Below are 60,948 nucleotides of genomic sequence, written 5' to 3' on the forward strand. Positions count from 1 at the left end.
GGCCATCTGCCCAAGTGACTAGGTTAGGTTCACCACAGGCGACGTCCAGAGACTACACTTCAACGTCAAGGATCGGGGGGCTTTACGCGTCTACTGCCCAAACTTCGAGAGCGGCTGCAAACGCAAAATCTAGCTTCAGCACCTCGAGATTCATTACCCGAGGTATTGTCTTCACCAACCCGACTCGTGCACTCGCAGCCTGTCGAGAAACGACAACCCAATGTGTGACTTTGCCAGGAACCGGTACAGAAGCATTGGAACAAACCTCGCTTATTGGATTTCCCAGTACCCGCAGGATGCAGGAAACGATATCGTCGGCGAGGAAGACCTGGTTCCGCCGTCGCAGCACGGAGAAGCTACAGATGAGACTGCAGAAGAGGTGTCGTGTCCATCCGAACCTCTTCTCGCTGACTTTGTCTGCGCCCAGTGAACAAGCGGATCTTGTGATGATGGAAAAATTCTATGACATAGCCAAGCTCCTCATGAACCTTCCCGAGTTCACGATACTCCAGAGAAAGAAGCTACAGGAGACAACTTGCCCGAAGCTACAGCAATCCCCAACAATCCCGACGACAAAGGCTGGTTACAGGACCCAAGAATACGGAAGCCGCGTCTTTGCTCGACCCGGCCACCGTCGCGTTCGACGTCCCGCTTCTGCTACGTAGCCCGGAAGTTGGGGGGATAAGCCCGATTTTATACCCCTGTCACACGGCCAGTTTCAATGGCCTTCGAGTCGAGGGCCTTCGAGATTTTCGATCGCCATCGAACTCGAGGCAGTTGTGGTCCTGCTACACGGCATATCTCTATGGCCATTGAAATGGTTCTCGCGTCTTACGCCAAGCTCGTGTGGCGCCACAATCGCTACGTTCGGTTTCGCGCAGATAACAAAAATAATTAACTCTTGTCCAAAATCCTGCCAATGAAGCAGATTCGCTCGCCGCAAAAACTAGGACCTGTTCTCATCTGTTGACGCCCGGGCGAGGTGGAACTGCCGCGCGCTGCTGTTTCTCGCTTTTGCACACCACGTCGCCGCTCGCGGCGTACATAGATACAGTGAGAAAAGAGCATATATTTCTGCTGTCTACGTACCACGAGCGTATGCACGCTTACGTACGCTAAACGCAGGCGCATTCCCACTTTTAGTTCAGCGTATGCTAGCAGAGACGCAAAAATAAACTTAGCCTATAGTGGCGCCATCTGGTTGTCAAGAGGGGAACCATTGCTGTCAACAAACTGTCTCCTGGCCTAGCAGCGGCAGAATCGTCGTTCTAAATAAAAAATAAAGCAAATTTATCACTTATACGTTTTCTTGTAGGCAAGATGAGACGAAGCGAAAGACCGGTGCCCCATTTATGACCAGTGAACGGACAGAAAAAGGCAGCAGCAACGATAATTCAGTCCGAAGCGAAGGGTCCAGCTTTGAAGGGCGCCGCCATGTTTGTCGTTCGAAGCAATGCTAGCAACACTGGGCAACGCTCGAAGAACGTCAAAGCGGAGGTAAAGGAGACGGAAAGAAGGATGTGGAAAGAAAGAATGCAAGAAAAATCGGCGCTGGAGATATATAGGACACGAAAGCAGGACATCAAAAAAGAGCGATTATTCGATAATTCGCGGGGCAGTTCACTGCTTTTTGAGGCTAGGACAGGGACTCTGCGAACAAAAACGTATAGGTCCAAATTTGAAGAAGTGGATATTTTGTGCTCTGCTTGTAAAACGGAAACGGAGACCATAGAGCACTAGGTTCTGAGATGCGCAGAACTCCGCCCAGCCATCCCAGAGGGGGCAGCAACGGCCATAGAGATAGCGCTGGGATTTATTGGGGAGGACGGGCGAGTGGATGGGAAAAGCGTGACATTGACGAAGGGGAGGTTGCAGGATTGGTGGCGGAAATCAAGGGAGGGGTGAATTTCGAGGGGAAAAGGGTAGACAGATTAGGCATTGTAAGAGCGAAAGGGAAAGAAAGGGAAAGGAAAAATAAATCAACAATGGGGAAAGTATAGGCTAGGTGGCGAAAGCTACCGCCCGGTACAAAGGGTAAAGCCATTGTCATCCATCCCATCCATCCATCCATCCAGCCCTCGAAATCTCGATAGAGTTCCGGGCTGCTCCGTCGACTCGATAGACTATTGAGTCGATGGCCATTCAAACTGGCCGTGTAAGCGCTCGATCGCCTTTGAGTCGATAGTCTATCGGTTCGAGGGCCTTCGAAATGCCCGTGTGACAGGGCTCGCACTGTACCGTTTCACGGTATTGCATCGATGCCAAAACGGCAACTACTACGGTTGAGTGGGCACCTGCTATAGACGACCAGTGAGCACCGATTAATAGGCCCGCCTTAGCGCCGATCAACTTTGGCGTCGACAAGAGAGCCCATGTCTACTCTTGCCGCTCCTTTTGCTTGCAGGTATGGGCCATTGCAGTATACCATGCATTGCTCCGCATAAACTGTAGCCGGTAATTCGGTACCTCTTTTCGTAAGATTTTATTGTGGTTGAATAACAAGTATTCGCCATTCTGCATTTCATTGAGTGGTTTGTTAAATTAGCAATTACTCCTGTATTATTCTAGTAGCTCGTCGCATATTGTTTCAGTATTGGTTTTCAGTATTATGAAATTCATATTATTTCACTTTTCATTTCTATTCTTTACCATTATTGCTGCTTTTTACATTGTGTTGAGGCCGAATATACAATAAAGGAGGTTTCCACAGGCCAAGTGCATGTTCGGACGGGTTCTTTCTGCTGATAACGTGCCCGAGAGCGTGCACATTGTGTTTATGTATTTGAATGCGGTGTCCCGTGACTTTAAAACTGCAGTTGATATCATGTTCGCATAATAAACACACAGCCTGAATTTGTCACGTAAATTTGTTCCGATGTAATAGACACACCTGCTGAATTAGGACTGCTTCTTTTTCTACCACTGGCACCGCATCCTTTATTCGAGAAACTGCGGTATTATTTAATCAGGAGCGAAAATTGCCTTTAGCAATGGACCATTTTCAAGTACCCTGCTGCACATGCGGCGGGCGTGCCGAGTGAAAATGGTGGACGAGGTCGCTTGCACTGCTCATCCAAGTGTGAAATTCGCGTGTCCGGAAGTGCAGTAGTGGTGCCTTCTAGGGCCACCTGCAGGGGCGCACACGGTACCCACACGCACTACCCTAAAGCGATAAGAAGCGCACTGGGGTCAGATGAGGTATCTTCAGTTTGGCTGCCCTTTCTCTGCTGCGCAGGTGCAAGGCGTGGAGCACTTTCGCGTTCGTTTTGCGAGGCAGCGCGCGCCTGCCGCATTTCCCTCCTTGTTTTGCAAAACTGGGTAGGTTTATTAATGCGACAGCAGCGCATCGCGTTTTCTAGCGTATCCCGTGGAGCCGATGCGCTACTGTTTACACGTAGAGCATCAAGTCCGGTGGAACCCTTCGCCCATTGCACGCGGCAGAGGGGTCCAGTGACCCGCATCAGTGAGCCAAGTCTGCTTTGTTATCCGGCGGGGGTATTGTATAGGCACGAGAAGGAGGAGGGACACCTCCAAACCTGTTTCCATTCACCGCTGAAGTCGACTTGCCATTCTAGATCTACCCCTCCCTGGCGCATTGATGCGATGCGCTTCCCTAGCGCATTACCACCGTTGACATGAATACGATGCGCTTAAAAGTTGATGCGATGCTCTGCTGTCGCATTCATGTAAACGTGGCTTATGAGGGATGCCGTAGTGAAGGACGCTGGAAATTTCGATCACCTGGGCTGCTTTCGCGTCCATCGAAAATCGACCACAGCGGCTGGCATCGAACCCGCGTCTTTCGGGTCAGCAGCCGAGCACCATAACCACTGGGCCACCACGTCGGCACTGTTTTGCAGCATGAGTTATTGGCTGCCTTTCACTCCGGCTTCTCTCGGAAATCTGAACATCTTGCAGTCATTTCGCGAGCGGTTCGTGCACTGGGGCGCACAACACGCCGTCATTTTGCCCATAAAGAAAACGCATCTCGATTTCAGCAATATGGCGGTGCCCATACCTAGGTGGAGGATACATGACCGCAGTCGTAATAAAATTATGACAGTGTCGTTCTTGAAAAGAGGAAGTGGGTAACTAACTGTTCGTGGCGTCATAATTGTAAACATAAGCAGTCAAGTCGGGCCCCATGGTCAGCATTTCAGCGCCTACCGCGTATATACATGTAAAAACCTCTTTTCTGTCAGCGAAACAACGATTTTGTAGGACAGATTTATGACAGCACTTCCTTGCGACTTGTTGCTTAAAGATTTTTCACGTCGTTCGGGATTTTCGCATCTGACGGCACGAAGCCGGCTGTAATTCGGCGGCGATACCAGCACGCAACGATTCCCTTTGGAAGCAACCAATTGCAAACTGCACTTGAACCGCCTGAACTCGGGTGCCTCAGTGCTCTCGGCCCATCACAGGTCTGATCGTTAATGTTATTCTTTGAAGCTGCTGACGCCGCCTTTGGGAGCTGTGGCGGCCACTGCGCTGCCCACTGCTGCGGATTGGGAATGACGCGCGCGCCGCGTTCTTTGGGCAAGACGCCCGCTGGTTGTGCGCCCCACTGCACGAACTACTCACGAAATGACTGGAAGATCTGGTCATTTCCAAAGAGAAGCCAAAAGACGACTCCTCTGGCTGGTACAAAAAAAGCCAACTGATTGGTCATGTGTGCTCGGTGTAAACCATTTCGGTATTTGTCAAGTTCGGCGTTCATTTGCGTGCTTTTGCCCGTGGCATTTATACTTCATGCATTATTGATCTCCTGCGTATATGTGTGCCCATAGAAATGGTGGTATCCTGTGGTAACGTGAATGCCTTGTTGTATACGTGTCCTGTCACATTTTATTTTGCTTACGGGTAAAAAGCGAGTGCATGATGCAGTGGTATGCAGAGAGGAGTTCAAGCTTTTCCGCTCGATGCAGTGTGATTTCAGGGAACTTATATCAGTTTCGTCCTCATTGATATAATGACGAATGGTGATGAATGCCGATGAATTCATGGTTGCTTGGTCGACGACAGGGCTAGGCAGAATAGGGCTCCTGTGTGCTGGCTCCGAGACCTTTGTGCACAATGTGAGCAAAGAACGAATGCTTGTGAAAAAAAGTGCTGATCTAAAGCATGGTAGTTGCTTCCAATTCACTTCCAATATTACTTCCAATTTTTCAAATGACTGCTTAGTCTACCACCCGCGTTCAACCTGTAAGTGTAATCTACAGAGTGAGAATTATATTTTTCATGGTATTTGTGCTCATTCAACATATCAGTCATCAACCTACCTGTGAAGAGTTATTTCTGCCCTTAGGCCAGCCTACTTAGCTCTATTCAATTCGAAAGCTGAGCTTAAGGCAAAAGTGGGACTAGCTTAGCATTGTTATGATCCGCTGTTTTCGAAGCCATGTGATGGTATTACGCAAATGTTTCTTCCGAGCGAGACAGAAAACATACCTAAAAATTATACGCAATTTTTTCATATATTGTCAGCTTTCACTATAGCAATTAATATATCCGCAGATCTCACGTCGGCAGGCTTGCATTTTTTTTGCTATTAATCTTTTTTTCTATCGTCAGAAATCCTTTCCCATTGTTTTTCCGTAGCAGTCTTGATTGCTGGATGCGAGAGATGGAAAAACTAAAAGATATTGCTACATATCGGAAGATAAATGTAATTAAGCATATCTAAATGCAAATGCATGCGCGTAACCCGTAACTAGCAAACGAGCCCAGATTATTTTATTAACGACACTCAGCTGAATCCAGTCTCGTCTTACAAGTATCTTGGCGTTAATGTTTGTTCTAAGCTTTCTTGGAAAGCTCATATCATGTTCATTACTTCAAAGGCTAACCGCATGCTAGGGTACGACCGCAGGAAGTTTTCATCCTCTCCACCTCCATTGAAAATGCTACTGTATACTACACTCATTCGTCCGCAACTAGAGTACGCATGTTCAATTTGGGATCCTGACACCATCACATTAACAAATGAACTCGAGGCCGTGCAGAATCGAAGCGTCCGTTTCATCGTTGGAAACTACCATCGCACTGCCAGTGTAACAGATATGAAATCTAATCTTAAACTCCCCTTACCCTCCACTCGCCGTAAGCTTTCACGCATTTGCCTCTTCCATAAAATTTACTATCACAATCCTTGCCTGAAAGCCATCTGTGTAAAGGCACCATCTTTCATCTCGCCTCGCATAGACCACAATCAAAAAGTAGCTGTTCCACACTGCCGCACAGTGACCTGCTCTCATTCCTTCCTCCCTAAAACATGTCGTGACTGGAATAATCTTTCACCCACAGCCACCTGTGTTAGCGACAATGCGCGTTTTAAAAGCAAATCACTCGCACTGTTAGAATCAGACCAATTGTGATATGTTGTTTACTCATATATAGACTATATAAGGTTTCTTTTTCATTAATCCTTTTATTTTTTTACTCCTTTACTTTTGTTCTCAGTGTTTTCGTCCTCTGTCTCTAGCATTTTTCAATATTGTTCGTATATATAGCCATGTTTTTGATCTATGTATTGTTTTTTTCCCTGTCCCACCCCCTCTGTAATGCGAAAGCCCTGAGGGTAAATAAATGAAATAAATGAAATGAAATACATTACCTTCAATATTTCTATAACAGTGTCTTACTGTTTTTCATTTTACAAACTTCTTGTCCAAGAACGTCGCACATGGTCACATATTGCAGCAAGACACTCCGCATATCAAATCGCTGCATGCGGTCAAGGAAATACGCCGTTTCCTCGTTTCTGCAGCGTCGAGGGCCCATTGCTTCTGCTGCAACGGATTGAGCCCGGGGGTGACTGAGCCGCAACTAGTTCCAGAAGATGTGAGGCATTGAGACGTAACCTTCAAAGATCTTGGCGGCAGAATGTCTCCCCGAAATTGATAGTCGTGACCAGTTTCTTCCTCTCCTCTTGGTTTGGTGGGGCTAGCTGTTTCTTGGAACTAAGATCGTCTCGCGGGAGCAGAAAAAAAAATGAAGGCAAAAGTTGTGTACGATCTGCCTGATATCGGAGGTTCACCAGTGAGCTATCTGAGTAATTTTTCGTACTTAAAAAGCAGTATACAACCCGGTAATATGGCATCAAATGAAAAAGTGTAGACTTCATTAGAGCTCCAATCACCTCCCAAATGGCTATTTAATACCCCTGTCAAGCGCGAAAAATAAAGTGACTTGCTAAAAATGCACTCTAGCAGAGCTAAACGGCGTAACATAAGTGCACTCGACAAAGTGCGCACTCATGTCGGAGTGCGTTCACAAAACACACTTTGAGGGCTGAGTGCGTACATAGCCTTGCCACCAGTGACTTCAAATGCACTATATGTAGTGCATAAAAAGTACTTACAAGTTTATTTTACACGCTATAACACTGTGTTTAGAAAAAAAATCACTCATTATAGCTGCAAGCGAAGCAACAAAACAAAGAAACGAGATCAGATGCAACATCGCTGCCCGCCGCGATCTTGCTTGTCGCAATTTTGGATAGTCTTGGCTTTTCTTCTATTTTAGTTTTATTTCATTATTAAAAACTGTTGAAGCTCGTTTTATTAGCGCAGTCACGTTAAGCAATCAATTAATATGAGTCATTTTTCTTTTCCATTGACCTCTTCAAAAATTACCCCTAATTTCTGTCGCTATTTTTTTTTTTTTTTTTGCTACGAGCGCACTTTGATTTCTCGCTTGGCACCACGTATCCTAAAGTGTCACTCGAGATGCCGAAGCGCACTCCCGGTGCGTGCTTGACAGGAATATTGTAGAACGTCATATGAGCACAGATTCTTTCAGCAACCAGCACTGCCGCGAGAGTTCACAAAGAGAAAAAAAAAGAACTGTATTGAGGCTAAGAACTATTTTTCTACAGGAAAGCAAATGAGAGACACCCAACAGCAAACTCGGGAGGTGTCTATTCTCGGAATCTGTTAGCTGTACCCAGGTCACGACTAGCAGGCGCCATTCTTCAGCCGCTCCCTGCGCTGTCGCGGGAGAAGGGCGACTGCAGACCCGACAAAGGGCGAAGGGTGCAAGCCTGTCGCGATTAGTTCTCCACCCCGGATACGCGTCTCCAGCGCCTGAGCAGCGCTTGAAAACTTGAACGCGGGAGGGGGACGATGGAATGCGAAGGAAATGCCTCCGAATTTTTTCGTTCTCCCCATCCTTCAAGTGCTGTTTCAGACGCCTTTCAAAATTCCCGCTCTCGCCTGCGTAAACATGGTTGCAGCGCCAGGAATCTTGTACACGACGCCTGGACATCTTTCTTTTCTTAGTTTGCTTTCACGTCCACCAGCTCCTGCTGTAACTTGTGGGCGGGAACGTGGGCAACTTGCACGTCGTATGCAGGCAGGACCCGTCCAAACTCTTCACTTTTGCCTGGTACATCAGGTATGGCGCCACGTGATCGGCAGTGGTCGCCGCTCGATCGGTTTCGCATGGTGCAACGAGCAGCGCTCCAAGGAATTAACAAAATTCCTGGGGTAGCCACAACTCCTCAAAAAAGTTGTATCACTTCATCTTTTATACACACAGCCGCACATACGCAGTTTATCCACACGGCCCCACACGCGGCTGAGCTCTGACGGCATGCGCCGCGCACCTACTGCTCCACTCTGGTTTCGCGCATGCGCACCATCGGCCTCCCAGGCTCACGGCGAAATGGTCGACTGGGTAGCGTAGTGCAGCTCTCGCTACAAAAAAAACATTCCCTCGGCCTAACCGCTTGTTGATTCAAGCTCGAATTTTGCACAGAGGCGGCATTTGATGGTCAGTTTTGTTTTGTATGCTTTTTGGAAGGCGCTTACCGGATTGCGTCAGAATTAATCGAAAATCTCCATCGTCTGCGATGACAGCATGCCAAACAGCAAGCTTTCGCAGATGATGATACTGCGGCCTAACCCTTTGTAACGGGTGGATACAACATTTGTGTCCTATAGCCGGATAATTGCGGCTGTTTGCGCTCGGTTTGCTCGGTGTCATCTTCGATGGAATGGGGGAAGGAACCGAACTTACCGTGGAGCCATTGGACGCGAGTGCATCATTAATTGTATTCTGGTCCCTTCGAAATGTGAGTACCGGAATATTCGGCGCGGCCTGATGGTATCAGGCTCAGGCAGTAGATTGTCACGTAGTGGTGACTACAGTCCGGCGAACAGAAAAACAGCGCGAATGTCTTCGAAACCAAACTCTTTATTCCGGCTGACTTGCGCCCGCAAAGAACTGAATCACTCGGCAGCGGCCCCAAGCAACCACCGATATCCTACGGACGGCCGGCAGCGGTCTGTTTCGGATGTTCCGTAAGTCCACTGAACATCCGCAAACAGCCGCTAGACGTCCGTCGGCCGTCCGATAGGAGGCCAAAGGGCTACGTTTCCCCCGCTGACGGACGTCCATTGGCGGATCTTTCTCGAATATTCGCATATATAGTGCATGCGTGCATTTTCACTTCGCTGTCACTTTATGCCGTGTGCATTGCCAGTATAGCAACGACAAGAGATTTGTTTGTGCGAGGTTTAACATTCGTTTATATTTTCGTAGTTTTCTTCTTTTAATAACTAAGACTCGTAATGCGCTCATGTTATTCATCAATAATTAAAGAAAAAAACGTTTCGTTAAGCCAGACTTCAAGCGCTTCAACTTACTGTCACTGGTGCCACTGTGCTAACAGCCAAGCTAGCCAAGACCCATAGTTGCACTGTTCAGAGCATTCGCGACGCAATCTGCGCTGCGTACTCCAGCTAAGTGCATTAAAAAAACTCAGAGTTTTTAATGAGAAGAAATAAATGATGCAACATGTTTGCAAACTGGGAAGTAGCTAAAAGAAAGTAGAAGACAAAACAACTATCCTACCGGTGGTATCCAAACCGACGATCCTGAGTATCAACATCCCCTGACTGGGGTTGGGCCCTTCTCAGTAACCAAGCGCAACCGTGCCGGGCTTACGCATTATCAATGCATCAGAGAGAGAATTGTGCTTTTATTCAGCTGCACCACGTGCTAGAGGGATACTTGAATGAAATACAAGCGAGAATTTTCAATTTTATATGTAATAATTTTATTTCGCCATAAATAACAAAATGAACTTGGTGACTAATCAACTTTAGTGCAGCACATGTTTTACTTGACAATCCACATGTTGACGCAAGTATATCCTGAGCCTTATTCTTACATGTTCTCTAGGAGCAGCTCATACATGTTTTCTTCATGGTTTGGGCAGCATGGCAGCCACGTGCTCAGTTAGTATTTGGTGGTGGTGGTGGTGAAAACATTTATTAAGAAAGGACAGGAGGTATGCTTGGATCAGCCCGTAAGGGACCGATCCTTACAAACACTAGGTGGAGGTCCCTAGTATGGGACCCCAGTGGCGGTGGCCGCCGCCCGGGCGCGCCCGACTAAGGCTTGTTGGGCCTGTAAGTCGTGGCAGCCGAGCAGGGTCGCCTCCCAGTCCTCCCGGGTTGGGTTGGGGATGGGGGGAATAGCCGGGTTGGAGGGGCAGGCCCACACCATGTGATAGGTGTCCGAAGACACCGCACCACAGTGCGGGCAGTTGCCGCTAAAGGAGGGGTCAAAATGTTTTAGTGCTGCCGGGCACAGCAATGTATTGGTGAAGAGGCGGAGAAGAAGCCGCTCATCCGCCTTCTTGAGGCCTTTACATGGGCTTGGGTAAAGGCGATGACTGTTTTGATAGTAGGCTGTAATTTCTTTGAATGTATACACCGGATTAAAATCGGGTTCCTGATCGGGTGTGGAGGAGAAAACAGCCCGGTGAGAGAGCGCGCGGGCGGCTGCGTCTGCTGCCTCGTTTCCTGCCAACCCCTGATGAGCAGGGGCCCATATAATGTAACGGTGTGCGGGGTCCGTATCCCGTATGCAATTTTGGTATATTCGATAGGCTAGGAAGGGAGTGCAGCCTTGTTCGACGTTCCGACAGGCCCCTCGCGAGTCGGTGATTATGTATTTTGAATCGGAATGTGAGGCCGCGAGAGCAATCGCGACCTCTTCTGCCTGTGTTGCACTTCTGGCTCTGAAGGTGAGGCCGTTAACTGTGTTGCTGTTGTGAACTACCGCGGACGTGTACCATCCCCCGTGGTGAGGACCGGAGGCGTCTACGTAGTATACACCTGTTTTGTTGCCATAATGTCGGGCTAGCGCTTCTGCTCGTGCCAGGCGCCGACCATTATGGTCTTCGTGTGACATGTTTGCTGGAAGAGGCCGCACGTGGAGGGCACGTCTCCACAGTTCTGGGATGCGAAACCTGTCTTCCATTGGAGGGGTGTGTTGGATATGGAGTCGAGCAAGAAGGCGGCGACCCGACTCCGTTAGCGACAAGCGCGTGTACTGGTTTGTAAGGTGCGCCTCCCGGAGCTTCCGGAATGTATTCACCACCCCAAGAGCCATAAGCCGGCTGTTTGAAGTAGTGATGGGGAGGTCAAGGGCACGCTTAATAATTTTGCGAAGGATGACCTCAAGCGCATCCTCCTCTTGTTTCCGTAGGTGGAGATAAGGAGTCGAATAGAGAATTCGACTGGTTACAAAGGCGTTTGCCAGCCGCAAGGCATCCTTACTTCGTAACCCCCCGCGTTTGTTGGAAACCCGGCGGACCATACGGCCCACCTGGTCCCATGGGCGTCCGGAGGGGGGGGCAAGGGGGGGCGGCTGCACCCCCCTGGAAAATCACTCACTCGAACCGTGAGTGATGGCCGCACGCCAGGGGCGGTGGTGCGCTCAGCCAAAAGGGTAAAAGCAGCCCCGCTTCCACGCTTTGGGTCACATCTGCGAAATGCCGCGTCCGGGCGCGCGCCGTTCGCCCGTTTTCAAACCACGCCATCGTTAGCTCCGCTGAAGGAGCGGCACCGGCGAGCATGTGTTTCGAGCCGTCTTGAGATGGGTGTCTGTTTCTTTGATCTCTAGAGAGATAGCGACACGGAGGGAAGGACAAATCAGCCGTGTCCACCCCCGCTTTGTCGGGCTGTTCAGGGCCAAGCGGGCGATGAGTTGGCGCCGCCGCCGCTCACTGTCTCCTGCGATCCACGGGAGAGCGCAGTTCGGTAGAGGCGCCGCTTTCAGAATCTTCGGCAAAGGGGATTAGCAGTTGCTTTTGTTCACGGCGACGCAGTCTCCAGAGGCGCCCCCACACCAGCGTTCCTTGCGTCTTCTCCGAAAACCAGCGCCTTTGGTCAACGCAGCCCGATGGCGCCTGCCTGGCTCGCCTGTCACCTCTGGCTGGGCCTCAAATCACAATAGCGCCCATGTACTGTGCGATGTCAGCGCATGGTAAAGACACCCAGGTGGTCGACATTATCCGGAACTCTGTACTACTCCGTCCCTCATAGCCTGAGTCGTTTTGGGGCTCTGAACCCCATAAAAAACACAAAAACAAATTTTCCGACCGGAGTGGCGAGTGTCCCTTCCCCTCGGAAGTCGCGCGGCGTTCCTTTCACCCCCAAAGTGCGCATTCGGGGATATAGCGGCTAGTAAGCCCTTGCACGTGCGCGCGCCTCTGTGTTCGTGCTTCGGTGTTTTTATTAGCCGGTTGTCAACGAAGCTGAGAACAACCAAGACAGCGGACGAGAAAACGACGAGCGGCGAGCAGTGTGTGTGCGGTCGCTCGACTGTGCGGATGCGCGAGCAAGATGGAGCGAGGTGTATGAAGTTGCGAGCGTGCATTTATCTTGTAAACAAGTTTTCGTTGTATATATAGTCATCTTTTGTTTTCAACTTACGCGTTCAACCGTTTTTCCAATCAATGTGTGTGATGAGTGTGCACCGAGAACGTGTAATGAAGCACAGAAATGAATTTATCACCCGTGTAATCACGCAATTCGCCCAGAAAAATCCGAGGCGCCTACAGTTGCTGTTCATGGAATACTGACTGAGTGACTGTAGTTGCGTGTTTGAGAACATATTGTGCTGTGTGCTGGTCATCAATCCGGGTGAGTCGAGAACCCGTATGCAGCAAGACTGAGCACTCTTCTCCACGAAGTGACAGTATCTTTTTGCATTTTTATTAATTTTAATTGTTTCTTCGTTAATAAACTCCAATGTATCTCTCCTAGCCACGCTTTAATTTGCTGTTTGTAATTTTTCTTTCATGTGTGTATTTCACTTATTTTTTATTTATATATAAATAAATAAATTTACTCCGCAAATAGTGCCTTTTGCTACGAACATGCCCCCCCCCCCTTCCGGCGCCAACAACCAATGGGGCCCCCCCCCCCCCTGCAAAAAATTCTGCGGACGCCCTTGCCTGGTCCCCCACCTTTCGGAGTTTGGCCAATGTAGTGTCTGGCCGTCTGTGTTTGTGGATGTAGAGTCCTAGTACCCGTATCTCGTCACTTTCGCGTATGGGACCACTCTCAAGAGAAAGAGAGATTTTAGTTGCGCACTTCTGTGAGGGGCGGAGGTGCACAAATTCCGATTTTTGAGGGGAACATTGAAGACCGCAGCGGCGGGCGTAGCGGTCTACTATCGTCGCCGCTGTTTGCAGGCTGGTTTCAATGTCTCCTGTGCTGCCCTGCGTGGCCCATATGGTTATGTCATCGGCGTACAGGGCGTGCTGCACGCCGGCGACACCATCCAGTTGTGCCGGCAGGTGCATCATAGCCAGATTGAAGAGCAGCGGGGAAAGTACCGCCCCTTGGGGGGTTCCCCGCGTGCCGAGTAGGTAAGGACCATGCTCTCTATCTTGAATGTGGATGTAGGATTGACGATCCATTAAAAATTGGCATATGTATCTGAATGTGTTGAGGCCACAGTCGGTCTGACTTAGGTTAGTGAGTATGATCTCGTGTGTTACATTGTCAAATGCCCCTTTGAGATCCAAGGCGAGTACTACCCGGTCATTATGGGGGCATTCGAGGGGGTCAAGGACTTCCCGATTAAGTTGCAGGAGGACATCCTGTGCGGATCTGTGTGGGCGGAATCCGAACATGGTGCTCGCAAATACATGTTTGTGTTCAAGATATGCAGATAACCGATCCCGCACCATCGTCTCCATGAGTTTGCCCACACAAGAGGTGAGAGAGATGGGACGGAGGTTATCTGTGTCAATGGTTTGCCTGTTTTAGGGATGAAAGTGACCAGAGCCGTTTTCCAGTCAATTGGAAGGGGGGTGTCCCCGCGCCAAATTGCATTGATGTAGGCGAGGAGGGACTGGTATGCCAAGTCAGGCAGGTTCGTCAAAAGCTTGACGGTGACCTTATCCCTCCCTGGCGCAGTGCCCCGTTTCATTTTGGCGAGGGCCGCCCGCAGATCATGGAGCTGGAAAGGTTGATCCAGCTCCGTGTTCTCCTTGCCTGCATAAGAGTACGCAGATCCACGGGCGTCTTGGGCTGTACACAGATACTGGTCCCGAAGTTTCTGTGCCAGTTGAGTTGTGTTGCCAGGGGAAGCATGCATGGCTCGCTGCAAATGTTTTTGTGTTTCTGTTCGTGTTTGGGTTGGGTCGATTAGGGCTCGAAAGAGACGCCACGTGTTGCGGCTGGACATTTGTAGCGCGGCCGTGTTACATCTATCCACCCAGTTGGAGTCGGCGAGTTGGGCCGCGTACTCTGCCGCTTTCTGGGTAAGCTCGGCAATTCGAGCTTTAAGCTTTCTGTTATGTTTCTGGCGCCGCCAACGGCGGACGAGGCTGCGACGGGCTTCCCAGAGGTGTAGAAGGTGGTTATCCACGTCCGTGACCGCCTCTGAGAGCTGGATCTGAGTTTCATGCGAGCAAAGGTGTGTCAGCAGCTGTTGGGACCATGCCTGGTATCCTTGCTCCGAAATGGGTGTATTATCAAGTGTGTGAAAATTTTGCCTGAATTTCGTCCAATCTGGGATACGGGCTTGTGTTCTGGGACGCTTGAGGGGTCGTGTGCGTAGTGTAGTGTTAAGGATGCAGTGGTCGCTACCGAGGGTCTCCTCGGTGTTGAGCCAGTCTGCGTGTCGTATGTTGCGAGTGAAGGTTAAGTCCGGACACGTATCCCGTGTCACAGAATTCCCTAACCGTGTTGGGTGGACGGGGTCCGTGTGGAGGGTGAGGCCCAACGTGGACGCAAGTTCCTCCAACTTACGTCCGCGCGACTCCTCCTTGCGATACCCCCACAGCTGATTGGGAGCGTTAAAGTCGCCCACAATCAGCAGGGGATCGCGACCCGCAACTCTTAGCGCACGGCTAAAGAGGTCCGAAAAAGTCACTCGCTTAAGTTTGGGAGAGCAGTACACGTTGAGTATATGCAACGGCGGGTCCTTGCGGCGGAGTGGTACGATAGTCACCATTACATAAGAATACTCGAGCTGGAGATCGAGATCTACTAAGTTGGCTGTGTAGGCTTTGTGAACGAGAAGACAAGACGCGGGATCCGGTTGGAACGTCGTGTAATTTGAAAGTGTGGCGCCCAGGCCTGGCTCCTGGAGGGCAACCACGGCTGGTAGGGACTCGAAGGTTTCAAGGTAGAGGCGGAAATTGGCCCGCTTAGTGCGGTCTTTAAAGCCTCTACAGTTCCATTGTGTTATTGAAGTGGACACGGCCGAATTGGTGATGGCGGAACTCCTTTGATTAAGGTGTCTCGCCATGATTTAAAATTTTTAGGGGGGAGGAGGAGGTATTGGCTGCCCCAGAGCCAGCTACTTGTGCCATCGAGGGGGTGATGACGGAAGGAGCGGGGCAACTGTCCTCATTGTCCGAATCAATAATGAAACGGTTGAATTTTGAAGGACGGGATACGTCCCTAATGGGCCCCGTCCGACGGAGGAGGCGGGGGTTGTCCAAGATGTGTTTTGAGACCAGTGCGGGGATGGCAGATTTGACCTTGGTCAAGATATGGTCCATGGCGGTCTCGATCATAGATCGTAATTTAGAGGTTAAGCGTTCCTCCATCGCGGAGATGGCTGTCACGAGGACAGGCGAGATCTCCGCGTCGCTCTCCATTGCGTCCGAGTTCGGTGGGCTCGGAACGGCGGACGCCAATTTTGATTCTAAATTTTGAATTTTGGTGAGCAAAAGCTCATTCTGTGCCCGGAGCACGTCTATCTGTTTTTTGTATTCCGCATCTAGTGTGGAGGCGGTAACTGTGGGGGAGGAGGGATGGGAGGAGGAGGAGGCGATCTCAGCCCAGCTGCTCACCTGTTGTTTGCCGTGTTGAGGCGCTGATGCCCGGGCGCCGGTAGTGCCATTTGACTTGAGGGCCGGGAAGTGGCCAGTGTCCCTGCCGCTGGGCGGTGGAGGCGGCGTCTTCTTCCCGGGCGCTGACTTAACCGATGATTGCAAAGCCGACGACACTCTGTCGTCGGTGCCGAGAGCACCACGCGGCGTTCCGGCACTGGCGCCTGAATTTGGGTGACTTGGAGGCTTGCCAGGTCGCTGGTTTCCTCGGAGCACTGTGTGTTTGGCCTTGGGGCCGGGCACCTTGGGCTGCCGGAATTTTTCGGTGCAGTCTCGGGAGTTGGTAGCGTGGGCTTGTCCACAGACTGCACATGTTGGAGTGCATTGATGAGGGGTCTTGACCCCGTCGACGGTTTTCACCATTTGGCCACAGAGGCCGCACTTTTCGTCCGGGAAGGGGCATGTGTCCGCACGGTGGCCCACAGTGCCGCACAGCACGCAGGCCGGGATGGTTTTTTTGTATGGCCGCACAAGGGTCACCTCTTAATTATAGTGAACATATCGCGGCACCACTTTGCCCACAAAGGTGAGCGCCGCGACGTCTGATTTTCCAAGCTTGCGGATATCGGCAAGCTCTCCAGCACGCCACTGGATCTTGTTTTGGAGCGACTCACTGGTCTAGTGCTTGGCCACGGTGATGACGCCGCGGCACACGTCGCCAGTGAGTTTCAGCTGCCCGTACATGGAGAGCGAGCCCTTCGATGTTGTAAGTTCGAATTCCCGCAGAAGCTTGTCCGCGACGTGCGGCTCCCGGGTGCCTGCGACGATCAGGTTTTGCTCCCATGTGGGGAGCAGGCTGAGGGATGCTGCGGCCTTGGCGCCCAGGTAGGCCGCGAACGCTGCTCCCAGCTCGCCATGTTGATACACATCCCTGAGAGCGACGGCCGCCCGGGGCTTCAGGATGATGACTATGTCTTCGGCATGAAGCCGCGGAAGCGGCTTTGGCTTCCAGGAGGGCCCGGTCTTAGATTGGGGCCGACCATGAAGCGCTGCAGCGCGCGTAGCAGCGTTCTGCCGTGTTGACCGTCCTGCCACATCGGCGTCCGTTTTAGCGTTCCGCTTGCGGGAGCGGCGTTCGACGAGCTTGAAAAGCTTCATGTTTTCGATCGGCGCAGAATCCGGGTTGTCAGGCGTTGGAGTTGCCGGAACCTTGGACCAGGCCATGGTGTCCGGGTCGTAGCCACGTTGTACAGCATTATCTGAAGCCATCTTGCTGCGGGTGGGCGGCTCACTCACGGCCGGGCGCCGGCGTAGGCATCAGGCCTAGCACCGTTGCCACGATACGCGTGAGGATCAGCCCTAAAAGGTCTAAATGTAGGCTCACCTGGGTGCGAGTGGTATCCCCAGGTGGCTGTCAGGTTCACAATGACAGACGCAGCTGTATTGAAGGGGTTCCGGGCGAAATTTCGTGGCTCCAGCCAAAAGTTGGCGGAGACGATGCACTGCACGTCCTCTCGCTTCGCGCGCTCCTAGTATTTCAAGGCACTCAGTGTACTGAGAAATAGCGTTTTGAGTTTGAGGAGTGTATTTGTATCTGTAAAAGCTTTAAATTCTTCGCATTCTTTTGGTACATTCGTTACGAGTTGGCTCGGGAGGATCAAACTGTTGCTTTTTTTCACATACTTCTTGAGCGGTTTAAAATGGCCGTATGGGCTTTTCTAAACCCCAACTAATGCTCTTGTGCATGTGCTCTAGTTGTTCGAAGATTTTAAGGCTGAGCTCAGAATGAACACTCCAGGGATCCCTTCCTCAGGCAATTTTTCCAGCTCTTCTGTTTCCTTGTGACATGTTGTACCTCTTCCTGGAGATTGGGGTCAAGTAGGTCAGCCACGTGGACACCAGAGGCATTTTTAATACGGTGGCCCTATCGGTGCGGGGCATAAAAATAGCGGGGGGACAGTGCGCAGGTCAATAAAATACGCCCCTCCCTGTGCTTATTATCGTGCACTTCCCCCCGCCTCCCCCTTTCCTGCTTTTCCCCTAACGGATAGGATGCCCGTATTCTAAACCTCCCTGTTGTCATCCACATTGTAGCTAATAGAAGTCGGCCTATGTATGAAATGGGTCACGCGGATCACTTTCACAGCGCATTTGGCATACACGCACTCGAAACCAGCTGCTTTAAACGTAGAACTTTTTCTACCCCAAAAATTTCCTTCCCGGATTAGCAAGAACTCGTAATTATGTAGTGCAAGTTAAGCAGGGGGAAGGGAGGGAGATGGTCTTTGTACACGTGTTTCTGCATTGAGTAACTGCCGATTTCTTTTGTGTTGCCAATGGTTTCCCCCAACTTTGTACACGTGTTTCTGCATTGAGTAACTGCCGATTTCTTTTGTGTTGCCAATGGTTTCCCCCAACTTTGTACACGTGTTTCTGCATTGAGTAACTGCCGATTTCTTTTGTGTTGCCAATGGTTTCCCCCAACTTTGTACACGTGTTTCTGCATTGAGTAACTGCCGATTTCTTTTGTGTTGCCAATGGTTTCCCCCAACTTTGTACACGTGTTTCTGCATTGAGTAACTGCCGATTTCTTTTGTGTTGCCAATGGTTTCCCCCAACTTTGTACACGTGTTTCTGCATTGAGTAACTGCCGATTTCTTTTGTGTTGCCAATGGTTTCCCCCAACTTTGTACACGTGTTTCTGCATTGAGTAACTGCCGATTTCTTTTGTGTTGCCAATGGTTTCCCCCAACTTTGTACACGTGTTTCTGCATTGAGTAACTGCCGATTTCTTTTGTGTTGCCAATGGTTTCCCCCAACTTTGTACACGTGTTTCTGCATTGAGTAACTGCCGATTTCTTTTGTGTTGCCAATGGTTTCCCCCAACTTTGTACACGTGTTTCTGCATTGAGTAACTGCCGATTTCTTTTGTGTTGCCAATGGTTTCCCCCAACTTTGTACACGTGTTTCTGCATTGAGTAACTGCCGATTTCTTTTGTGTTGCCAATGGTTTCCCCCAACTTTGTACACGTGTTTCTGCATTGAGTAACTGCCGATTTCTTTTGTGTTGCCAATGGTTTCCCCCAACTTTGTACACGTGTTTCTGCATTGAGTAACTGCCGATTTCTTTTGTGTTGCCAATGGTTTCCCCCAACTTTGTACACGTGTTTCTGCATTGAGTAACTGCCGATTTCTTTTGTGTTGCCAATGGTTTCCCCCAACTTTGTACACGTGTTTCTGCATTGAGTAACTGCCGATTTCTTTTGTGTTGCCAATGGTTTCCCCCAACTTTGTACACGTGTTTCTGCATTGAGTAACTGCCGATTTCTTTTGTGTTGCCAATGGTTTCCCCCAACTTTGTACACGTGTTTCTGCATTGAGTAACTGCCGATTTCTTTTGTGTACCCAATAGTTTCCCTCAACTTTGTACACGTGTTTCGGCATTGAGTAACTGCTGATTTCTTTTCTGTACCTAATGTCGACCACCCTATGACTTGAGAGGGGTAACAGCTTTCATACTTCATTCCCTTGGCTACAGTGCCACAGACCGCCACTTTAGGGTTCTTCGAAAAATAGGTACTTTTCCCTTCCTAACCACACACGATGTCAAAAGCTGGCAGCAGCCGTTCGGCCCCTATTTCCTCCACCCTCCCCCGCCCCACACACACACACACACAAAAGTAGGAAGAAATGTAGGCTCTCTATACAAAGGAGGCACTGGGCTACTGTTCCAGGGAGTGAGTCAAAACGGAGAAGTTTCCACGAAAACCCCGGAGTGTACCTCAAAGGATGTCACCACCCTAAGGGAACCACGTGCACAGCACCAGCTGAGACCAGCCGGCTTGCACAAAAGTCCCGGTATGCTTTCACATCTCCCATTCTTTAGTCAGCGCGGGGGCGAGTGGGGTGGAGGGAGGAAGTGGTAAGGAAAGAAGTTAAACCCGCCCCTTTCGCAGTCGGAGCCTATCAGAATCGGAACCTCCCCCTCTCGCACTCTCTTTCCCCCAATCGCAGCCTGTCACCTCAGTTGGGGCTTTCTCCTCGCCCTGACCCGGTTTGACCTGTGCTCTTTTCTCGGAAACTATGTACACTCCGATCCTCCCGGCAGGAGTCGAGACGCAGTCTGCAACGCAGCCAGCCACGTGGTCGTCCCCTACGCCTTCGCATAGTCTGGGCAGCTGCTATATATTGGTGTAGGGGGACCATCGTTCCAGAGTGACCGCGAGCGATAAAGACGAAGATAGCCGACAACACAGGTGACAAGCTTGATTCAAGTGCAGTTCGAGGTAAAAAATCATTGCACAATGCACCGTTCACCCAGTTATGGAAGAGAATCGCGACGGTACAGGCGTGTGCAGCGGAAGAAGGTGGCGAGCTCGTCACGGGAACCCGGCATCTTTTACGGACTCAATTCCGACTTGGGCCTGGAACACCGGCCGATAGACTTCGTGCAGCCTGTGCAGGGCCTACAGGAGTGCTCAACGTGCGGGTGTGCTGAACGTGCTCCACTTTTTCTGTGCGGCCTCGCCATGTGTCAGCGCTGCCTGGATTACGCGCAGTCGGCCAGGGCCTTTGGTGAGGACTGTGCGCATTTCTGTGGCACATATCCTAATCACGGCATGAGCTTCAATCCAGACGTAGTCGCTTTTACGCCCAACTCTCAAGGTTCGTGGTATGGTTTGACATGTGGTTGTGCCTCTGGAGAGACCCCGCACTCCATGGCGGACATTGTGAAGCGGTTCAGTGCGCTGAAGACGGATTCCTCCGAAGGCGAGTCGGCATGCGGATCAGCTTCTGGACAAACCTCGAACGTGGATGACATGGTCGAGTGGGTCAGTGAGGTGAAAACGGATGCCTCCGAAGGCGCGGAAAGTGTCACCGATCTAGTAGACCCATACTGGCGGGAACTCATCAGCTTAATTCAGCTTTCCATGGATTCATCGGCCGGCCAGAAGAGTTCAGTTGGTGACAGCGCTTCCCCTTCGACGGAACCCAGCGCCAACCGGGTGACTGACGAATGTTGCATGCAGTTGGTGGCGTTTGGTGACCCGCACTCCTCTCTCTATGACGTCGACTGAACACTCCCCTGCTAAAAAAAGTTCTATGATGCAATAACCTCAAATCATCATTCATCATAGAATATCATACAATCTGTATGACATATCATACAATCTGTATGATATATCATACGAATTGTATGATATATCATACAGATTTTATGATATTCTATGATGAATGATCTATGAGGTTATTGCATCATAGAACTTTTTTTCAGCAGGGTCGCTCGACAGTAGGCGAGAGGACTTGCCCCTGTGTGGTTCTGTTGCGTCCGAGAGCACGTTTTACGGAACACAGGTCGTTTTTTTATTTCTTCATCGTTCTTTTTTTATCATTTCTTTCTTGTCCTCAATTGCTGACCTGTACTTGATACAAAAGTGAGTAATAAATATTCACCAACCACTAAGATAATGTCTGGACTTCTTTTGGGGCTACATGACTGTTGCGGGTATCGACATGGCGCAAAAAAACCAAACCGCTGTTTATCGAGTTTTTCGCCAGTGTATGCAATGCTTGCGAGTAAGTGCATCAGTTTTAATCGATGTACGCCTTAACAACTGTACATGTGTTGATAGTTTGCTTAAGAAACACGCGCCTGCAGACTCAAATCGAGCAGCCGGGAAAAAGAAGGCAGGTTTCTCTGGGGAATCTAGGGAGGTCTATCTTGTAGATGACGTCACTTCAGTGAGAGCCCTGCTTCGGCGGCCATGTTCTCGGACCGCTTGGCTCCCGCGCACTCTTCGAGACGCGGATGAACCGAGTTGTTTCGTGTAGCCGCCGGCTCCTCCGCGGTTTTTGGCCAGAATTGCCTCATCTGCCGGGTCCGGATTCCCTTTACGAGGGCTAAAAATCGCGATTTATCTGTCAATGATTGTTGCGAGGGATAGGTTCGGCAGTGTGAGAACATCGGCCACTCATAATTCACTGGAAGCAGAGGAGAGAGTGAGAGCTGATATGGCAACATTACCAGTTCGCGACCCTCGAACGAATCCGTACAAGTCGCTATAACCGCAAATTTCCTTGGGTGTGAGTTTGACAGCAACGCAGCTCAAGAAAGTCGTAGTAGGGTCAGCACAAAACGTTTACATTTAAGCTCTTTGAGCTGGTGATTTTTTTGTCGAGAATTAAAGGCAAATATTAGTTCATTTTTTCTTTCTCGGTGCTAAAGCACAGTTAAGAGAAATATTGATTTCTGAGGTCAGCTGCGGCGGCATGGAGAACGGTGCATGGCTGGTACGCTGCCCCCGCCACGTCGGCCTCGGCATGAAAGTTCTTCCTCGCCGTGCCGTTTTTCACTCTGCGCTGACGTCGTGTGGAGATTTCGTACGTGGAGTTGTAGCGAAGGAGAAGAGGTCGCCATTTCAGTGTAAACATTTAGGTTCATCTGTGACGCTTATCTTGTTTCGTCAATATCAAATACTCGACAGTCGAAATTACGGATTTACCTGTTGTGAAGTGCGTGCCACACACTCAAGGGTTGACGTTCTCGCGTTTTATTTCGACGACATTCGCGCGGCAGAAAACGTCGCGGCGGCGCGACGCCCGGCTCGACGCGAAAGCAAATGTGATCAACAAGTGGCAAACACCACTCTGCAAGGAGGTCTGTGAGAACAGCGACGCTGACCATTCTGCTAAAAGCAGGAAAGTTTCACTTCGACACCACTGTACAAATTTTAGCACGCGCGCTTAAGTATCTATAAAAATTTGCGTGCTCCAATGCACGCCGTCGCGTACCTTTGGACGCCCATTCGGCCGCGTACACCAGCCGCTGCGGTTGTCTTTGACACATTCGCTTCAGGGAGGGAGCGCAGGCACTCCGGTTCAAGATTCGGCCGTGTTCTCCAAAAAAAAGCGACATTTAGGGTCTGAGGAAGCGTTTATTTTCACGACAATAACAATTCCGTGCCATGGCGGCCATGTTGGCGGCGGCAGGCAGAGGACCGGAAGGGCGGGCTTTCTGCGTTGCTATTGACTCGCCTCAGCCGCCGCTTCCGGTCTTACCGGACGCCGCTTGTCAAAATCTAGCCGGTCCTGCTCGGCGGCGGCGGACGTTTTTCTCGACGCCGGGCGTCAAATCTGCTGCGTCGGGCGAAAATCGCCTCAAAAACGCTCCATGTATTCCGGGGTGCACCACATGCAGCCTTCTGTTCACCGCGTCTTCCTTCGCTGGCACTGATCTACTGGGATATTCCGCGGTGAGAAAAAGTTTGTATTCGTCGAAAGTTTTCCTCCGTGGCTAATGCTGCGCTTGGAGTCACGAAATATCGAGCTCACAACCATGGTGAAACGACGCAGCGTGCATAGTGCGGGAACAAGGGGGTTTTTAAACTTGGCGGAAGATATAAGAATTCCTTTCACAGATGTCAGTGCAAGCTATGTAGTCCTTGTTTTTTTTTCTGTTTTGCGAGGTCAGCAAGTTAGTTGACTGATCAAGGTTCAGAGACACTGCAAAAAAGGTTCAAGTTGTGGAATTGAATGATAGAGTAATGAAAAATACAGAAAAGAGAAAGCGCTATGAAGTGAGTGTTAGAGACAGAAAATCAGTTCTTTCTTCCTCCATGGAGAAAATCGACCTATTAGTTTCAGACCCGGCGGGGCGCACATCGTCGTCTCCCGTCTCCTGATTTTTTGGTGGTCTTAGTAATAACGCTGCCACAGTAACATATTGAATGTCATTCGATGCATCGAATGTCATTTGGCTTTTGCGGTGTTACACAGTGAAAAATAATATCATTCGCAAATTATAGCAACGATGATGAGTGAAAAACAATTTAGTACAACTTAGGGGCGTCAGTGCACATAAAAAGTGTTTAAAACTCTTGTGTTTATTTATAAGTGTGCACCAAGATTTGAGTGGCAAATAATTGGCTTTAAATATTAATTTTTGCCATCCTGTAGTTTTTTAGCTAGCCGAGCCTAGCCGGATCAGTCAAAACCAGCTCCCCAGAAACTGCAGAGGAAGCGGCGATAGCACTAGCTCTGACTACTAGTAATGCTGACCTGATCTTCAGCGATTCAAAAACAGCCATCCGAAATTTGGCGAGGGGCACAATATCTGTCACAGCGGCGCGGTTGCTGAATCGGGCCACGGAGCGAGGGATTACGGAGGCGGAAATTGTCTGGATACCTGCAAACTCTGGGAACCCTGGGAACGAGACGGCTCACATGAATGCTCGAGGTTTCGTCAGCCGAGTAGGTGAGCCGGACGTCCCGGGAAGGTCCACGAGAGATGGGCTGGTATCCTTTCATGACATTACTAATCATTTCAGACTTGAGCGGAGGATTTACCCACCCCCGGACAAGCAATTGGTGAAGGCGCAGGAATGCGTCTGGCGACGATTGCAGACTAGATGTTTCTTCAACCCATACGTGTTGAGCAAAATCTACCCGGACATTCGGCCGGAGTGCAAATGGTGTCACGAATTGGCAACATATGACCACATATTATGGAGCTGTAGCATAGCACCGCCACCGGCGGCCATTATGCGTGATCCTTCCCTCGAGCAGTGGGAGGCCGTGTTGGCCAGCTCAGACCCGGTCGTCCAGACCAGGGCCGTGGAGTGGGCCACCCAGGTCGCCGTCAGCCATGGGTTGATGGCCATCTAACACGGAATCGTCCACACATGCTCTCTGACGAAAATAAAGTTTTTCCATCCATCCATAGCCGAGCCAAGTACAAAGTCGACCACGAATTTTACAAATGTATTTAAACAAAATGGCGAAAACGGAAGCACGGAGATGAAGTGATCTGTGGAGACGAGCGGAGCGTGAAATGATACAGCTTGAAGTATCCCTATGCTAAAGGCACATGGAACGCCAAACCGACACGCTCGGCCGTTTCTGTTGGCTGCTGGTGAGGCCTACTCCCGACAACCTAAAATGCGAATAGTTTCAACCAAAATTAACATTCTTTAGCTGAGCTCTATGAATAAAAATTCGGACTGTAGCGTTGGGCATGCTATTTTTTCGGGTTGCTAGTATCTACTGCGTACCTGATGTCAGAGTGTGCATTCGGATCGAGATCGAATATAACTGAGTTCTCCAAACTCATTCGATGGCGAATGTTATTCGCACCTAATGACAAGAAATGTTCGCGTGTAGGAGCTGAATAATGACTTAGATTTAATGTCATTCAATGACAATAAATGTTCACGTGTAGCAGCTGAATAATAACTTCGATTTAATGTCATTCGATTCGAATGACATTTGCTAGTGCTGACTACTTGCATTTTAGTTTTTTCTCGCCTTAGAGAACCTTTCAAAGCAGAATACCTTGTCTATGTGCGGGGTTTCAGTCTTAAATTCAAATGACAGAGCTTAATAATGACTGTTTCAACAGCTTATATATGTGGTATGCACTGGCGCATATCCGCTCCGGTGCGCCGCCATCCGCCATGATTGATAGTAGATTGCCACAACGGCCCCTCATCAGACAGAAAACTGGATAACTAGTTCACTTTGTGAGACATTCCAGCGGCTAAAAAGAAGGACCAAGGTAGACAAGACAGGACGAACGCCGGTTCGTCCGCTGGCCAGGACCGGCGTTCTTCCTGTCTTGTCTACCTTCGTCCTTGTCTATTTAGCCGCTGGAATGCCTGACAATAGTGCTAGCAAACAACTAGCTCAGCTTTCCACGCTTAGTTCACTTTGGCATTTTGCGCCGTGTTAATAGACACCTTTAGCATAACGTGTTACCGTTACCGGAATAGAGAGAGCCCGCCTACCGCCGGTGAGCACGAGCTGATTGGTCCCGACACTGCAGGCGCGCGTGTATCTGCCGGGTACGGGGCGCCATCTGGCGTCGTCAAGGTGATTTGCGCATGCGCATTGGCTGCGCGCGGGCACCCAGTACTCCGGTACCGGTAACGTAAACACGGTACACGGTATGCTAAAAGTGCTTAATAACATTCGACACGAGAGTACCTCGCAGCTGACACTTGATTCCGCGTTTCGCCAATATCGTGTCTCTTTTTCGTGTCGGCTTCTGACAAGACGGCACAAAAATCAGTGTGCTGTTTTAGCAGGGATCGAGGTTGGCGCGCCAGCTCGCGAGCTTGCAGTGTAACCCTGACGCAAACGCAACTTCACATCGCCCCCTGGGTGGCCACGACTCCACCGCAGAACGAAACCCCAAGAATTAAAGCTCCAAAACACCACGAGGTCTCATCCTTTCCTTGAACTTTTAAACAAACTTTGGTGGCCCCTGCTTTGGTGGCTGGGTTGGGATCAGTTCGTCAAAACGTGCGCAGGTCACCCTAAGATTAAAATCTGAGGCTGACATCAAGGTCATATCCATAGTAGAGCACGGAAATCAAGAGTTCTGCCCAGATACACAGTCCACAGTTATGCAAGGAACACCGTAGACGCGCCGCAGCTGTCAAATGGTCGAATCCCCGATCTCTTCCCCGTGAAAGTGCCTGAATCTGCTACGCGGTTCTCCGGTTTTAATGAAACGCTGCAGTCATAGCCCACTATCGGACCTTCGATCCAGAATCCAGGGCAATTAAACCAGCGACCAACTTTCGTCGCTGCGCACGCGTTTTCTCAACCGGCCGGAGCATCGCTAACAAGTGCAACTTCCCCGTCAAAGTTACGTTCAAATCCGAGGTAGTTGCGTGCTATCCTGCCCGACGACTATCTACCGACTCTCCGATTCACGCGGATCGCAAGCAGCAGTCTGAATGCGGCACGCTAGAAAACATGCTGTGGAGCAGGAGTTCGTCTGCTATTTGCACCTCAAGCATGGCGGCCTAAGCGCGGCTAGCGTAGACAATGAGCGGCTGTGTCACGCGAGACCCGTGAACTGGCAACAAAGCCGTCCTTCTCGCGATGTCCAGGTGCTGGAAGCAGCGTCTTCCAGTTGCCTCTGGAAAAGAAGGATGCGTCTCCGCCCCGTCTGCAAGCAACTTCTGCGCGGCGGTCACAATAGTGCTGACTCTGCTGGACATCCGTACTGCGGCGTGGGAAACAAACGCCCCAATCCCCCCCTTGCTGTAAACAGCGCAGCAAGGGGAGGAAACCATCTTTTCCGACGATCGCTGCAGATGGAAGCCGACGATCTCGTCAGAAGGGGTGACTATTCCTGAAAGGAGGCTTCATGTTGAAACTAGTCAGCGCGCGGTTCTGGCCAGGCCGGCTTTATGCTGTGTTGACTCACCGCCGCTGTAAGAAGTGCAACGTCACGGTGTCATCATCGACTTCACCATCGCAGTACGGGCCCTCACCAGCGGATCGGCTGGGGAGGGGAGGAAGCAGACGAGTGCATGGTTTCATTCGACGTGGTCTCGCTCTTTACGAGCGTCCCTGCACCCTTTGCCGCTTCTACAGCGAAGCAAGCCTTCTAAGCGGACGCTCACCTGGGCACCAGGACGAGCCTCGACCCAGAAGAACTCTACCGGCTTTTGGAGTTTTACCTAAGTAGCACAGTTTTTTCCTTCAAAGCAGAATTTTATGTCCAGCGGCACTACCATGGGCACCGCGATCTCGGTGACTGCTGCCAACCTGACGATGGAGGCCATCGAAAAGGAGGCACTGATGTCGTTTTAAGAAAAACCACAAGTTTCCATTCGTTACATTGACGACTGCTTCTGCATTCTGAAGACATCGCAGGTCGAAAATTTCCTGCAGCACACCTCAACTGAGTCGAACCGTCTATTCAGTTCACAATTTAACGAGAAGTGAACAACACATTGCCATTCCTGGACGCCTTCATTAGAAGAAAAGGGGGAGATCTAAAGTTCGGTATCTATAGGAAGCCAACCCACACGGGCCGCTACCTAAATTTTAATTCCGACCACCTTACTAGCCACAAGGAATCCGATCGTCTCCTCAATTCTGAGAAGATCAAAGTCAAACTGCTCCTCCGAAGCAGAGAAAAAAAGCAGAAGAGACACTGTTTTCGCCGACCTACAGAAGACTGGCTACACACGTGGCTTCAATCAACGCGTAGGTCGCCGTCAGGCTCGGAGGACAGGGGGAACTGCTAAAAATGAAATAACGAAACGCGCGCGCGTGGTGTTTTCACACGTTAGGGGAACCAGTGAGGCACTTGAACGCATGCTGGGAAAATATGAAATCTAGGTTGCTCACAAACCGGTTTAGACAATAAGCCGCTTCTTACCACGAAGACCGCGTGCTCAGAGAAAAACAACCGGGTGCCGTTTACAAAATCCCATGCTCCAGGTGCCCGGCTCCATACGTCGGCGAAACAAAAAACCTCCACCAAAGAATAAGGCAGCACAAAAATGACATCCGGCTAATGAACTCAGAATCGAACCCCCGTGCCGAACACTGCGAGCGTACCGACCGCCGAATAGCCTTCGAAGAGGATAGCGTCTTGGTCGTGTAGCCATACCTGTTCAAGAGATGACATGTGGAGTCGTGGCACATCCCGCTCACAAAGGTGGCGATGAATAGGACTCTAGGAACGCTCCCCTCCACGTACGTAAGTGAACTGCACCACCTGCTAACAAAGGGAGAGCGAAGGCAGCACCCCGCTGCTGCTGGCACACTTTAGTCACCCCTGAAGAAGGGAACGAGTTGTTCTCGAAACGTTGGCAAAATTAAAATAATGGTTGGCGTCAGTTTTCTCCCCACTATCACCAGGAACCAACAAGACGGACTTCCGTCGAAGAGGTTTTCGTTCAAGACATTCATCCAGTGCCGAGACAAATTCTCTATAGGATGTTGAAAAATTCCGCCGCATGCTTAAGCTCAAGAGGCCTGTGTATCTCATGTACGCTCTGTTACCTTCTTGTATCTCACGTACGGAGGTAAATAATGTGAATTAAATTTGCACAGCTTCCCTCTTCAGCATCCTCCGGCTCTCGCTACTACGCCTCCGGCCGTGTCTTTCCTGCGAATCCTGTCCCAAGCCCGTCGACCAACGCTGGTTGCGCCATCTGGTAGCAGTGGTGTGCGGGGCTACAACAGCATGCAGGGTAAACCACGCGCCAGGAATGGTATGGTATGGGGACTCTCAGGGGTCTGTGGAAGTCGAGAATGACTAGTTTCGCATTACCAATTACCCATTAATGCCATCGCGTCATTCCCTTACAAGGACGCTGAAGCACTTTTTGTGAATATCGGGTTTGCAACAGTGTCCTACAGTTTTATGCGAAGCATACTAGCCGCACAACCGAGCTCTTCCTTGCTGCGCCGCGCCCGGCCGCGTAGCTACCACTTGACCTACATCGGCGCACCACGTGATATGACGTCACAACAGCTGTGAAAGCTGGAGCTCAACTCATGCGCTCGCTTGCGGACGCGCAGCCTCCACCGGCGGCCTAACTCCCGCTCCTTCCGCTAGGGGCGCTGACGTCACAACCGCTGTGAAAGCTGGGGCTCAACTCGTGCGCTCGCTTGCGGACGCGCAGCCTCCGCCGGCGGCCTAACTCCCGCTCCGTCCGCTAGGGGCGCTGACGTCACAACAGCTGTGAAAGCTGGGGCTCAACTCGTGCGCTCGCTTGCGGACGCGCAGCCTCCGCCGGCGGTATGATTCGCATCCTAGGCTTAACCATAAACTAAGCCATAGGCCATTTTTTTCATGCTGCGTTCTCAAATATCGAACGCAAATTGCGTAAAAACAAGAGCGAATTGTCTTTCTTAGCAGAAATATGCTGCCGGCGCCACGGAACATACCGTCGGTCGCGCCGGCGCCTGTGATTGGTCTAGAGGTCGTGACGACACATCGAGGACAGGAGAAGCTGGCGACGTGGATTCGGCGTTGAGCTGAGAGGAGATCGCAGCTTTCTGCTGTGTTGTAAAAGCGATTATGGAGACAATTATAGAGACTTTCGACGTATCACCTGAAACCGAGAAAAAAAAGACGGAACTAAAACAATTCTAAGCCTAGCCCAAGCATGTGCCAGCGGAAAGGCACATATACATGCCATGTGTAAAAGGCGTCAGCAAAACTTCGGCTTGCATTCTAGGAAAGGAAGGGGTGCGAACAATACTCAAGCCGATTACCACCATCGGACGCCTCCTGACCCGTCCGAAAGACCGCCATTCTATACTAAATGTTGAAAGAGTTGTGTAAAAACTTTCCTGCTCTGAGTGTCTTCGGGGAACAATTTATTTCACGGAAAAGATGAAGCAGCACAAAGCTGACGCCAAAGTGGGCGAAGTGCAGTGGCCAAGCGCTGCGAGGCACGTGACCACAGTGTAGACTTTGAGGGAACTATTGTGCTGGAGACCTAGCCCAATCGCGCACAGGGCTGCTGCTTATGTCATGGCACGTTCAGTAGACGCGGGGAGATATTTATTGCTCCCTCGGAACCCTACCCTCTTCCTAGGTCCACAGTTTAGTACAGTGACCAAGCGGTCAACTACGGGAGTGTTTAAAAGCAAAGCTGCTACTCACCCGCAATCACACCTTGACGAAGAAACGAAGTAAGGTTTCGAAACGTGCTTTCTTACAGAAACTTTGTTGGCGTTCATTTCTCGATTAAATTTGCATCCCAAAACCTGACAGACATCTGTCGAACGTTTTCATTTTAATCGCGTAGCTGGGATTAGTGATGAGGACGCGATGGGTGGGAAAACAATATACCGCATATTATAGCTTCGCTTCTTGCTTGGACGCGTCGAGACGAACATTGCTGGACATTGCGCATGCGTTCTAGTCGCGCCTGTGCTGAAGAGAACGACACATGCCTCGGTGAGCATGTCGGCCGCTTGCCATGCGGGGAAGCATCTCACAGAGCTACCAAGACCACCGACACAACTGTGACCTGTCCGCACGCGAATAATTGTGCCACGGATGGGTTACTAGACGATAAGCACAGATGCTTTGCGTGAAAAAATGAGACACTTAGATGCAGCCACGCGCTGAAGCTGTCTCTCAGTCCCGTCGCGGGGTCTCTCGATCTCCATGGACTTATCGCTGGCAACACTTCACTCAAAAGTCCAAACACAGAGACCTGAACTGTCTAAATGTAATAAAATTAGAATCGGAAGCAAACGCTTTTACCTCAAGCATGTACAGGGTCCAGGTAGTTCATTGGTTGCAGTGTAGCGATATATCGAAATGGACTCCTGCGGGTGTCATAGTAAATTCTTCATGCATCACCTGCGCTGTAGTCGTAGTGAATACCTAAATCATATTTGTTTTTTTTGCGCTCCCAAGTGATGGGTTTTGAGTGAAACACGCCTGGTAACGAACCCTTGTTTGTTCAGGGTGGCTTATCGCGGTTTATTCAAGTGCTCTTCCACCATGAAATGCAATAAAATTCAAGACGATTGCTTTTTCGCGTAACCTTGGATTGATTTTAAACTCCCAAGTAACAATTTGGCATAACCCAGACAACAATCGAGTAACCTGCGTGCGGTCAGGTTGCTGCTCACGAATACTTGAGTCGCGAAGTGGGTGCGGCACTGAAAAACGATAAGCAAAGGTGTATGGGGGGCATGTCTGGTGGAGTAGCCGCACATTCAAAATGTATCGGACAACCTACGCGGCTCGAGAACCATACTTCTACAAGTGTATATTTATGGTCTTTGCTCCACAACTGGAGGAAACAAGTGCAGACGAAAAAAATGGTTGGTTTGGTTGGTTTATGGGGTTTAACGTCCCAAAGCGACTAAGGCTATGAGAGACGCCGTAGTGGAGGGCTCCGGAAATTTCGACCACCTGGGGTTCTTTAACGTGCACTGACATCGCACAGTACACGGGCCTCGAATTTCTCCTCCAATGAAATTCAACCGCCGCGGCCGGGATCGAACCCGCGTCTTTCCGGACAGCAGCCGAGCACCATAGCCACTGAGCCACCGCGGCGGCTACGAAAAAAATGGTGCTACCTAAGCTATAGCTGAGCTCAGGACAGTCTACCTCTGGCGACACCGCATCATTCGGGTTTTTGTGTCTCCCGGTTCATCGCTATCCCTGTAGCGGTAAAGGCAAGGCACATTTTTATTCAATTCCATAGTGTCTCCTAACGAATCGACCACTCTCCATGTGTTGTCGGCATTGTGAGACATTTTTTTCTTCAGTATTCGTATTCGATTTGTATCCGGAAATTTTGACATTCACACGCCTTTATTATTGATGATTGATGGCATTTCTGGTGCCTGCTGACAATCTTATTCTTAGATAAGAACTTCGTACGCATATCTTACAGAAGGATGAGGGCATGATTAGCACGCTCAAACACCCGGGAGGGACAAACAGAAGAATTAAAGTAGGTCACATATACCAAAAATCCCGGCCAAAGTAACTGAGATTAAAGAAAAACACTTTTCTAAAAGCGTTCTTTAGTCGAATGAAATCAATTAAGGCTTATCGAAGTGCCCTGTTCTAGTCTGCAATACTTTACTTTCTTTTTGTTCAAAGTTAAATAAATATGAAAGACAAATCTGCTGACTCTTCTTCAGTATTCGCTTCAGATAAAGCGCGGTAGGGAAACTGCAGATTGTCGTGGAAAACAGCAAGGTGAAATGTTGCCATCGAGGTAAAATTTAGGCACCTCTTTTACGGACAAAAAAATCGCCGATTCCTAGAGCATACGGCACCCCAAGTGGCTCGACGCAACCATCCCGATCACAGCGATGCTCGACCGCGGACGGCACAGGCAAAAAAAAAGGGCGAGTGCCTTTTCCCTCTCGGATTCTGCTGCATGTGGGCGCCATTGCGCCAACGAAACCACCAGGAAGCTAAACGAAGCAGCGTGGTTGGCGTGGCGCCTGGTGTCACCTTCACCTGTCCATTTCCTATGTGCGGGTGAAGTGAGGTATTCTGTGCTTGTCTCATTGCTAGAGGGACGCCTAGAGGAGGGACAGGGTGTTCAAATAACGGGCTCTACGGATGGCATCGGTAGGGAAAAAAAAATGGCCTGGCTTAGCTTATGGTTAAGCCTGGGATGCGAAGCATAGGCCGCCGGCGGAGGCTACGCGTCCGCAAGCGAGCGCACGAGTTGAGCCCCGGCTTTCACAGCTGTTGTGACGTCAGCGCCCCTAGCGGAAGGAGCGGGAGTTAGGGCGCCGGTGGAGGCTGTGCGTCCGCAAGCGAGCGCACGAGTTGAGCCCCAGCTTTCACAGCTGTTGTGACGTCATATCACGTGGTGCGCTGATGTAGGTCAAGTGGTAGCTACGCGGCCGCGCGCGGCGCAGCAAGGAAGAGCTCGGTTGTGCGGCTAGTATGCTTCGCATAAAAGGAAAATGCTAGATGAGGCAAGAACAGAGACAGCCTAAGCAAAACCACGAAAAAAGTAATCGCAAAACGCCCAAGGCTGGTGGCAACAGGTCCTGCTGCTCCTAATCTGATGGTCTCCCTCTTTCAACATTATCCTCTTCCTATCTATCGCACACGCTAACCTCTCGTTAAGGCTCTATCTTATTAGTCATCTTGACCACTGCGCATGTTTCCCAGGACTCTCTCTTATCTGGCAGGCAATCATGTCAGCAGCCCCCACGTGAGAGCCACGCCGTCGATGACAGAGCCAAGGGGCGCATTCGCGTTGTCTTCCCCTGAGTTCTCGCATAAATCTTTCTCAGGGACAGCTACGCAGTGGTGGACGTGCGTAACGATCGTCCAAGCAATGCACAACGACGGAGACAAAAGCCTTACTGGAAACTCAGGTGGCGCGCTCTTCTCGAACGTGATATTCGTGCCGGATGAGCTTTGCACCGTTCGTCCAGCTATGGAAGAGAATTCCATCGCCCTCCTTCATAGGACCTACATCGACAGCGAGAACATGATGGGAACGCGGAACAGCAGTCATCTACGTACTCCACGACAACGCTACGCAGCGATACAGTACGAGCGACAGAAGCGGATCGACGAGGAGATGTCGTCACTGGTACGCGGCAGCTGGTGCACGCTCTACGGCTTCGGCTTCAACATCGACCACCGGCCGGTCAAGTTCGTGCAACCCATACTTCGTTTCTTGCTCTGCTCAATATGCGAGAGGTTGCCGGCGAATCCTAATTTTCTTCCGTGCGGCCACAACATGTGCAAACTTTGCCTAGAGATGGCCACGAAGTCGTCCGGGCCCCTCGGTGATGACTGTGCGGATTCCTACGTTACCTGCCCAAAGGACGGAGCGCATATCACGAAGGACGCCTGTACTGTAGTACGCATCCGCGACGAATTAGTGCTGAGGACGCGTGCCCACTGCTTCAACTTCGAGTATGGCTGTCCGTACCAGGATCAACTGAAGAACGTCCTGAAGCACTTCGAGTTGAACTGCCGCTTCCACCCCGTGAGCACCTCGAGAGTAGGTGTCCCCTTCATGGGCGTCTCCACGGATCGCTGCTTAGGGCACCCAGATCGAAGCAGCAGCGAGTGGGCCTACATCTCTGGCCACTATGGCAGCCAAGAACACGGCGTCGTCGGCGCGGTTGGCTGCGTTCCACAGAACGCCGCTGGTCATCCCGCGCGGGCTGGTTCTCCGTTCAGACCAGTATCAGACTCTGAGGAGCTTGTCCAGCTGCTCTTGGCACTGAAACCGCTTACCTCCGAAGAGGGAAGAAGTTCTGGGGAGCGGCTGGACTTAGACAACTGCCTTACCACCCGTACTGGTAAGCCTTCCTCGATCTGTGCGAGTTCAGAGAGCAGTGGAACTGACGATTGCGGTTCCGCGTCGACGGATCTCAGCGCTGAGTGCATGGATCGCAAGTAAGGCCCCCTCGCGCTAACCGATATATAGAAGGAAAGCATTGCGAAAGGATGCCGCTATCACCCCAGCTCGATTCGGCCGTCGACGAACATTCGCTCTGCATAATGTGACAGGATAGTCCAAAGCGTGTCAATACGTCCGAGACAACCAGCTGTTGTGTTGAGATAGTAATGTGTCTGTCTCACTGAGCCGCCTTGTTGCCTTTCCTTGTCATTCCTTGTAATCCTTGATATGGAAGTGCTGCCATAACTTGCATTGTATTAGCAATAAAACCTTGCCAGCCACCAAGACCAATGTCTGCACGAGTCCCGTTTGACTGACAATTGTGTCGGGAATGAACATGACGCAATACACCAGCGGAGCGCTGTTTATCGGTCATGCCCCTGTATGCATCACTCTATTTAAATCTGACGGCACAGCCCGCGTATATATACAGAGTAAGGTTGGCAAATACACATATATTAAGGCGAAAGCCTTAAATGCCTCATACTGTCGTTAGCAGACGCTGTCGGCAGGAGTGTCGACAGACGCGTCGGCAGATTTGTCCGCCTTTCGGCGTCACTGCTTAAAAAGAAACTGCGCCGAGGGTGGGAATCGAACCAGGGCCTTTGGCATATGAAGAGGAGACGCTACCACTCCGCCACGAAGGCTTTTTTTCTTTATTACTCCGCCACGAAGGCTCAAGGTTCCAGCATGAATAAAGGCGCATCTAGTGAATGCATAGGCTTCATAAATAAAATAAAAGGAATGAAGTCATGAAAAGGAAAAATAAAAATAAGAAAATAAGCAAAAATAAAAACAAAACAAAATAGGATATGACAATAAAAAAACAATAAAAACAAGAAAAGGAGCAGAAACTAAAAAATATGAACAATAAAAAGTACATAAAAACAAACAGTGCCCCAGGAAACGCTGTCGCCTTGCACCACTTTAGAGAGCCAAGTGCCCACTGAATTTTTTAGGTATAGGCAGACAGTTCTCAACTCCTCCTGTCGTGAGAAGCAGCAGACATCAGCAGTGGTCGAGCTCCATTCTTAATCCTGCTTTTGTAGGAGGGCAAATAAGTTGACTGATCAAGATCCAAAGACGTACTAGAAATATTTATACGTACTCACTCTGCTGACTACCTTATCCAGTAGAAAGACAGAGGGACGAAAGGTACAGAAAGGTGATAGCACTGCCATGTGAGCATTAAAGGTGCAGTAAAGAGGAATCTGAACTCGTCTTTCTGCCGCAGGAACTCAATCTACACGTTCCGAGCATTCTTAGAAACTTCGATTTATTGTCCTGTGTGGCCGATTTCCCAGATTAAATCGAGTTAACGTCCGGCTACCGCCTTCTATTTTTAATTCTCCCCGTACGGTGGGCGGAGTCGACCAACGCGTGGAGTGCCTTTCAGCCAGCTCCGTGTAGGCTTGCCGCTCTGCCATCGGTGGAGTATTGCGTAGTAATACGCAAAAGCAAATAGTCCGCGCGTATTTTTATTTCTGCGGGCTTATTTTGCGGCTATGTTATCTGCGAATGGAGCTATTTATTCACGGAGACCTAAAAAAAAAAAGCGAAAGCAAAGCCTCCACGGAGCTGGCTGAAAGGCACTCCACGTGTTGGTTGACTCTGCCCACCGTACGGGGAGAATACAAAAAAGAAAGATGGGAGCCGGTCGTTAATCCGATTTAATTAGGAAAATCGGCCACACAGGGCAATAAGTCGAAGTTTCTAAGAATGCTCGGAACGTGTAGACTGAGTTCCCGCGGCAAAAAGGCGAGTTCAGATTCCTCTCCACTGCACCTTTAAAGAAAGCATCTTTATCTCGCGGTTAACTCTCCATACAGCTCCATGTTTAGTGTAAGCTGGGAATGTTTAATGTAAGCATGAAAGGCGACTGACTGATGGCAGTCCGCCTTGGCTGCGGGAGGTGGTTGGTTCGAGCCCCACTTCCGGGCAAGAATGGGTACTTGCCTCCCCCACTCCGTCGCCCTCCTTCTTACTTTGTTGTCACTCCAAAGCTAACGCTCAAATATCCATGTCACACACTCGTGACAATCCTTTGATTTTTTTCTCGCTTCTTTCGTTATTACTTTATGAGGCGAAAACAAACGTTGTGAGGAGAAAACCGAAACCATCGGGAAGGGCCTTTTACGCTGCGGGCAAATGACTGCGTTCAGGGCACAGGCTAGTCGCCATGCATACATGCTTCGGACATCCAAGTGTTCATAGTGTTCAAGACAAGCTTCGCGACTCGTAAGCAGCTGAAATCGCGAAAGGCGTACCACAACTGTGCAACGAGCGGCTGGGTGCACGAGCCGTCGGTGAGGGAAGTGTCAGCCAGCAGTCATGATAGCAGGGTTGACGGCTTCTTTTGCACCTTAACATGTGCTGATCGCGCGTTTTATTCACAGGTAAACCATTACCTGAAGCCTGAACCGAGCTCCGCTAGCAGCCTGAGTATTTTGCCAGGAGCAACGGCGACATAATCACTGCGCACTGCACCTGTAGCAGTAGCAGCGGCCTCGCGCGGTAGGAGCAGTGCCAGCCGCCGATGAAGATGACGCCGAAGTTCCGCCGAATGGAGCTCGACTCTCGTGCCAGCGGCACGCCTTCGGCACGCCATCTTACATTCTAACACTCCGGCCAGTAAATCAATCACTTCCATTGTGCCGGCCTCAGATTTCGGGTGCAACACACCTGAACGGCGAAGCCTGTTCCTACGTTGTTGCCGTACTTTTCTTCGCCGAGTACAGCGTGCGTGCGCTGCAAAAGCGCACTTGAACCGACAGCGCGAACGGCTGACTAAAATGTCGCCGTTGCTTTCGGCCAGCGCCTAGACTGTTATCGGAGCCTGGTGCAGGATTTGAGAATGGTTTGCCTGCGAATAAAACGCGCAGTCAGTACATGCTAATGTGCAAAAGAAGCCGCCTTACCTTTTTTATGACCAGGGTGTTAGCCGATAGCCGCCGCGGTGGCTCAGTGGTTATGACACTCGGCTGCTGACCCGAAAGACGCGGGTTCGATCCCGGCCACGGCGGCAAAATTCTAGAGGCCCGTGCACTGTGCGTTGTCAGAGCACGTTAAAAAACCCCAGGTGGTCGAAATTTCCGGAGCACTTCACTACGGTGTCCCTAATAGCATGAGTCGCTTTGGGAAGTTAAACCCCCATAAGCGTCCTTTACCGACGGCTCGTGCTCCCAGCCGCTCGTCACAAAGTAAATGGCTTCGAGCGCCTTGTGCGACAACTGCTTACGAGTCGCGAAGCTTGTCCTCGGCACCAAGAATTCGTGTTTGCCCGAAGCATGCATGCATAGCCACAGGCTTTTGTCCTAGACGCAGTCATTTGCCCGCAGCCTGAAAGAGCCCCTCCCTATTATTCCTGTTTTCTCCTCACAACATCGTCTATCGCATTCGGATTGCATCGCTGCATAATCTCCAAGAACCGAAGCCACTCTCTTTGCAAACAGGCGACTTGCAGCGCGTCATTTACGAGCGGCTATTATGTTCATGCGTGCATGAGTGCATCATGCTGCCGCAGCAGCTGCGGCAAATGGAGCGGGTGTTTGTTAAGGAGTACTACAAAATCTTCCTAGTACTACAAAGGTACCACAAAAGTACTACAAAGAGTACTACAAGAACTCCCACTTTAGTTTACGAGGCTGCAATTAGTTTTGAAGCGATGACCGCATGCCCATGTTTCGTAATTTTCAGCAAGAGCCTTAAAGGTGCGGTAAAGAGGAATCTGAAGTCGTCTTTTTGCCGCGGGAACTCAATCTACACGTTCCGAGCATTCTTAGAAACCTCGGTTTATTGCCCTGGGCGGCCGATTTCCTTAAATAAATCTAATTAACGTCCGGCTCCCGCCTTTTTTTTTTTTTAATTCTCCCCGTACGGTGGGCGGAGTCGACCAACGCGTGGAGTGCCTTTCACCCAGTCCCGTGGCGGCTTGCCGCTATCATAGCTCGGGTAGCATGACCAGTTGTTGCGTCACCCTGGGGGCTCGCCCGGGATGAGGGACGGACTGCAACTTCGGAGTTCGGGAAACGAAAAACACGCAGGTTTAATGGCACTTATTAAGACACTTATTTACATACTGTAAGTTAGAATAGAAGAGCAAAGAATAAAAAATTAAGAGTTCAGAGCGTCGAACGTCTGGATGGGCCTTTTCGGCAAGGCCCAGAGCGTTCGTTCTCAAATAGGGAGCTGGTTAAATACACTAAGGCTCCGCCCCTTCAACAGGCGGTGGCCAATTCAACACGACGGCAAAGGACAGCACATCACAGCAAACGGAGGCACCTGTTGCAGAGTCCACGCGTGGGAATTGGCGAGGAGGAAACGCAAGTCTGCAGCTCTTTCGCACTTCGGAGCAACATTACTGCAAGCAGCACGTGTCTATCGAACACATGTGTGGCGTAGACGTGCTGGCTGCCTCTGCGCTCCCTCTGGCTGGCTCTGCGCTAGGGCAATAAGTCGCAGTTTCTAAGAATGCTTGGGAACGTGTAGCTCGAGTTCCCGCGGCAAAAAGACGAGTTCAGATTCCTCTTCACTGCACCTTTAAGGCACGTTCACACTGGCCTAATAACGAAATGGAAAGGAAACAGACGTCCTGATTAACACGGGAGTATCACTTTTGAGCGAGACACAAAGTCAACGGCGCACTGCTTGAAAAGTGCTGAAATAACTTTACTGAGAACGTTTTCGTCCTCCGAGGCATAGTGCATCTCCACTACGTTATGTGAGTGTTTCTCGTATAGTAACCATAACTGTAGTGTTTACAATCTTTCGGTCTGAAAGTATCTTTGTCGACACAAAAATAATAAACTTGTATTTGGTCAGCACAATAATTGCTGGCTACCAAGAAGCATCCCCACAATGACCCTCATTGTGGTTGACAGCATAGTTGCCTGGAATGTGGAGACATTGTACGTGGTATCGTGCCGTGGCTTTCGTTTTCGAAATGCTGTACTAACTCCGTGGCCGCTAGGATTACTTGATCGGCATTCGATGTTGTCTCCGCCTACCACAACATGTCGTGCAACAAAATAGGGTGCGGTGCATGACTACCATAAATGGATAACAAACTAGCGCCTCGCTTTCCACGATCGAAGCGTCCAAAGAGGACGCGAAACAGTTCGCTGCGGAGTCCTGCTTTTGGGAGACACGTGAAAAGCGACTGTTAAATAGCTACAGCATGCATGTGCTCAAGGCTAGAAGGTTCAAGTGGCTCGAATCACCGATAAAAGATTGTGTCTAATCGTGCTACACTGCTGGGTCTGGTCTGAACAAAACGCGAGCCACCACCGCACCATGCGTTCATGTACCAATCTACCCTCTTTTTGTTTGATCTCTTTTTCTTTGCTCCATTTTCCCCATCGTTCTAGACTAGCGGAGCCTTAAGTATCTCTGTAGCTATACGCATATACAGCTATCGCTGAAGAAACAAGGCCGCGGAAAAGAACAATCAGGAAAGATTTCTCAGACACAACTAGAAAACTAAGCGGAAGATGCCCTTCAAAGGAGGCTGTCCAACCACTAATATGATTAATCCCCTGAGACCTTTTAAAGTGACATCAAAGGAGATGGCAGCTGAAAGGGATTTAACCACGGCCCAATTGAATTAACCGCGACGTCATGACAATTGGTTTACGTCATTGTCTGGAGAGCCCCCTTTGATGCCTATCTGCCGCTTCGTTTTCAGTTGCGTCCGACTATTATGTTTATATCAATACTGGACAGAGAGAAACAAGAAAGGAAGAGATGAAGCCACTGCCGGCAATCTGATTGGTTTGGCTATAATTTGGAGTGACCCTGCGGTGTTTAATCGTGCAGTGATTTTAGCTTCCGTTGACAAAGCACCGTGGGTGACCTTGACGCCACAACTAAGATAGAACTCGGTGTCGAACTCAAACAAACATTGCCAAAACTTTCCTTCACCCCCTGGTGCTGCGTCGCCACAGGAGCGGCGCATGCGTTGTCGTAGTGTTCCCTTGATGCGCGAAGCCAGCGCAATTTCTCTCCTGCTGCCTTGGTGGCAAAGGCTGAGAAAGACGCGCGCAAGAGACAAGCCAAATAACACGAAGATAAACAAGAAAGATACTAGGCTAACCGAAAACACGTTTGCGGGGGCTTCAAAAGATATTTCCTTCTTCAACCATCAAGCAGTTAACTCTGGGCCACGGTCCGCGGCGTCCTATATTACTCCTCTAGCCAGTCACAACAGTAAACGAAATCATTAGGATTGTGCGAATATTCGAAATGTTCGAATATAATTCGAATATTATATTTTTAGTATTCGTTTTCGATTCGAAATCCAAGTATTCGTGTTGTTGAGAATATTCGACACGACGCGAATATTCGTATCTAGCTGAATATTCTATTGCGAGCACCGGCGTTCATTTCGGTCCGCAAGTCCTATCGACAGAGACATAACAACATGGCGGCGCCCAGAGCAATGCGTAACGTTGGGCCATGCAGTAGCTGACTGCACTGGTGAGCTTCTTTGTGGCTATACCTGCGAACCTGGTATAGTCAGAGCTGTGCACGAAATACTTCGCAATACGAGCCAGTTCAGTGCCAATTGCGAGGGCATTTTCTGTGCCTGGAGAAGTCGTTTCAGCTAGAATGGAACTACTTCTGCCTGAACATGTGAAGCAGCCGGTTTTCCTTCGCGGCAACATTTTATATTCATCCCAGCAACGCGCTTTTGTGCTTATGGCAAGCTAGCCTTGATCAATGTTGTGTACTAGCCATCTTCTGTGATATTTCCACTCTTCTAAGAACAATGTTCGAGACTTTGATGCTTTTTGTGCAGCCACACACAGCTTTTGTGCTCATTTCATCGCTGATAGTTGAACTCTGAATGTTCTTGGGTGCTCAAATAAATGTTTTGTAGTGGTTAAATGCGTCTGTCCTTGATTATTCGATATTCGATTCGATATTCGTAATTAAGTATTCGATTCGTATTCGAAAAATTTGATATTCGCACACCCCTAGAAATCATCTTTTTTAATCTTTGACTTTTAAAGAAGCCAGAAATGAAAATTCCAGAGCTTTTAAATTTTTTTTCCTTGTGATCAGCTTCTTGTCGAAGTAACAAGAAAAGTTTTAACAACGGACTACTTTTTTGTCGTGGAGCTAACCCACGCGAACCGATTGACGTGGTAGACGACACTGCCTTTTATTAGTTTTTCAGCGTATTCTCATTGTCCTCGCTCGGCAACCACTTCAGCTATGGTGGGAGTTCAAGTTTGCTAACACCGTTCGAGCAATCCAAGGGAAGAAAGAAAAATGCCTCATCTGAGAACTTGGCTGGCGTTCGAGTGTGCTTTTGAGGAACAGGAAGGCTTTATGTCGTCTATAAAGTCATGGAGCAGACTAAATCCACCTTCCGTCGCAGCGGCTAATCCGCGTCCTCGAAGGAACTCACGATGTTCAAGATGGAGCAGCGTGTGACTCTGAATTCATGAAAAGCAGTTTACCAGTACCTCTCAAGAAAAAAGCATTTGAAAGCTGCATCGCACCAATATTAGCTTATGGGGCAGAAACGGGGAGGCTAACGAAACCTGGGCCGCTTATATCGCCCGGTGAAATGCAAATGGATTAGAGTTCACATTCGTCGCAGCTTCTGCGTCAACTTCGCTGTTTGTTCGTGCCAGTTTCTTCGCAATTGTCGCCTCATCAATTGCCACATTGTGGCTTGTAGCGGCAGGAGCAGGTATTCGCTACGCTGTGATGGTGCCGACATTTGCATTTATCACACCTTTTTCTGATTCCGATTCTCGATCCTTGCGGTTCTCAACCGGGTAGGCGGGTTGTGGTGAGATCAAAAAGTCACGCGACTTATTTCGACCGCTCATTAATTTACCTATCACAATTGATAGGTTGTGGTGACTTCACAAAGTCACGTCATCGCTCTGGGCAAATAAGCGTATTTCGTGACACCGGACATTAGCGGGGTTTAGGTGCAACGATAACTGTATTGCTATCGCGTTAGAAGTGTTGAAGTTCAATTAAGGGCAGAGCAGCAAGCTATAAAAAAAAAAAGGATGAAGTACCGTCAAGAGACGGGAAGAGAGCTGTGTGGGGTGCGGAGAAAACGCGTGTTAATCAATGCCGAACGAAAACCGGCGAATGAACATGCATTCCAGTTGGGACACACACTTGTACAGCAGGCCAAATCTTTAGCTGGCGCGCGTGACGGCCGCGTTTTCCGTGCTCTTGTGTGGTGTGCGCGCTAGGGCATACGCTTTGTAGCCTTGCCTCCGGCGGCAGTGTTCCGACCCGGCTGGCAAGCACCGTCGCTGCGCCTGACCCGCCTGCAGACTTCCCCACCAACACAGGTCAGCGCACCCAACGTAGGGAGCCTGCACGCGCCTCACGAGAATGGGACAGGCGTGACGACTTTGCCGGGGAAGCTGAGTGCGGCGCATTCTCGCGAACAGCGCATTCCTGTGGACCGACGGAAGAAAGAGCGAGTGGCGGCGACGGCGGAAGGATGACGGCGCCAACCCACCGCCCGCATGCACCTGAGAGGCCCGCGGCAAGCCAAAGAATTCGCGACTGAAAGGCGCCATGATCCCCCCTTGCCTGTACGTGTTTCAGTGGTGTGTGCACGGTCACGTGCTGAGGGCGGAGCCTATGAAGAAGCTCAAGACTTTGGACTCGACCAGCGACCGGGGGCTTCCCTGGCTAGGTGCCTAGGGAAGACGAACTGAACAAAAACCGCAAGCAAGAGGAGCGAAAAGGCGGAGAGACCAGAGAGAGAGCCAAGAGAGTTCCGTACGGGTGGCCGAGATCGACCCTGAGCTGCTGAGCCCTTCCATGGTCCCGTGGTGGAGCTCATGCCGCCCCTCCACTCCACAAGAAGCCCCGTCTCGTCACCGGGTGAGCAGATCGCCGACCCCCTTCAGGCAACCACAGCTGACGATTAAATATTTTCCTTATCAGTCAGTTGTGATGTTGGCTCGTTCACTCCCACCCTCTGCACGAATCCCAGACGGCAACCCACCGGGTTGCGAATTGTGACCCCTCATTAGGGCCGTCACACTTGCACTTTGTGACGATCAAACTTGGTTTGGTTTTGATGATTGGGGTTTAACGTAGCGAAGCAACTCAGGCTATGAAAGACGCCGTAGTGAAGGGCTCCGGAAATTTCGACCACCTGGGGTACTTTAACGTGCACTGACATCGCACAGCACAATCAAACTTGGGGAAAGCTCAATATTAAGCAGGAGTTTAGTAAGCCTCTGCTTAAATTTGATATCTTAGCAAGTTTGCGCCGTCATGAACTGCAGCAGCGCGGAAAACGTGGCCGTCACGCACGCCAGCTAAAGATTTGACCCGCTGTACATGCCAACATGTCTCGATCCGGCTGCATTCTTATGACAAAATTACTTAGCGTAAATATGTGGCTTTGCTTTAGTAGGTAGGCAATCGGGTTGATTTTTTCCTACGCGAACAAAGTAAGGCTAAATCACAAGCTCATGCCACTGTGACGCCCACATATATTGACTCATGCACTCAGGAAAACGGTGGCCTGAAACTGCGCGTAGCTTTACTTGCAGTTCGAGATATCGCGGGTATATCTTCTTACTTCCTGCGTCTGTGCGCTATGCGGCGCTCTTTGTCGTAAGAAGAATCGGTGCCCGTCTTTCTATGTTCATTTTCTGACGAGGCTGAAAAATCTGCGCGATCTAGTTATGAGCCGTGTCACTGCCGATAAACGATTTTTTTGGGTGTGTCTTCACAGGACTATTTCCTGAAGGACATAGCATCACCCGATGTGCAAAGCATCATGGTCGTCACGTGACTGCTGTTGCACATAAAGTAGGCGAAGCACGTAGCGCGGTGTACTGATAGGCGTCGCCGCCAAGCTGACAAGCGTGTGTGCTGAAGCTCACGACCTTCAGGATCAAGAAGATGGGTTCGCCTCATCAGAATGGGATGCCTGTGCAGGACGACGACGTGAAAGAACTGGCGTCTGCCTCCGCCAGTAGTGACCATGAGCAGGTGGGTAATGATCGTCATATAGCTTCATTTCGTCAACGATCTATTAATTGTCAGATCACCGAGTGGTGTCTTCTCTTCTTCTCCTTGACCTTGAGCATCCTTGAAGTTGCATGTATCACTTTCAAAACCCTATGCTCGGCGCTCTTTTCTGTTTAAGGAGGTGGATAGAAATACGAAGTTCTCGTGTCCAGCGCTAGCTTCGCGTTCTGTGCCCTTCATATCTCAAAGACGTGTCAAAGACGTTTCAGCGCCATCTCAACTTGGGCGTGGCAGTGCGCGTTGCAAGCTCCTTGTCCCGCACAGTCGTTTGTAGTACAACCCAGCAACCCATTTTCGGGCGCATTCTAACGAGTATCGTCCACGTCAGTGGCACGGCCTCCTAGAAAGCAAATGCCTCTACATTTCTCGTCACGCATCTTGGCGCCCGTCGCTTCCTGAGTGTTGTGTTGTAAATTAATGCCGCGGTAAAGTTAACCGGGAAAAGTGGGTGACGTCACAAGAGGAGTTCAGAGGTCTTTTCTTTCGAGGAGTCGACATTGCCGGTGTGCTATTCGTTGCATCGTCTTTAATACGCTCGATATGCCTGCAGTGGTGTGAGAAACGTCTCTTCTCAAAAGCCGATTTGAGTCTTAAGATGCATGATAGTTCTTTCTGCTGTATTCTTGTAGTTTTCAGGAAAATTTTGTGCTTTCATAATTCGGCGCTTCACACGATCACAGTCCAACGCGCAAATAGGTGGTCGCATGCCTTACCTGGCCAAAAATTATGAACTAACTTTTCACGTACCCCAGCATGGTGCCACTGCAGAGCTGTAAACCTAAGACACCTTCATACATTTTCTACATAACGGATCAGGAAAGTTCTCTCCTAAGCGTGTTCCATGCATATTTCTGGCCGCACCTGTACATAGTCTCAGCTGTATTTGATACATCTCTGAAGCAAATACACCTTTATTACAATCACCAAATGCTTGAAGCCGACCGTCCGTGAGTGGTTTGAGTGCGTGCTGATGTCGATCGAGTTCTAGCTACGACTCAAGGAGCGCCATGGGAGGATTTTTCTTTTCTTCATTGTAGAGTAAAAAATATAGACAGCTGTTTCACATATCCTTTAATAATCGTATTTCACTTGCTCGCAGGGAGACTAAAGTGGTGCTAATGCTAGTGTCGCCTCTCTGCTTTGTAAAAAAAAGAGCTTCAAGTAGTTCATCTGCTAATCTACCCTTCTCGTTAGAACTTTTATTTCCTCAAGTCGTTGCTGACAGTTTCTATCGCTCTCATCGTGGCAAGAGCGACAGTGGGCGTGTACACTCTCGACCGAGTCCTATGCCTTTCCCATCGATCTTTCATGTTCACTCGCATGTTCCTTCCCACCATGCCCAGTTTGGCAGATATATACAGATGAATTTTTATGGCGCGAGGGTACCTGTGGCCAAATAGCGCAATGCCGCAAGACATTTTTCTTTTGCTTAAGATGGGGTCAAAGACCCACTTCTCAAGCATTTCACCCTAATGAGCCCAGCATCAGACCAGGGGAAAGCTTGTACAGTGGCGATCAATATGAAGGTGATCGCTCGAGCGGCGACCGAGGCAAGAAGCAGCGCCACGTTACGTCATCACCTTCCGTGGCGAGGGGAACATTAGAGTAGTTTCCCTCTCTCTTTTCGCTATTTCTTGAGCTGCTGTCACTCCCTTCTAGCAAGTCCCAAATTTCGTTGTCTTTTTTTTACACGTCAGCAGACAGATACTCACATGTCGTAATCTTGTGTATACTGTTAGACCGGACGCAATCAATTGGAAATTAATCGTACGAGCGTCAATCTATGCTAGAAAAAGCCGCCTGCACGCCATTTTCATTGTCGTGCTTCAGTGCTTCACTGAACAACCAAAGGGCGAGGGAAGCTATCATAATTCTGCATTTGTGTGGCAAAATATGTGCCACGCGAAGACACTGTCTTGAAGATTCGTCACCCTTCGTGAGATACCCTTCAAATTTATTCCGATCATATTAACGGCCACGAAATGAGGCAGCGACGCGGACACAAGATTTCCATGAAAGAGGACAAACACAGAAAAAAGGTGGCGAGGAAAGTCATAGGGGCGACGGTTGTAGGCCGGAAGAGCCTACGAGGGAAAGAAGGCAACGCAATTTTTATCGCCGCAGTTCCGATATCGGCCGCTATGCAGCTTGGAATGCCCGCCGATCGATGCTCGCGCGATCACCTTCAAATTGATCGCGACTGTACCCATTGTATCACCGGTGGGTACCCGGCGGCACTGGGGATCGAACTCCAGGCTCTGAAAGAGGGGATCTCGTAGGCCACGCTCGTAGGCCACGGCCGTGGCGCACCGGAAGTACGGCTTTGCGTGTTTCCTTCCACAGCCTAAATATGCAGGGCCACCATTGCATGCTGACCTTGCGGCAGGTCTTGGTCAGCTTACAGGCTGCCCAAACGCCGTACTTGTTGCCAACCATTTTAACAATGAAATACCAATGCAACAGCAAGCAGCTTTTTATTTCGCGTGAACTGCTTGCGGCCTTCATCTGCGCGCCTTCATTTCACGTCCGCTATGTGCTCGCTTTTTATGTTCGTTATGTTATGTTATGTGGTCGATATGTTTTGTTCTTTTTTTTTACATTTCTCCTTCAGTGCCGCCGGCACTCGAGTGTTCCGAAGTCTTCCCGCTCTCGCGTGCGCAGTTTGTAGGCTAACCCGCCGTCACGAAGAAACGTGGTAGAACACGAGAGACGTAAAGGCCTTGATTTCGTTCTAGTCAACTTCCGTAGACGCCCTCGGCTTCCGGTAGTTATCGCGAAAAGTAGTTAGTAATCCTATTCGGGTGCACTTAAAAGCTTGGCGCTGCTATTGCAAGGGAATAGGCGCTCGCGTACACGGCGTACACGGTTTCGTCTTTTACGGACAAACATGTGCACTGATGGTGATACTATAGCTCCGAAGCGTTTCGGGTATTAATGGCACAGAGTTCGAAAAGCTTTGCGTCAGTGCAGACGATGTGCGTCGCGCTGGTTTTGACCAGACAGCGCGGCATGCGTAGAGTTTCGCGCTGTGTTCGATAAGGCGCCGCTGCAGGTGACGCGCCAGCTTTTTCGATGCTCCTATTTTTCTTCCCTGGGGTAATTGCTTGCTGGAATAACGCGCATTCCTGAAACAGGAAGGAAAGCGTTTGGGGCTAAATCGCAGTGTGCCAGAATAAACAACGTTCGACGAAAACTTGTACATGTGATGCACTTTTAGCCACCCTTCAGGTGGCGTCCGGCCGCGCCATTTTGTGACAGCTCCGCGCGTTTGACGACATCTTCATTAAATGCTGCCGAGAACGATCACCGAGGCTCGGGGGGGCATGGTTGAACGAGGTGTTGAGCGAGTGGGAGAAGTTTTGTTTTTACGACGAGACCTCTAAAGCATCCGGTTAACGCTGTGATGGTGCGGCGCGGGAACCTGTGTTTATTTTTTTTCGGCTCTTTAGAAAAAGAAAGGAGGCCAGTGAAGCCTTACGTCGATAACAGCTGATAGCAACTGTCGTACTTTGTTAAGGTTCGCGTGTCATCGCCTACCTGTCAAGATGAGCCACAGGGAAGTCATTTTTTTAGGTAATCGGGTTACTATCGGGCACTTCTTTGTTAGTGCGCTCGCAATTATAGTCGCCACTCCGCGCATTTAGGCGTTGTGTGTTTTTCTGCTTGGTGTTGGTCGAGCAACCTGCCTACTATGTCGGGTTCCAGCTGAATTAATCACTAGAGGCTGCTCGCGAAGGGAACCCGGGCCGCGACCCAGCCCAAGTCACGCAAATCCCACCGATGGCAGCACCTGCCAGAGAAGTGCAGTGGCGTATTGCTTGTCCGCTGCATCACTGCGCCAGAAGTAGTATAAGGACTGCCAGAGATCTATCAATCTAAAGGAGAGAATGATCAATAGAGATATTAACCCATTATCCCTATCCAAACAACAGCCTTCCGGGAACACTGGGTCTGATCACCGGAACGGAAGTGAAAACCAAATTGCTAACGCACCTAATTCGCATTTCACCTAACCCACAAGTCCTAACTGCACAAATCGACCATCAATTTTTTTTTGTCTAGTTTTGCACCCACAAAATCGGCCCCCGCGTTACATTCGAGTAAACGCGGTACAAAATTGGAACCGGTAGTGGCTTTTCCAAGCGCGTAAACCCGCGACCTGTACCAAGTGTCAACAAAAATAGCGCAGGAACAGAACAAGGACAAGCAAGGACACACACGAGGGCTATTAGCGCTAGTGTTTGTCCTTTCGTGTCCTTGTTCCTTCCTTTCTGCGCTATTTTTGTTGACATGTGTTACTAACAAGCCCAAGCTGCCACCTTAATGTACCACGTGGCGGAGCGCAACAGTCGACCACTGGAACAAAAATTCCCTGCGAGAGGATACCGAACTGGTCTTAAAGCCTGCATCATGTCGTGTCCCACATGACGGACGACGTATCATTACGCTGGCTACTGGCGCAATCTGATGGCAAAATTCGGCTACTTGGTATGTGGTACTCTGCATTTAATCTCGTTAACGAAAGCTGATTGTTGTTTTGTGCGCTACGCGGCCGTTTGAGTTATTTCAGCTTTATTTGTTTTAACGGCGAAAATGGGTCAAAAGTCTGTTTGCACGGAATCCAAAGAGCCAAGTGGCAGCCGGGATCTGCTGTCAGTCTGCTGTCTACACGCTCTTACACCACCTTTTGGTATTAAGACGCATCGTTATCTTCGAAAGGTTTAGCTCTTTTTTTTTTTGCGCTATCATTGTGCTGAACGAGACCGACTAGAAGAATTGCGTTCACACTCTCGGATGGCGGCACTTCTCCAAGTACTGCTGATGCTCAAACTCATGCCATTCACCTGCGCAGGTGTTGCAGGGCCAACATTTCGGACCTCGGTACACCGTGCGGGGATACGACTCCTTCGTCGACTGCCGCCCACTCGTTTTCGTTGATCCGCTGCCTGATACGCGGGCATGTTGCCTGTGCCATGACGTGCTGCCGGTCCAGTATCTTGCCCCGTGCGGCAATGCTATATGCGCCAGCTGCCTGGATGCTACCACCAAAGAGGCCAACGCCCAATGCAGGGAAAGAAGGGTGAGCACCTGCCCCGAAGGCGAAGCCAAATCCCGTATGCGTGGCGTCAACTTCAACGCGAAGGACCTGGGGACTCTGCACGTCTACTGCCCTAACATCGATTACGGCTGCACGCACCGCAGTGAGCTTCGGCACCTTGAGGAGCACTTCTTGAAGCACTGTACCCACCACCCGAAGATGTGCTTCCGTTGCGGACGGCTGGACATCCGGCCTTGTGATTTCATGGTGCACATATGCAGCTGCAAAGGATGCAAAGACGGAGCGAGCAGCGACGACCGCCAAGGCACCCTTGTCCAGCATTTGCTCTCCGAATTGCCTCCGAGTCAGACTCTCGAGGAGCACTTGTGTGCTACGCAGGCCATTCTGGCCAAGGTCTGTGAGAGCGGTGGAAAGGAGCATCCTCGGCTCATGAAACTCCTGAATCAACTGGCCGAAGACTTCAAAAAGCTTCCCGATGCCTCCGGTACTCGTGAAGTTGCTAACGAAGGAACACAACCCGATGGTCCCGACAGTCCCGACAAAGGCTGTACTAGAGGTGACCGCCGCTTGAAGGACCTACCTGTGGGTAAGGAATAGCGTCAATCAGCCGGGGCTCCTTCCACGTCCGCTGCGCGCCCATGTTAGAGCCAGTCTTCGTTTGTGTTGACTATATGCCCGAGACCTTCCAACAAAGATACGCCCGAGGTCAACTCGTCTTTGCTGCTCACTGAGCAGTTTCAGCGCCCTGCCGCCATTAATATAATTTCAAAAGCGCGCCATTCTGTTCTGCCTTTATTGTAAACCTGTGCACGAAACTTTCAAATCTATCGGTCCGTTATTACTGCATAAGGACAAACTATTCTTTTCAGTATGGTTCGGCCTCTTCGCAGTTTGCATGCCAATGTCTATTCGTTATGATTATTCTTGTAGCTTCCTGTACATTGTTCCATTGAACTAACAATAAAGGTCCCTTTGATCCCTGAATCGAATATTTGCACTTATTCTCAGTCCGTAAAGCGATCTAATTCGCATCCACTCCTCGTAGGGTGTAGAAGGCGCCGTTATGCGTATTTTCTTGCGAAAACTCGAATCTTCGCCATATTTACCCGCGTAGTATAGGCGTAGATCCTGATTATTCATAGAAATTTCAAAAAGTTTTATTAATTGCGGTGTAAGTTTTTACCTGTGGCATAAATTTACCTTCAATATTCGCACTATATTTTCTTTACTGAAGGGTGCGATCGTTGCACCAGTAAACTGGCTATAGTACGTATTATCTACACAAACTCGTAGAAAAAATTGATTAGGAAAGGGGAGGAAGTGTAGGGTAATAAATCTTTATTTCCGGTAACGTCCTGCATGCGCATAGCATATTCGCCACTGTTTTCGATGGGCATGCCCTTAAAGGGCCACTGACCAGGGTCCGGACATTTTTGAAAAACAAGCCCACTGCATAGATGAGGCATCGAAGATAACCTCTGCAAAATACTAGAGCCATGCGCGCCCCAAAAAGCTGCGAAAATTCAAATCAAAGCCCGCTCGTTCTTTCGTTAACAAAAACGGCCCCGCCCCACTACTCTGAACCCCGTTGACGTCATGGGGGTTACTTTCGCTAAAGGCACTCCATTAACACTTCTTTTTGGGCGAGTTGGTGCATACTTGATTTGAAGAAAATAGCGCCAGAGCATGCACACCACGAAAAGACAAGGACGAGACACAAAGCGCTAACTCACAACTAATTTTATTGAAACCAGGCAGCGCCTTTCACTGAAAAAGGAGGAGGGCAGGAAAGGTAAAGATATCGAAGCGACCATCACAGCGCACACATGAGCAAGCGGTAACCAAAACAAAAACAAAAAAGTTAACCAAGATTATTTAAGGGCGGCATCTAAAAATTCGAACTCTGACGAAAAAAGTCAAACAGATGGCGTGCTGACACACCTATTGCCAATTTTCCTTTTGTGAAAAGCCTCCAGACATTCACGTGCCTTCTTATTTGCGCTTTTGCCAAGAATCTTAGTCTGACTCAATCTTGCCTCGCATCCGTCGCAACCCATAATATGCGCTACCAAATCTGCATATTTATCCTTTAAATCTGATAAATTTCGGGCATGTTCCCCCAAGCGCTCGTTGATGCAGCGCCTGCAGTCTGGCCAACATAGGTCTTCCCACACGTTAAAGGGTCCCTGAAAGGAGTGTCTGAGGTTGGCAAAAAAATACTTGCATTATGTAGAGCGTAGGCTACTGAACGTTCATGCCGCGTACAATACATCGAAAGCGAGTAGATAATTTATAATACAGTTTCAAAAACTGCTGCTCCCGAGCCTTGCGGCGACCAGCGGCGGTGAACTTCCGCCCGAATCAGTATTCATTACGTCATTTTAGTACTATTTACGTCACCAGCGCAGGGCTATCATTGGTTCGCGGTGCCAACGTGAAATCGCATATTTAACAAACTAAAAGCTCTAGATATTTCACATTCTTACTCTTTACGGAACCATTTCGCATTTCACCAAGGAGAGTTGTCGTTTATATGCATATTTACGCGGTTATTGTGTGTTGGGTGTCAGAAATTATTACTGCACTTCCGGTTTACACTGTTTTCGTCTGCTCGTGCCGCTTGTGTCACTCCGCCGGCGCCGCCGTCGAACCGAATCGAGAACCGAGGTCCGATTTGGAGTCGCCGCACTACTGATTTCTGTAGCGACCTCCGTCGCATGCACAATCAAAATGGACCGGCCGTGCTGTGTCGTTGGTTGCAAAGCCAGGGTTCGGCAAGATGTTGCCCTTCGGCACTGTCTGCCAAAAGATGGAAGTGAGCGAGCTGTCGTCGTCGTCAGGGTTCAGCGCCCAATTTCTGAACGGCGTGTCCTTAAAAACTTGGCCCACGTGCCGCACCGATCGTCGCTTACGAACTGCCGCCCCACTACAAGCAGGGACACACGGAGCGGTGAGCATCGCTGCGCCGCTCTACCCAAGCTCCGCTCACAACCGGTGTCGCACTTCGCCGCCGTGCATACTGAGCGCTGCTTGGGATGGAGTACAAATATCACAAGGCAAGATCGCCTTGTTATCAGAAATACTTCTCGAGCAGCGACAAAGCATGCCTGCTTATGTTGCGAGCTTTCGGCAACGGCACCGCTCGCGGGCGCTCCGGGCGACGAGCTCTGCTGCTGCCTGGCTGCCGTGGTCGTCGCTAGGCCTATTGCCTGTTTGGCATCGAAGCTGCAGCGGCCGGCGCTTCGGAAGTCGCCTGAGCTATAATAAAAGGCTTACTATACACATCGCTTTGCAGTCAACAGCATCATCTCACAATAAAATAATAGTATGGTCACTTTCCGCGACTCCTTCAGCAGCGAAGTGAACGGGCGCCAGGCGAGCCGGACCCCACGTCGGGCCAGCGGCAGCTGCGAGACGGTGGTTGCAAGAAATTTGCTCGTATCACAGTCGTTACCTTTACCAGCAGCTCAGTATTGGTCAGCGATCGTCAAAAATGACACATTTTTCACATTTCTTATCCCAGGGTTCATTACTTACGTCAAGAACACACTTTAGCTCGTTTTTATGACGCCGGCAGACGGCCAGGCTGGCCGGCCCAACGTTTTTAGATCGTTGGGCCGGCCGGCCGGCATGCTCGGCGTACCTCACGTTCGCGCAAGAAAATACAAAACAGCCATGATACCAGACAGGATGCTTCCTAGATTCGAGCAACGACAATATGCCTGTGCAAAAGTGGATCTTTCGGCAACGACACCACCTGCGGCAACGCCGCGCAACGAACTGCGCGCTGGTCCCAGGCTGCCCTAGTCGTCGCTAGGCCTATCTGGTTTCGCACCGAAGCCTCAGCTGACGGCGCTTCGGAAGTCGCCTGCGCTATAATAAAAGGCCTACTATTCACATCGTTTTACTATGAACTCGTCCCATAATAAAAGATATGTTCGATTTCCACGACGCCTTCAGCGACGGAGCTAGCAGACGGCAGGCGAACCGCACCAAGTAGCAGCAGCACCAAAGCGGCTGTGGGATGAAATTTGCTTGTATCGCAGTCATCACTTTTACCAGCAACTCGGTATTGGCCAGCAAACGTCAGAAATGATGCATTTTTGACATGCATCTATCCCACGGCTTGCTATGGACGAGAACAAACAATACTAGCGCGTTTTTCAGTCGCCGGCATCAAGGCTGTGGCCCGGCGTGGCTCGGCCCCGAGCGCCATGAGGAGCGCGCTGTACGGCATCATGACGCTGCCGCTCTCCGCGCTCGTATTGACTACCGCTTCCCGTCGTTGCGTTTACCGCGCGCGGCTCGTCGTTGACATCCAGCAGGTTGGACGCAGGCGACGAGCTGCGATCGGTCGTTACGACGTCGTTCACAACGGCGCGCCGCAGCGAATCGCACACACTTTTCGCACATGTGTCCCCGCCTTAAGGCTGAAATCCCATTTCGGCCCTCACCCGCAAAAGTCGTTCCTTCAGCTCGGGGTCCATAGTACGAGAGAAGCCGCAGCGACGGTTGCGAGACACAGGTGAACACAGCAGACAGCGGGAAAGCGAGCGAGCGAGCGAGCGAAAGAGCGCGTCAACCGGAAGTAAACAAACCGATCTCGTCGATGATGTATTTGTGGGCGGAGCATGGTCCCGGCCTGTAATCTTTATTTTTTTATGGTTCGCTCCGGTGTACGAGTTGAGAGGGAAAAGGCTGGTGGTAATTTTTAATAGCCATTATCTCTGGTTCCACATAAGGTAGATCAAAAATTTTTGCGGTAGGATGATGGATCGTTCAATGTCTATCAATACTTCGACTTCTCTTTGCCTACATGGACACCGTTTCATGGACCCTTTAAGGGGATAGCAAAGACCACTCCTGCGGAGTGGTCTATGCTATCCCCTGGTCCCCTGCTATCCCCTATCCCCAGCTATCCACTGCTATGCTATCCCCTGGTCTATGCAGAACACATTCATCATGTGTTCCGCAGGAGTGGTCTATGCTATCCCCTTAACGTGTGGGAAGACCTATGTTGGCCAGACTGCAGGCGCTGCATCAACGAGCGCTTGGGGGAACATGCCCGAAATTTATCAGATTTAAAGAATAAATATGCACATTTGGTAGCGCATATTATGGGTTGCGACGGATGCGATGCAAGATTGAGTCAGACTAAGATTCTTGGCAAAAGCGCAGGTAAGAAGGCACGTGGTGAGTGTCTGGAGGCTTTTCACATAAGGAAACTTGGCAATAGGTGTATCAGCACCCCATCTGTTTCACTTTTTCGTCAGAGTTCGAATTTTTAGATGCCGCCCTTAAATAATATTTGTTAACTTTTTTGTTTTTGTTTTGGTTACCGCTTGCTCATGTGTGCTCGCTGTGATGGTCGCTTGAGATATCTTTACCTTTCCTGCCCTCCTCCTTCTTTTTCAGTGAAACTTCGCCTTATAAAGGCGCTGCCTGGTTTCAATAAAATTAGTTGTGAGTTAGCGCTTTGTGTCTCGTCCTTGTCTTTTCGTGGTTTGCATGCTCTCGCGCTATTTTCTTCAAATCTAAAGGCACTCCATTGGTGCATCGTTCTGACTAACGGTAGAAGGTTGGGCGTAGCCTTGGCGTCGCGTCGTCTGCACAACGCTTTCCGCAGCGCCTTCTGTTTTGGCACATGCCTAGAAACCCGCATGAAGGAACAACAGCAAAAAAAAAACAAACTGCTGTGGGAGCGTACGGCGACAGCCTTGAACCCTAGCCATAAAAAATAAAAAATAGTAAAACGGAGTGAGTTGGTTCGCCCCCACCCGCCGTGATCACGTCACGAGACGCTCTGCGTGCGCGCCCCCTTCTCAGTTTTTTTCTTCTATGCAAGCCCCCAAAACAAGTTTTTAATTACCAGTGCAGCAGAGCCTTTCCCTCGCTCGCCCACTTGACCGCTCCGCACACACACCGCTTATCCTCAGTGCATCTTGCGTATGCCTTGACTCCAATGAATGACATGGGCTTCGGAGCGGAGAAAAGACGCAAACACACAGAACACAAACACGCATGGAGAAAAGCAAACGGGCGGTTGCCGGGTCCGCGCTTCGCCCTGTGTTTCGAACACAACCGACTTCCGCCCCTCCACTCGTGAAACGGTGGGGAGGCCTAAAAAAAAAATGAAAATGTTGCTCGCTAACTGGGAATGACAAACAGATGTATGAAAGGATGCGCTCGCCAACAAGTCTAGCGGCGAAACACCGCGAGGAGACCCAAAGAGCAAAACAGAGGGTGTTAGGAAACCCGCAGCGCCCCCTACCCTCGAATAGATCCAGTAGCAAAAACCAAGAAAAGAATTCTATTGAAGGCGGGGCCATGACGTAGATGTGTGACGCACTCCACAGACACCACGCCTGCGGCTAACCTCGGAGAATGAAGGGGTGATTTTGCCTTCCCGAGCCTACTCGACGAGGAGCGGGAGAGAAAAATCTCGAGGAGGGAATGGAAGGAGAGGAGGCTCGCTCCAAGATGGTGGTGGTTTATTTAAAAAAGATAAATAAATAAATAAATAAAAAGTGAAGCAAAAGAGTGTTGCCGGCCGCGGCAATTGCTATCTAATATCTTAAGCACCCGAGCTGCAGCCGGCGGAAATGAAAGGGAAAGGGAGAGGATAGTGAGGAGAAGTATAGACGGGAGCGACAGCAAGAAAGGATAGGGGAGAGCTTTGTACACTATTTACAAAATACAAAAGTAATCAAGTTCGCGCCGCTCGCGCGCTAATGTCCAAACATTGTCCGACACCAAGGTCGACGCAGTACGGGATTCCGGTGTTCCAGAAGAGCTTCAGGCGCTTCCCGTATCTTTCGAATTGCTTAAGTTACATACAACTTTCGTCCACAGACCGAACAAAGCCACATTTTATAACAACAGAGCTATAAAGATCTGCGCGACAACACTACGCGACATATCAACAACAGCGCTACGGAGCCGTACTGATGGATTGGATTGGTCTGACCGCGAACTGACATCTATGATGATGGTGATAGTAGAATGCACGGGAGTTTTGATGCTTACGAATGGTTTCAATGGCAAGTTTAGCTAACAAAACGGCCCTTAGCGAAAAAGAGGATGTGCTAAAAATGCATTTCAAACGTATTGTATTAATTTCATATTTATTTCGCATTTTTTTGTCCCTATGCTTAAACTGCAATACGAATGCTTTCTAAGTATACTAGGAATAATATTTTAAACGTTCTTAAAAATACGTGAAAAGTACATTTTTGCCCGCTTAGCATATTTATAATGCATTAAAAATATAATAAAAATATACATTAGAAATATACTAAAAATATACTTTTAATACATTAAAAATGTGTTTACTCGGGCTTAAAAAAGTCTACCGGGCGGCTCCATGGAATGACACGGGTTAATTCTTCAACTGGAGAACAAATCGTTGTCTGATATTATAAGGTCACGTGATTGAATGGGAACGGCATATACCTACACACAGCATACCAAGACGACATTGACACAGCAAACAACAAATCCTACGACAAGCGCTATACTTGGCTTGCCGTATATATACCCAGCGAAAGCGACGCACTATTTTACACGGTGATGCCTTTTTTTGCGCAAATACTGTGGGCTGCCAAATTATCGCAGAAGTACCCTACTGGTCGCGTTCGAATCTAGGATTAATTGAGAACGGAATTGCTAGTTGAAACTTGCGTCAGGCACAGGTCAGGAGTCGAACTGTCAACCAACAGATACATGGGCGTGTAAGGGAGCCGGTCTGCCCTGCCACACGGGGTCCTTTCCGCTGGCTTATTCGGACCCAGAAGTACCCAAGGCGCTTTTGCTGGTATAATGCTATCACGTTCTCACACGGAAATGTTCGAATGACATTGAGTGGAATGACATTCGAGAATAGGAATGACATTCGGACTCGACGGACTGCCGCGGTGCTGCACGACACTTTCGAAACGCATTCGAAAGCCTCAGCTCGTTTTCAGTGTACAGCGACGACGACGACGGCGGTCACACTAGTCCGACAACGACAGTATATATCACGCTGAACAACAGCATGTAATTATAGTGAAATATCTAGTTTACTATAATATGATTCTAGAGGGACACGTTTTTCAGGCCAACGACACCGACGAATCCGGTCGGCGGACGGTCAGCCTTGTCGGCGGCTGAGCGAGAGCACGGTGATGAGGCGGCGGTGTGTATATGCTCGTGCTTCTAAATGAGCGAAACGAACGGCTATATTTCACGTGTGCATACCTGAACACTCACCAGCGATAAGCGCTTGCCAAATCAGTTTCAATCGACGACGGCTCTGTTCCCTTCCGCGACGACTAGGCCCAGCGAGTTCGCAGGGTTGGATCTGTGATTTCGGCGGTTGTGAAGAGCGAATCACAAGCTTTAGCGAATGCAAATGGTCACCAAGTGTAGTTTTGGAAACAGTGACCTGAAATCAACTATTGCTTACATCGCAGGGCACGCGTACGATGAACGGGAATCGCCGGTGTGACCCAGACTGCCGAGCCGTGCTTTACGGCCAGCAGCAGTCGTCGCCGTCGCTAGCTTGTGGATAACAAGTTAGGCCGTTTCAGTTAAAGCGAACAGTCGCCAGACATACTTCTGGATAAAGTAGTTTAAAAAAAAGTACTGGTCACGTGGGAGAAAGCCGGGACAAGAAGCGAGAAGCGCCAGTCCTCTGCGATGCCAACAACCCGGCTTTCTCAGGCGTGCGATCGCAACATCGCTGCCCACACATTGTCGCACTGCGTAAACAATCACGAGTACAACCAGTAAAAAAGAAAACAGATCGTTTAATAGAACCAAAGCGCAGATTGCGTTTGATGTTATGTAAACAAGCGATGTAAACAACAGTATGAGTGCAGTCGTCCTCATCGGCGCACTCCCGGGGAAATTTCATGCTGACGCGGTTAATATTCATTGGCGTAATATTATCTTCAAGCACTCCCTTAGACAAAACACGTGTAGCATCGTTAGATGACATTCGGCTGGAAGGCATTCGAAGCGCCCGTGTAGCAGGGGTATAAGTGGTGATCACCTTCCTGCTAGAAGTTACCATAAACCAAAGGATGACAAGAAAGGGAAAGTTTTCACTCTTCGCTGAAACGTCATTTCGAGCCCTAGATTGTTCCACGGTAGCTTGAAGTGTAATGCAAATATGTTTACGCGGACAACCCATTTGTTAGAATTTAAATATACTTCAGACGGTTTAATTGCGTATTTACGAAAGTACACTTTAAATAGATGGCCAGCACCAAAATGCGATGTCCCGAAACTCGATTTTGAGCATTAGATTGTTCATCGACAGCTTGTAGTGCGCTGCAAACATGCTAATGCGGACTGCCAATTTGCTAGAATTTCAGTGTTCTTTGGACGAATTAATTGCGTATTTACGGAAGTACACTTCAAATACATTGACGACACGCAAATGCCATTTCCCGAAACGCGATTTCGAGCACTCGACTGTTCATGGCAGCTAGAAGTGTGCAAAGACATTTAAAAGGACTGCCCGTTTGTTAGGATTGAAATATATTTCGGATGAATTAATTTCATATTTACGAAAGTTCACTTTCAATACATTGACAAGATGCTAAAACTGCATACATATACGTTTACAAGGGCTGCCCGTTTTCTAGAATTGAAGTATACTTTCGATGAATTAATTTCATATTTCCGAAAATACACTTTTAATACACTGACAAGATGCTAAAACTGCATGCATATTTTTTCATGTATTTGAAAAGTGCTCGAAGTATGCTTTAAGTGAGGTATTTTTGGCACATTTTAAAAATATATTTCGAATACCAAGCATGAAATTTCAGAAACGTATTTCCTACATATTTTTAGTGCATTCATGAATACAAAATATGTTTAAAATACATTTTAAATAGCCCTCCGTATATTCCAAACGTATTAGTTTTTGCTAAGGGGGTGGACATGTCGCACAACGCCCCTAATTTGGAGAAGTTTTATAAATATAAAACTAGTCATTGAGTTCTTGCAAAATTCTGGAACACCTGCTTCTCCTCTTAATTAAACTTAGCTCGTTGGCGGCTCTTGCACTGCAGGTAGGAGTGGAATCGCACCAATTTACAAACATCTTCGCGTCAAACCCTCCAACTGATGCAAATAAAACAGTATACATACACGAAAGGCGCGAATTTTCTGTGAAAAAAAAGTCCATACTCATGGCCTGGGAAAATACTCGGCCTTACATCCTTCGGACGTACACCTCGTATCTCATGCGGATATACAAAAGTGGACACTGTCCGTACGTCCGGTGGATGTACGAATACGGATATCCGAAATCGGATTGTGTTCGTACGTCCGATGGACGTCCTATCTCGGCAAAGGACGTTCGGATCTAGCTCGTACGTCCGACGGATATCTATGGTTTCTTGGGGCGTAGCCACTAGCGTGCTCGGCGGTCGTCGAACAGAATCCCCGCCGCTGTCGGCCGTGCTCTTTTTAAAGTTGATAGCGAACATTCGAGATAAAGCTTGGGAAGTTACTAAAATATTCTGGCGCAAAGTAGAATCGGCTCCGCCTGGATGTGATCAATCGAGATAAATCTAGGCGCGTCTTGCGTCAAAAATGAAGCGATAAAGCGGCGTGTCGGCATCCTTGAAGCATGAACAAACACTACAAACAAAGGCTACAAAGATTCGCGGCAATATGTCGAAGCTGCAGGCGATCCTAGAGAGCAACTTTGCTGCTGTCCTCCCGAACTTCGAACGATGACAGCCCAAGTCACTTTTATCTCAACGGCAACTCGACCATGGACCCAAGGACCAATCATCGTGTAGTCACCGCTCTACCCAGGCACGTGTGAAGGCTGGCATGCAGACGACGGAATTCACGAAAGTTAGGACCAGGACGTGCATGGCCTTACACAGCTCACGAGCTATCACATATCAATTACACCCCTATAGGCACCACCACCATCATCAGCCTGAATACGCCCAATGCAGTCTAGTGAAGCAGCGCAACGGCACTAGGCCAACGGAAGAAGAGGACAAACACAGCGCTGACTCTTCTCCCTCCTCTTCTTCTTCCGTTGGCCTAGTGCCGTTGCGCTGCTTCACTAGAAA

At 49.7% G+C, this 60,948-nt stretch overlaps 2 protein-coding genes across 2 annotated transcripts; both read left to right on the forward strand.

Moving 5' to 3' along the window:
• Positions 1-32,948: 32,948 nt before the first annotated feature.
• On the forward strand, positions 32,949-43,455 carry LOC149336405 (uncharacterized). Its single transcript, XM_089554141.1, has 3 exons — positions 32,949-34,669; positions 43,009-43,094; positions 43,357-43,455. The coding sequence occupies exons 1-3, from the start codon at positions 33,508-33,510 to the stop codon at positions 43,453-43,455; spliced, it is 1,347 nt and encodes a 448-aa protein (XP_089410267.1). The 5' UTR covers positions 32,949-33,507.
• A 1,054-nt stretch (positions 43,456-44,509) lies between these two features.
• On the forward strand, positions 44,510-50,845 carry LOC149336406 (TNF receptor-associated factor 6-like). The gene is made up of 2 exons (XM_089554709.1): positions 44,510-44,763; positions 49,655-50,845. Exons 1-2 carry the CDS (start codon positions 44,674-44,676, stop codon positions 50,456-50,458), a joined length of 894 nt encoding a protein of 297 aa, XP_089410835.1. The 5' UTR covers positions 44,510-44,673; the 3' UTR covers positions 50,459-50,845.
• The last annotated feature ends 10,103 nt before the right edge of the window (positions 50,846-60,948 follow it).

This window comes from Amblyomma mixtum, chromosome 7 (genome assembly GCF_055824585.1).
Source record: "Amblyomma mixtum isolate Tamu chromosome 7, ASM5582458v1, whole genome shotgun sequence".
Taxonomy (NCBI): Eukaryota; Metazoa; Arthropoda; class Arachnida; order Ixodida; family Ixodidae; genus Amblyomma; species Amblyomma mixtum.

What these genes read in the sequence shown, in the direction of transcription:
- LOC149336405 (XM_089554141.1), top strand. Translation starts at nt 33,508, where the DNA reads ATGTTTCCCAGGACTCTCTCTTATCTGGCAGGCAATCATGTCAGCAGC. An exon ending in CTGCCTTACCACCCGTACTG is followed by an intron (nt 34,670 to 43,008) that starts GTAAGCCTTCCT and finishes TACGCTTTGTAG; the next exon opens with CCTTGCCTCCGGCGGCAGTG. An exon ending in AGACTTCCCCACCAACACAG is followed by an intron (nt 43,095 to 43,356) that starts GTCAGCGCACCC and finishes TACGTGTTTCAG; the next exon opens with TGGTGTGTGCACGGTCACGT.
- LOC149336406 (XM_089554709.1), top strand. Translation starts at nt 44,674, where the DNA reads ATGGGTTCGCCTCATCAGAATGGGATGCCTGTGCAGGACGACGACGTG. An exon ending in CCAGTAGTGACCATGAGCAG is followed by an intron (nt 44,764 to 49,654) that starts GTGGGTAATGAT and finishes TCACCTGCGCAG; the next exon opens with GTGTTGCAGGGCCAACATTT.